Here is a 71,855-nt window from a genome sequence, read left to right on the forward strand (position 1 = left end):
GGTGACAGCGAGCCCCGCAGCCAGTTAAGGCTCCCCAAGAGCGACTGGGGCTTTGCCTCTAATGCATCGATTCCCCGCCTCAAAATCGTTGCTCATGTTGGGTACCGTCACTCATTGATCCCACTTCGTGCAAGGGTTGACATTATCGCGCCAATACGGTAACAGCAGCACGCGCGACGACCGCGCATGGGTGGGGTTTCCGGCCGCGCAGGCGCAGAACAGTTTGACTCGTCACGGGCCCCGTTCTGTTGACCTCTGACCCCCCCATCGCGAGGCGCCCACTGACGTCACTGAATGGCGCCGCTCAGCCCTTCCGGCGCAGGGGGGGTGCGCGGCGATGGCGGACATGGAGGAGCTGTTCGGCAGCGACGCCGACTCGGAGCCGGAGCAGAAAGGTACCGCGCCGCTCGCTGTGCCCCGCTCCTGGGTGGTGGAGCCGGGTCTGTCCCGGTCGCGGGCTCCTTATGGCGGGGAGGAACCCCTTGCGCGAGATGTAATGCGGTGGAGAGGCCTGAGGTGCAGGGAGCCCTGGGCAGGGCGAGCCCGGCTTCGCATGTTTATTCAAACAAGTTGGCCCCTGTGCCTGGACTGCAGGTGCCGCCTGGGCTTCCCGGGTCGAGATGGGGGTGACTGAGGTTTTTCTTCCCCACTGAGCGAGGGGAGCACCTCTCTTTGCCCCTCGCCACCTGCACAAAACATCTTGAGCTCCTTCCCCTCTGCTTTAGTACAGGATCATTCCCTCGCTCTCCAGAGGTTTACAGCATCATGTCATGTTCAAGACATCAGCTCCAGATGAGCTACCACTGAAACGAGAGGTCTGCGCCGGGGATGAGCACTTCCTGGTGCATCAGTTCCCTGTACCACGTGTGTAGAAATGAGACTTTCTGAACGAGAATGTAGTTCTGAATAAACCTTTATTGACCTTATTCAGACAGGCTTATATTCAGAAAGAAAAAAATGTTGAGTTCCCTTCTTCATTTTTATATGAAAAAATAATTTATTGCTGTTAGTCTTATAACTTTTTTTATATAGACTTGAGATAATTCCAGCTTGTTAACAGAGTTCATATGTTACAACTGTCTTGAATAACTGAAGGCAAATGTCAAAAAAAAAATTAATGGCTACTGTCCATGTTGATTTTTCCACCAATTTAATTTTTTATGTTTGCAAAGTCTCATGAATATTGTTTTTGGGTATTTTTCAAAACAACTGTCCATTTCTCCCTTTGCTAAAAACAATGGAACAGCCTCTCATCCCTCATGAGTATTTCTATTCTAACTAGCCTGTTTGTATGAATGTCATGGGTGGTTGATTGGATTTGGAAACCATTTCAGTTTTAAATTCCCATAATGTCGTCCACAAAATACCATAGTTTTTACTCTTTAGTAAAGGTATTAATTTAAAAAAATGTCATGTAATTTCTAATGAACATATGTGTCCTCACTCCATGTGAATGTCTGATCTTCCTCTGACTCCTCATGTGGCAGTTCAGACTCTTGTCATTTTAGGTTACACTTGTTTTGTTGTCTGTTTCTTTAGCTGTTTGCTTATCCCATTCCTGGGTGTTTTACTTTGATAATTTTAGATAACTCTCCTCTCATGTCCATTTTTCTTCTCCAGTCTGCTAAATAAAACAATTTTTTCAGTGTTTCCTCATAAGGAAGCCTTTTCCCAACCTTCTTAATAAGTGGCTGATACTTGTTTTGCAGATTCCGACTCTGGATCTGACTCTGATTCTGATCAGGAAAATGCTGGCTCTGGCAGTAACGCTTCTGGAAGTGAGAGTGATGGGGATGATGACAGAGAGGCAGTAAAGCCCAGTAATAAAGAGCTCTTTGGAGATGACAGTGAGGATGAAGCAGCATCCCACCATACAGGTAGTGACAACCAGTCTGAAAGATCATACAATCACTCCGAAGCTTCAGGGCACTCTGAGCATGAAGACAATGACCAGTCAGACTTAGATCAGCACAGCGGCTCAGATGCTGGCCATGATGATGATGACGATGACCAAGGACATGGGTCAGAAGAAGGTAGCCATCGCTCAGAGGCGGATGGATCTGAAAAAGCACATTCAGAGGATGAAAAGTGGGGCAAGGAAGACAAAAGTGATCAGTCAGATGATGATGATAAGCTACAGAACTCTGACGATGAAGAAAGACCACAAAACTCTGACGAGGAAGAGAAGGTGCAGAACTCTGATGACGATGAAAGGCCTCAGGTGTCTGATGATGAGGAGAGGCTACAGAACTCTGATGAAGAGAAAATGCAGAACTCTGACGATGAGGAGAGGCCACAGATGTCTGATGAGGAGAAGATGCAGAACTCAGATGATGACGAACGACCTCAACATTCAGATGAGGAAGAACAGGAACGTAAATCTGGTAGGACTGGATACTTTGCTAACAGGTTGATAAATGTCATCATTATCATTAGCTTGTCTGAGCCTATCCCAACCATGCAGTTGGTCCAATAAAGATATCACCCACAAAAAACGTTGCCCCTTACATGGTTCCTGGACTATTGTGGCTACAACATCATTATCCATGATGTTGTAATAGTCTCAGTTGATGAGACTACTAATGAAGATGCTGAATAGTTCTTTCTTGATGATATATTCTAGTGCCTTTCCATGAACAGAATCCAGTTAAGACTCTTTATTCCAGTGCAGTGACTGTCATTATTACAGTGATGACCATGAGTCATGTTGACAGCTCCCTAACCACATTGTTTTTGTTGTCCTGGCTTGAAATAATTCGCATTTGAATATAATACCAAATTTTAATTTATTTATTCTTTGTGTGAGTCAACTTCAGCCAATCCACAGATTTGTATTAATGAAAGAGGGAGAGAGACAGAGTCCAGTTTTTAATTTGATGAGTTTGCGCATTTCCTTTGATAGAATCTGCAAGAGGCAGTGACAGCGAAGATGAAATTTTACGCATGAAGCGCAAGAAACGAATCGCATCAGATTCAGAAATGGAGAGTGATGCAGAAGGACAGAAAGGTAACCATCGATATTTTGTTAAAATGCTTCTACCTTATCTAACATTAGGCATGTACCACAAATCTACCTTCAAACTCTAGGATGCATAATGTTTGGAGCAAACTCAGGATTGGGCTATCTGGAACATAGTAGGCTGTTTTGACCAAGATATACCACTAGAGCTGTGTTGGGGAAACTTGCACAACAGTTCCAAGAGTCGTCTAGCCAGTGCTATCATCCTCTCAATTTTCTCAGCAACAAATTGAACTAAAGGGCAATGTGGTGCCTATCTTTAAGAAAGGGAGGAAAGTGGATCTGGCAAACTACAGGCCCAACAGCCTGACCTCTATCCTGGGGAAGGTCTTAGAAAAAATCATCAAGGCAGCCATCCTCAATAGACTGGCCGATGGCAACACCCTGAGGGACAGCCAGCATGGGTTTGTTGTGGGTAGGTTGTGCTTGACCAATCTCATTTCCTTTTACGACCAGGTGACCTATTACCTGGACAAGGGGGGAGAGATTGATGTCATATATCTTGACTTCAAAAAAGCCTTTGATCTGGTATCCCATGATCACGTCTTGGTGAAACTAGCCATCTGTGGCCTTGGGTCGACCATGATCCACTGGCAGGGGAATTGGCTCCGGGGTCAGACCGAGAGGGTGGTAGTTGACAGAAGTCAGTCGTCATGGTGCCCTGTGACCAGTGGGGTCCCTCAAAGCTCTGTCCTTGGAACTATTTTGTTCAACCTCTTCATTAATGATGTGGACATTGGAGTCAGAAGCAGACTGGTCAAGTTCACCGATGATACTAGACTTTGGGGTAAAGCATCCGCACCTGAGGATGGGGGTAATCCAAGCTGACCTTGACAGGCTCAGTAAATGGGCGGACGAGACCCTGATGGTATTTAACACCGAAAAATGCAAGGTTCTCCACCTTGGGAGGAAAAACCTGCAGCATGTTTATAGGCTTGGCAGTGCTACGCTGACTAGCACTACGGGTGAGAGCGATTTGGGGGTCAGGATTGACCACAAGATAAACATGAGCCTTCAATGTGATGCTGCAGCCAGTAAAGTGAGCAAAGCGCTGGCTTGCATCCATAGATGCTTCTCAAGCAAATCCCAGGACATCATTCTCCTGTTGTACTCGGCCTTGGTGAGGTCGCAGCTGGAGTACTGTGTCCAGTTTTGGGCTCCACAATTCAAAAAGGATGTGGAGAAGCTTGAGAGGGTACAGAGGGAAGGCCACGCACATGGTCAGAGGTCAGGAAAACAGACCTTATGGCGAGAGGCTGAGAGCCACGGGACTTTTCAGCCTGGAAAAGCGCAGGCTCAGGGGCAACCTGATGACTACCTATAAGTTTATAAGGGGTGTTCACCAGGACCTGGGGGAACGATTGTTCACCACAGCGCCCCAAGGGATGACAGAGTCAAACAGTTATAAACTCCTGCAAGACCATTTCAGGCTGGACATAAGGAAGAACTTTACTGTCCAAGCCCCCAAGGTCTGGAATGGCCTGCTGACAGAGGTGGGTCAAGTACCTACTTTGAACACCTTCAAGAGAAACCTGGATGTTTTTCTTGCTGGGATCCTGTGACCCCAACAGACTTCCTGCCCCTGGGGCAGGAGGCTGGACTTGATGATCTTCCAAGGTCCTTTCCAGCCCTGATGTCTCTGAAGTTTTCAGATGTGACAACTCTGGTGTCAGTATATCTTGACATCTTGCTGAAAGCTTTTGGATTTACTGCATCTTAATTAATTATAAGGTCTTGAAGGTCTTTGTACATTGTTACCAGCCACTTTTAACTGGAAGAGGTGGAAACACTGAATATTTTGAGACACTGTCTTTTCCCAAACTGTTAATCAGTTCAGTTTGTGTTAACAAAAAGATCTGAACCATATGGCCAAAAAGCTGTCTGTCTTGAGTTGATCAGCTCTTGGCTTCTGTCTCAGTTTTCGTGTTGTCTGAGTCATTCCAAGATAAATGTTCCCTGAGTTTTGATAATTTTTTTAAGTCGGGGGTTGGGCTGGAGGAATGAGTTTTTGTAGGGGAAGAGGGAAATCAGCTTTTCAAGCTACCTTTTTTAATTAAAAAATATACCCCTTTTCTCCCCTTTCTATGTCACTTTTAGTGGTTCCATAGATTATTTTGAGGCGTAGGTTTGAAATCTCTTCCCTTTTTCCACATATATGAAAATACATATTCTGTTCCAGATCATACAGATGTCATGGATCTCTTTGGCGGTGCAGATGATATTTCTTCTGGGAGTGATGGGGAAGACAAGCCACCAACTCCAGGACAGCCCATTGTAAGTAGATTTCTCCTCCTGGCTCACTGACTTAATCAAGAGTTTTAAAACATGGAAAACTAAATTTCAGGACACTAACAAAAAAAGACTGAAAGGGTTTAATAAGAATTCTCTTGTGATATTGCCCAAGGTGAAAGATATATTAACAGTTTGTTTTTTATATGTATATTTATGACGCCATGGCTAGGTTCATTTCCCTGTTTTCTGTGTTATGATGCTTGTAAAATCTGACTACTTACTTCTATTTATGTAACCAAGTAAGATATCAACAACAGTTATGTTATCATACTTCTAGGGTATTTTCCTTTTGGGACTAGGTTTAAAGACCTTTTACATCTAGGTGCCAGTTTTAAGCCAGATAAAATTAGTATCCTTTACTTGCTTATCAGCGTTCAGTAGTAAAGTAATCATATGCATCAGTTGACATCTTATTCCATACTTCTTCTGGCATCTTGAATTAAGCAATTTCAATCATGAATATTAAGATGGTATTCTTAAGTACAAGAGCTGATAATTTTGTCCATGTAGCGTATACTTTCAACAGCAGATATTATAAGTGGTAGGGGTGCACTGATAGAGATTTTTGGGGCTGATACCAATAGCTGATATTTGAAGAGGTATATCGGCTGACATCGATCTGATTTCCAATACAGCATGGAGAGCTGCTTCCAGCTGGTAAGTCCAGTGTGGTAGGTGTTGGGGGGAGGGGGGGCAGATCAATGCCCCCTGTGGTGAGGGAAGGACTGGAGGGGGTGGAGCTACGGCTCGTGGAGGGAGGTGGCTTCTGCCACTGCTTGCACCCCAGGAGGGCACCAGGGCGGGGGGCATGTGACCCCCCCCCAGATCTGCATGGGGTGGGGCAGGGCTCTTGGCAAGGGCTGGGCTCGGAGTGGGCACCAGCAGTGCTGGGAGGATGCTGCATCCACCCCAAATTTTGCTGCCACTCCACTGCCAGCTGCCTGGCACAGCCCCAGCTCAATGCCTTGCCTCCACCCATGTGCCGGGAAAAAGCTGGGACTAAGCCAAGCGGCTGGTGGCACTGGGAGCAGAGCAGCGAAATTTGGGGTGGATGCAGCATCCTTCCAGCATCATCAGCGCCTGCCAAGAAGAGCCCCGTGCAGATCCAGGGGGGCACATGCCTTGCCCCCGACCCTGCTGCCCTTCCGGGGTGCCAGAGCTACACCACCTCCACCCCCTGCCTCTGCCCCCTCCTTTATGGCAGAGGAAACTGATCTGCTTCTCCATAGCCCTTCTCCCCCCACTCCCTGTCCACCACGCTGGCTGGAGGCAGCTCTCCACACTGCCGGCTGTGCTCCTTGCTGCCTGAATGCTGTAGTGCGGCTGCGTGCAGCGTGGGCATTTATTGGCTGAATCATCAGCTCCATTGGGCCAATATCTGATACAGCCACTTTTCTTTATAGTGGTACTGATTTGATATTTGACCAGTGTATCAGTGCACTTCTAATAACCAAGTGTCAAAACATAAAGTAAAAAAGGTCACTGGAATAACTGGGACCACCTGAAAGGCTCTTTCACCCTTTTCAATAATTTAGTCTCAATATCGGTTTGCTACTCTGTCCTCTAGGATGAGAATGGGTTGAATCAGGACCAGCAGGAAGAAGAACCTATTCCAGAGACTAGAATAGAAGTAGAAATACCAAAAGTCAACACAGACTTAGGAAACGATTTATATTTTGTGAAGCTGCCCAACTTCCTCAGCGTGGAGCCCAGGTAATACCATGATCAAATCTATGATGCGTGTAATTTAATAGAATGTTTAGTGTTTTTCTCTCTTGATTTTATTCAGTGAAATGCTTTGATTATATTAATACATTTTAAACACTGTGTATACATTGATATCTATCAAATATTCAAATTATTTAGTTGAATTTAAATTTACTTTGTCAAGGTTCATGGTATAAAATACACGCAACTGCTTTTAATTCTTCATACTAGTTTGACTTTGTAAATTTTCCATTCTTAGCCAGGTTAGCCTACACTCACCTTTGTTGCACGGAACCACCAATTTTCCTGAGCTTGAAATTCAGCTCAAACGTGTGACTGTGTTGTGTTTGACAGGTGCCTAGCAGCATTTCCCCTAAATTATAGTTGTTCTGCCCTTCTGCAGGACTGCTTTTCTTTTATGTGAAGGATGATGATAATTTCATCATGAATAGTGGACCATATATTGTAAAACCAAATCATCTTGCCTTGAGATTTAATTCAGAATACACAGCTTATCTTGGAAAATTGACTGCTTCCTAAATCCAGAAAATCTGTTTTAATAGCTTTAAAATTGTGTATGTCTTTTTCTCAGTGGGTAACCAATGCAAATACTTGTGATGCAACTTTTATTTTAAATATACCGTGTTGAATGAAAAAGGTAAGTGTATGCAGTCCACCATTAACTACACAAAGCAATGCAGTTTATGTAATTGTTGAAAAAAGTAATAGAACTGTGTGCATTATTTGCACATTTCTACTATGTATCCTCACCAAATGTTAATCTTAAAAGTGCAATAAATAAACGCATTAGCAGAGTAGTATTTTCATGAGTTTGTGGCATATTAAAGACTACTTTAGGTCACAACCAATTGAATCCTAAGCCTAGCTTTCATGTTTATTCAGAGTTTGAGGCTTAATTTTCTAATGTTTTATAAGCCCCTTAATCCATCTAAATGTAAGAAGATATTAAAATGCATTTTTTGAATACTGAAAATACTATGTTGGATTTTAGAATAAGCTTGACTCTCTTTTTTTCTTTTTACCTGTTTGAAAAAGGAACATTTTTCTTGCATTTAAGCCAGAAGCTGTATATTAAAGTAGTTCAGTGTGATTGATTGTTTTCATAATACTGGCCATATAATTTCAAAATGTATAATTACTTTTCTATGATTTAGTGAGGTCTGGCTTCAAACTTCCTGTCAGTCTTTGAGAGAAAATGGTTACAAATATCTAACTTTTTCCAAATATTTTTCTCACGTAAGGCTTACTGGCCCTTTTAGAGAAATGTCCATTGTCTTGCTAATTCTGTACTAATGTTCCTGCTATGCTTTAGTCAGATAGTTCTCCTACTTGTTCATGCTACAGATCTCTTCAAAAGTGAGCTCCTCTCTTGGTTCTCACAGTTGTGGTCTGTGGATGATAAAGCATGATTTATAATCTAGTAACTTAACACTGAGAAGATGAAGCTCTGATTCGTGTATCTCTGTGGGTCAGGATGTGCTGATATCTAAAGTCTACAGCCAGTTGTTCTAGTGCTCTGCAGTAGTTGGTAGCTTCCTCAACCAGTAGACAAGAACAAGTGACAACAGCTAGTCTTTTGCTGCTTCTGTTTTCAAACACCCAAACATTCTCATTGTAGAACTTCCAGCACTGTAACCTAGCTACTTCATAAGGTATCTGTCTCATACTGGTACTGGATCAGTCAGAATATATTAGCTCGTAGACTGAAGCCTCACCTCTTCTCTACCAGACTGATGTTAAGAAGGAGAGTCACACATTTGAGGTATCTATCCAGAATCATTCAGCTAATGAGGGAGACTATGCTAGGTTTCCTGTGATGTGAAACTAATCCTGGTTTCATGCATGGCTATTGAAATGTATACATATCATACCGTGAAGTCTACTGTTGTGTGTTCAATATATAATTTAATCCAAAATTGGCATTTTGTAACTCCAGAATATTCTGGACTCATTTTTAGAAAACTGAATAAAGAATATATTGTATGATTTATTACAGACCTTTTGATCCTCAGTATTATGAGGATGAATTTGAAGATGAAGAGATGCTTGATGAAGAAGGTAGAACCAGATTAAAACTGAAGGTATAACTTCAATTTTTTCTTTCTCCATGTCATCCTCTTGGGTTCTTTCAAACTGTTACGTGAAACAAACTGGAGGTGATGGTGTGAGTTCTGCTTCTTCATCGTTATCACCTGTCTCCTGCTCTACATCTACATTTATTTTAAGATGTAAACAACCTCATTACTGAAGTTTTGATGGGAGTTTCTCAGCTGTTGTATACAATATTTAGCTTCTGCACATAGGAACAATGGGGGAGAGTTGTAGCTGTTTACCATGGACACAAAGCAAAATCAGTTAGATATGGAAATATTCCTTCACAAGACCATCTTTTTTCCCCCTTTCTCTCTTTCTTTTCTCTCTCTAACAGTATTTCTTAAGGTAGGGATAGATTTTATTTGCTTATATACTTTCTCTTCTAACAGGTAGAAAACACCATACGTTGGCGAATGCGACGAGATGAAGAGGGAAATGAGATTCGAGAAAGCAATGCCCGGATAGTCAAGTGGTCAGATGGAAGGTTAGCTTAAACTTTCTGCTAGTGCTAAAATGTGTTTTTGGTTTTTTTTAGTAGGAACTTTTAGTTAATTATCCTTGCACATAGAAACAAGAGGTGGATACAGCTTGAAGGTAGCTGTGCAAAGTGGTAATGACTCTTAGTTCCAACTCTGAGACTGTACTGCTCTATTCTAGTTTGGATTGAAATATAACTCTTGACTATGTACAAGAAAAAAAATGGGGAATGAGAAGGTTTTGTTCCTCTACAAAGAGGTTAACAGAAAAATACAGTAATTAATATTATAATGAGTGGTGTGTGAATCTTTTTTTTCAGCATGTCACTACATTTAGGCAATGAAGTCTTTGATGTGTACAAGGCACCACTACAGGGAGATCATAACCATCTGTTCATCAGACAAGGAACTGGTCTGCAGGGTCAGGCTGTGTTCAAGACTAAATTAACCTTCAGGTAAGCACATAGTTAGCATATAGGGTGATAATGATAGTATCATGATTTAGTATGGAATCATTGTAATTGAAACCATCTGTTTAGACATTAGGAGGTGCTGATGAGTCTGAAGTAGTAGATTGCTGGTTTTCTTTTACTGCATTTGCATTCAGTAGGTTCTCAAAAACATGTTTTATTCTTAAGGAATACTCTGTTCCTTGAAAGTAAGGCTGGTGTCACTGTATACATCCTAGGTATAACATAATCATCAATTCTATAGACATCCTTCAGTCCTGACCACTGGGTTCAGGAGCTGAGTACCACTGAAAAGAGAGGGTGACTTTTTTATCAGCTTGTTTGAGTTCTTCACATGTCTGAAGATCAAAGTTAACATGCAGATAACACTGGAACCATAAAGTGTGTTTCTCTTGGAAAATGACATTACAGTGCTATCTTGCTTGCAGTGTTTTCACAATTCTGTGTGTAGTGATGGCTATAAATGTCTCTAGAAAGCTGAGGTATCCTTGTGAGAGGGGTTCATCCTATAATGATTTTTCCAACAGACCTCACTCAACGGACAGTGCTACCCACAGGAAAATGACTTTGTCACTTGCAGATAGATGTTCAAAGACTCAGAAAATTCGTATCTTACCAATGGCTGGTCGTGATCCAGAGTCTCAACGCACAGAAATGATTAAGGTATTGTCACCAAGCACTTGCTTATTCTGTTGAGCTAAACTAAAAACTATAATGGCAAATGATGGAGGATCTGTGTGTCTTTAGTGGCCCTTTAAAAAAAATTAATATAGTCTCTGACATTTAAATCACAACAGTATATTCCCTCAGTGTCCTTTTTTATGCTTCTAGGCTAGGAGCAAGTACAGTGTTTGGCTTGCCCACTTAAGAGGAGATCTATTAAGAATATAGTGCACCTAGAAAAGGAGGGGATTTCCACAATAAAAGGCTAAATTCAAAATGCATATTAAATATACACAATAAAGACCTTGGAAGTAAATGTTTGGAAAGTTGATTTTTAAGAAGACATCATTCAATTTGAAAATTGCTCTATTCTACAGCATTCCTGTAGTTATGGTTCGGACTTTATACTTCATGCCTGTCTGGGTTATAAACATTAAACTTATACATTCAAAATTACATTCAGTAATACTACAGCGGGTGCCATGCCGTTGTTTCATAGGACTTAGTTTTACAGGGCACTGATCCTGATTTAAGCTGTCCATGTGCTACTGTAATCCTAATATTTAGGATAAATTGAGAACAATTCTAATAATATATCTCCTTTCTTTTTGTACTACTCTCTATAGTAGACAAAGTATTGCTGTATTCTATCCCTTTTTTGGCAAAGATAGTAGTAAACTTCCAAGGCTTGGCCTTAATCTTTGTTCAAGCTGACTACATGTATGTTAAGTTGATTTGCATATGCAGATATACAGTAGCTAGTTGCATGAGTAGCATAGTTATACCTCTGGTTTATGGCTGAGTTAAAACTCAGGCCTGCCAATCCTGGAATGACCTGCAAAGGGGATGACCTTTTTCTATTCAGAGACTATAGTTTCCTCACAAAGTGTTGTGCTTGCTGTGCAACATGTATACCCAAGCGGAATTCCATAATTAGAGGAGGAGTCCGGCTTCCTCAGTTTCTTCCCTTCCATATTCTTTTTTTGTTTCAGTAGTGTTCATGCTTAGTCTTAAAGAAGATGGACTGATAGGTCACTGGAGTTTTGGAAAGCAACTCAGTCAGACTTCTTTAAATACAAAGCTGTGATTAATTTTTTAATTTTTTTTTTTTGGAATGGGGTAGAGTTGGGGAAGGGTTGGAGACCTGTGTGGAAACAATTGCTACTTCAAGCAATGTTAACATAGCTTTTCTAATTAATTATAGCGTTATTAATGCAATCTAGAGAGTCAAAAGATACACTGGCATTCCTTAATGTATGTATGATATGGACATCAATTTTTGTTTTTTAAAAGTTATTCATTATGAACACCACTACAGTGCAACATAAAAAGCTGTGTCAGAGGAAACAGGGGAAAGCCTCCTTGACACAATGGGATAAAGAAATACCAATGTGCTTGTTGCATTTGATCACTATAGGAGAGTTTAAAAAATACACAGCAATCTAGGAACAACAGATGTAAAGTTGGATTTTAAACTACATTTTGTTCTAGAATATTATGGAATTTTAAAGAAATGTAGGTTAGTTATAGGTGCAGTTTATATTTGTCACCTGAACTTAGAGAACATAACCAAAATTGATTTTGTCATCTCAGAACCTAAGCTTTCAATGCTGATCCTCATTTGTACAGAAAAGTGTAAGAAAACTCAAAAGAGCAAACACTTCAGCCAGCAGAATTTTCAGGATATTTAAAATATCTGTGTCTGCATCTTCATTGCCTTGTAACTTGCATAGACCTCACCCAGCACTACTGGGTAGAGTTTGGTAGAGTTAGATATCTGTTTTGCACTGGTATGATGACTGCACAAAGTGCAGTAAAGAACTATTTCTGTGTTTGTGTGTGTGTGTGTTCCTCATTGGGCCTTTGTATACTGCTTCTTATGGGCAGAAAGAAGAGGAAAGGTTAAGAGCTTCTATTCGCAGAGAGTCGCAGCAGCGAAGAATGCGAGAGAAGCAACACCAGCGTGGATTGAGTGCAAATTACTTGGAACCCGATCGCTATGATGAGGAAGATGAAGGAGACGAGGCGATCAGTCTGGCAGCTATTAAAAACCGCTATAAAGGTGGCATCAGAGGTAAAAGTAAAACCTGAATAACATGTTCACTATCAAACAAGCGCAACTTTTATTGTTGGGGCGTACTAATTTAACAGGGCAGACCTGATGTGAGGTTTCATAGGTTTTTTCCAACAAATAAGGAAAGAACATAGGGAGCTGTGTCAGTTTGAGTAATCTGTGTATTGTTCATCACAGATGTTGAGTGCGTCACAAATAGTATATAGTTTGTCACAAATAGTTTGTCACAGATGTTGAGAAATTTTGACACGTTTTAGAGGGAATAAAGGCAAATTGGGAGTTTTCAGTGACCCACAGTTCAAGAACTCTTGGAAGGCATTAGTGTGTGGCAGTCCCTATTTACCTTATTCATTTTTTCCATCTCAGAGGAACGAGCTAGGATCTATTCTTCAGACAGTGATGAGGGATCAGATGAAGACAGAACACAGAGACTGCTGAAGGCAAAGAAACTCACTAGTGATGAGGTGAGCAAAGCATTTTGTTCTGTGAGGAAAATCAGTTTACTACCACGGAACAGTTTGTTTTTGAAACTGATTATTACTCTGAAAAATGACCCCTGCTCTTTACATGAATACCTTGCTGCACCCCATTTATCCAGCTAAGATTTTATCAAATGAAATTTTTCAAGAGTTCGATTGAGACGCTTACATGCTTTCCATAACAATCATTATTGTCTAACTCTTAAAGAGCTTTTTTTGCAGGGATCAAGAGTGCTTTTCGAAGATGGCTGGTATCTTTTTTTGCTGTGTACAGATAGGAGAACTGAGGAACCAGGGGGTTGCCATGCTTTTTTGATCAAGGTTATACACTGAGCCAGTAACAGGCAATCTGTGTTCTTCCAACTTTGAGTCCCAGTTCAATGTTTCATCTACCAGGCATTCCTGTACTGCCTGTCCCTGTTTATGTCAACAGAGAGAGCCTGTTTCAAAGGCACTACTCACTTTTTGATGTTTTTTACGTTGAAGAGTTAAATAGTAGTGTGAAGTTTAATGCATCATTCCATGGTAATGGACATCATTCCATGGTCTTGGCCTGTACCATCCTGGACATTACAGCAAGAGGAGGAATACTGGCTGCAATATTGCTCCTCCTGTGTTTTTGTTTTTCCTTAGAATTGTTTCTAAGAACAGTTGCTGACTTTCATTTAGTTGGCTGCTACAGCAAAGCAAATCTGCATGTAACATCACATTTGTGCGTGTTGTACCTTTAAACAGAACAGCTCCCTCTAATGTTGCATGCAAAGGAACAGTTTCTCTGGATTTAAAATGTTGGTTTTGGATTTAAACTCTTAATGTCCTGGCCCAGCAGCCTGTGCATTATAGATCGCTGTACTGCCTTGCTCTTGTACCAATTATTCTGCTTCCCACCCTCACTCTGTGGTGAGAGAGAAAACATATAATCCATGTTTACCCAGCCTAATGTTTTCAAAGCTATTAGTTTTCAAAGCTGTTAGTGTATAAAGAGATGATACATTTGCTCTTGGCAGCTTGCTTTCCTTTTTCTGTCCTGTTTATGGCCATTATTTATGGAAAATCAAATGTCTTACTATATATGGAATGATAATCCATACAAGTTAAAATGGAAGGTTTATTAGGCCAGTGTAGCTTATGGAATATTCTCCAGGGCTTTGTACAATCTTGTTTTTAAATGAGTCCCTCTGAGGCTTCCACTTTTTCTCTTAGGAAATGATTTTTCTAATTAATTGTTTTAGCTGTTCAGCCTAAATTTCCACTGACTGAATTTCATCCCTTTGCTTCTTGTGATTCATTTTTTCTATGTCAATTTAAAAACAGTTAACTATTGTAGTGACTACAATATCAGCTCAGGTGTTCAGCTTCAAAGTTGGCACCAGGCTTTATAATAATCAGGTGTATTATATGCCTATACTGTGAAAAACATTCTACAGGAAAGATTAATCTTATTTCTCCTAAATTATTTGAATCTGCATATTGTGCACATGTGTAGTATGGGAGAGTAGGACTGGTCATCTAGTCAGTCCCACTACTCAAGGCAGGATCATCCCTGACTCAACCATCCCATCCGTCATGTTAACACCACTTCAAATATATTTGTGTTCCCGGTCTAGGTTAAAACTGGGATGGATGTTGGTTATGATTCTGTTCTGAATGTATGTTCTTAGAGCTGGGTGTTTATAGTATTAGTAGAGTAGTATTTATGTTAAATAATTACCAGGACTTGGGATACAGAGAAATAAATGCAAATAAAAGATTGGAAGCTGTGGTATGTATAAATATATATATGGTGTTTACTTTTAGATTTGCTGACTTTAAATTTGTGTTCTTGAAAGTTGAAGCACAATAATGTGTTACTTGTAATAGACCAGTGGAAGCCAGCCTTTTTCACAGGCATGCCACCCTTAGTGCTATCTCCCCAAGTGCCATTCTAATCCCCTTCCCCTGTCTACTTTGCTGCTCTGCTTTCTGTTCACTACCTTGTACTCTTTGCCCAATCTGCTGCCTATACCTATTCAGTTCTGCTGCATAGTGCTCACACAGGCTATCTGTGCCACTTATGGCGGCACACCTGCCACAAGGTTAGCCATCCCTGTTACAAATTAAGTATGTATGGACAGGTATTGGACTCTGCTGATATACCTACCTGCTTGATCTAAAATCTGTTCTTCTCTTTTGAGCAAATGCTGCCAAATGTTTCTTCTGGGAATACCAATCTGATTTTTAATTGTGATTTTAATTGGGCTTTAGGATTTTTAGTTTTCTAAAGGAGAGGGACTACTGAGTTACTCACTGTGATGCTTTGAGCCGCAGTCATCCTCCATTTTAAAACAATCTGAGTTAGGGCTACAGTTCACAACATGGCCACACGAGGGAGGTCAAACATTTTAAAGAAAAAAAGTTAACTTAGTAGCAATACATACTCTTGTATTAACACAGAAGAAAACATGGATGCACTTCTTTTTTATACAGTGTATAAAGAACTGCATTCATCCATAAAATGCAGTAAAACATTACTAATTTGCAAAAAGACCTTAGTTTTGCATATTGTGCAACTAATACAGATCCTGGTGTTTGTGACAGCTGGTCCTCAAAATGCAAAACTTGAAATGATTAAGAGGCAGATATTTGTTTATAAAAGGCATGTCATTTTCTCTTTACTGTAATATAAGGAAATTCTATTGTACAGGAAGGTGAGCATGTTGGGTAGTCTTTTTCAGTCTCTTTTGGTGTTTCTAATTCTAAACTAGGGGTTTCAGGTTTGAACATCTGAATCCTGTTCAGCAAAGCACTGATATGTAAAAAGTAGAGCAAAAAGAAGTTCTGATAGAATGTTCCAAGGCCGTGTTGAATTTTGTTGCTTCTTTAACTCCAGCTGAGGTTTATTGCTTTTTAAAAAATGAATTCAAAGAGGGCCCTCTTTTTCCCTCCCCCACACTGCCAAAGGGAAACCTATGCAGTGGGCACATAACCCCTGCTGCAAAGAAAGGGCATGGAAGTAGGGCTAGGCTGCGCAAATAGCTCAGGCTGCTCGCTACAAGCAGCTGTACTAGGGTCCAGATTCCCGGCCCACCTCGTTGCTGGCAGCAGTTGCACATGTGTCTCGGGGAGCATGGGGAAGGGGCCAGGGCTCTGCTGCCTCTAGCCCATTCCCTGCCATGTGCTCTGAGATGCACATGCAGTCACCACCACTGCAGAGCCTGGGCTGCTTGCAGCAGACAGCAGGCAGGCTGCAAACAGCTGAACCAGGGTCCAGAGCCAGGTCTGACTCTGCGGCAGCAGTGGCTGCACATGCACTTCAGGGCACATGAAGGGGCCCCAGGCCTCTGCCCCGCCATGCACCCTGATACACAGATGCAGCCACTGCCACATATCTGGGCTGGGGATCTGGACCCTTCTGGCTTCCTGCCACACCTGGCCCTGGCTTTGGGCAGCTGCTGCCTGCCACAGAGCCCAGGCTGCTTGCAGCAGAGCTTGCAGCCTCCCTGCCTCCTGCTGCAAGCAGCCTGGGCTCTATGGCTGGCAGCAGCCACCCAGAGCTCGGGGCTGCTGTGGTGGGCCGAAGAAAATGGCCTTACATGCCATGCTCTGGCATATGTGTTGGGGGGTCGCTGACCCCAGTGCCGTGAGATGATGACTTGAACTAAAACAAATTCTTTCCACTAACTTAAATGCCAGCTTATTGGTTTTGTATTGGGGCACTAACAAATTGGAAATCTAGTCTTAACAATATACTATTTTGTTGTCTAGAAATGGCTGATTCAATTGCAGATACAAAACATAACAACACAACTGAGTACCAGGATAAATGAGATGGGAAATTCTTACGGTTTTCTGGTGGGGTAAATTAGGAAACATTTGGAAGATATGTTAGACAGCTTGACTACTCAGAATTGTATTTTTTCCAATTGTAATATTAAAGAATGTATTTAATTTGTTCGAATGTATTTAGTTTGTTCACATAAATCCAGCTTTTGTTCTCAGCACTTCCGCACTCTAAATTTTCACATACAATGCAAATAATACAATAGCACATTGCAAAGACTGCATCTTTAAATAGAAACTAATTGAATATAGTACCTTAAAGTTCTAAAAGGTAGAAATGCTTATCCCCATTCCAGCTAAACCCACTGATCAAAAGCTTTCACTGAAATATGAAAACTAATCCTGATTCAGGTTTCAAAGTCTACTTTTATTTTAGGTTTGAAGCCTGGGTGTAACTAACCATGTTACTTAGGTCCAGTCTACACTGCAAAACCTACCAGGTTTTCTGTATTAAGTTAAAACAGTTATTCAACAACACTGATCACCAAAGGATTTGTATTGCTGTGTAAATGGGATAGTGATCAGGTTCCAGGTAATTTCTGGGGACTTCAAATACATTTGTGAATTTTGCTGGATCCCATTTACGCTGCAAGAGAGCCGTATCAATATGGAAAGAAGAACAGTATTGCAACTGGATTGCCTTAGCATGGTTGACCTTGCACCTGAGATGAGATTCCTGTCCTATCCAGGGACTTGAGCCTAGGCTTGGCCTTCTCTGTACACAAGCTATACCAAATGAACTAAGGGATTTAGAAATGGATGCAGTTAATCAGTGCAGCTCCCTTGTGTGGATGGTCTTTTACCAGTTTGAGTGCTTTATGCTGATTTAGCTGAGGCTCACTTTTTTTTCTGACTTAAATAGATTAAGTCAGAAAAAAAGGCCCTCTTAAACTCATTAGTCTTTCTGAGCAAAGGCACTGTGCCAGTTTGAACTGGTGTAACATTTGTTTGGTGAACAAAATCACTTCTCATGCCTTTACCGCTTCTTTGCACAACCCAAGCACGTCCAGTTTTACTACCAAATTAACTCACCTCAGTTTGAATGAGTTGAAACCCTTTTAAACAGCTGCCAGAAAACCCACTAAAATTGTAATTCCCATAACTGAAATTAGGTGTGCAAATACACTCATTTTGACCCTACATGCAAGTTGCTTCTCACTGGTCCTTCAGGTAAAAGTCCTCCCATACCTTTAAGACAGTGATTTAGTCAAGACCCCCCAGGCTTTTTTCTCCCCCTCTCAAGTGTCTACCTCATGTTTGTAGTTGAAATGTAATACAAGGTTTGTTGACTGTCTAAACTTGGCCAAGCAACGCAGCCTGACAAGGAAAAGAACATCTACACTTGGGGCAGACTCCCTGCAGATTCTAAGAATGAATCGTGTACATCAGATTGCAGAAAAAATAATAACTTCTTTAACTCTTCTGAAATCTGTAATCAGCCCCCCAATTTTGATTCCTTATCCACTTTTTTTGATATCCTTATCCCTCCATTCCAATTAAAAGAATTGACTCTTCTGTCTGTCATTTAACAGACAAATTTTCAAAAATTGGGCACCTTTTTCTCCATGAACTTTGATTTCTATTTTTTATGGTTTCTGTATTCCTTATGCTTACAGATTTTAGTAGGTGCCTTTAATCTGGAACTTTATCAAAGGAGTTATCAATTTTATGATCTTGGTGTTGTTATCTACTGTAACTATTTCCATTACAATGGTGGACAGAAAAAACCCTCTTCAATTCATGAAGCTTATACAGTCTTATTAGATTGTTATTGTATTGTGACTTGGCATTTCAATTTTTAGTAAATTAGAAATTCTAAGCAAGCTATTTTTGTAACAGCTGCCTCTGAGTTAGGTAAGTACAGTATTATCCCCTGTTTACAAATGGGAAAGCAAGCCTGGGAGTTCGCTCAGAGCCACAAAGAAAATCAGTCATAGGTGAGATTAGAAACTAGTATGGTCAGATTGCGCTTTTGAGGAAACATGGAATGTAGGAGTCATCTTAGCGTCAGCTGTCAGTTTAATTTCCTGAAAGAGCATTCTGGTTGTCTTTGCTGTCTTGATTTTTGTGAGAGTTTTTAAATTGCTTCAAGAAATTTAATTCATTCTGTCAGCACATTTATTTTCTCGAGATATTCTTTTCTAGCAATTTATAATTGAAAAATTTAGCTGTATAAATATGTTTAGATGTGCTTTTCTGTTGTTTACTGGGCCAGTACTAAATTGGAATAGAAAGTAGTTTGCAACCCCATGTTGCTGAAGTCACCATTATGTTCCTATTTGTTATCTGCCAAAGATTCAAATATGACCATTTTAGTCTAACATAATTTCAGACCTAATTAAGTTTTTGTTCTCTGGCTGACTTAATGGCCTTAGAGAAAAACGTTTATACTGCCTTTTAACCTGCATTTCCATAGCAGTATTGGGGTGATAGTCACAGGATCTGGTAAAAATGGCTTTCCTTATAAAGCTGCAGAAATAGAGCAGTAACCTAGCAAAGAGCCTGTTCTCCACTTTTCAGTGGATATCAGAGATGCCAAGGTAAAACCATATGAAATATGTACGGTCCAGATAAACATGAACTTTACATTAGCATGTCTGTGCAACTTGCCAGCCATGCACAGACAGAGGTTTTGATGGTGCCCTGTGCTCCCATCTATGGTAATCATGTCTACTTGTGACAGACTTTGCTCTGAATAAATGGGAAATCATTATTATAAAATCACTGATGGGGAAAGGCTTTCCTCCAAACAAGTCATTAGCTCATGTAGGCATTTAATGCAAGGGTCTATAAAATAAATGTCTGTGGGACTGCAGACATAGGTTTTGTCATTCGTATTGATAGCACTGCTTGAAGAAATATAAATTGGGGGCGGTGTTTAAAGTACAGTAATCGCATGTTAAGATTCTTTTAGGTGCTGCTTTTGAACTTATGGGCTTAATTCTTAAATGCTGAAAATGAAATTGCACACATACCCTATGGCCATGTTATAGATCACTGTTTCTCAGCCCATGGGTCATGACCCAAAAATGGGTTGCAAGGATATATGAAAGGGTTGCAAACAAACTTTCAAGCGGATCAACAAACTTTAAAAATAGATTCTCCTTTAAAGGAGAAAAATGTGGGAAATTGTGGCTTTTCCCTCGCAGGCTGGCAGAGTTCCAGCCTGCGAGGGGCTACTTAGGACCCCAGTGCTCCACATACTGGGGGGGCTGAGGGTAGGGGGCAGTAGGTTGGGAGTGAGGGGTACTGCGTTGCGACTGGCCACCAACGTTTACAAATGGGTCCTGGTCTACAAAAGGTTGAAAACCACTGTTATAGGTAACCACTTTCACACCAGGGCTTAATTTGACCCAGCAAGTGGTATACTTCTATAAAGGTCAGTGGAGTTGCACCTACATTATAATCTTTTGAGACTGGAAGAATGTATGTTAGGGGTGCAGAATGGTATCACAAAAATTTAGGGTACTACAGAATAAAAAGTCTTGTATCTCAATACCAAAAAAGGGGATTTAACAGGACAAAATCATCATTTTTCTTGTTAGAAATACTTATTTGAACTTGAATTGTGGTGTGTGTGCTTTCAGGAAGGTGAGCCTTCTGGAAAGAGGAAAGCTGAGGATGATGACAAGGCAAATAAGAAGCACAAGAAATATGTGATCAGCGATGAGGAGGAGGAGGATGATGATTAATTGTCCTGAAGCGTGGAAGTTTTTTATATATATATATATATACTGTACAGTTCTTTTACAGCAAAGATGTAAGTAAACATGAGGTTATTTTGATAAAGAAAACTCCCACTGAACTCTGTAGTTCTGGTGTGAATAAAGTTCTATCATATCCTTTAATGTATGGGTAAGTTTGTCAGCAGATACAGCGTCGGAGCATTTAGCCCCCTTTTTCCCTCTAGTACAGTACATTTCCACTTGTACAGTTTTGTGGTAACCAACTACTTTTATCAGTCTCATCCTTATTAATAGATTTATCAGGGATAATTACTGTGGTGATCATTTAAGATGCCTAAATGTTGCTAACCATTCCCTCATCAAAAATAACATGACACAGCTTTCTGGCTGTTTTTGCATATATAGCTTTGCAAAATGTTAATATTGCTGTGCAATACTGGCTTTTCTGGGCATTCTTTTCTTACTGGACTATGGGCAGTAAATTACTATTCTGATAGGTTTTGATTAACTGAAAAACATTTCCAAGCAAGTATTCTGTACCTAAGCAGTATTCTTCTATGAATGTGTAGGTCTGTAAGTTGGTTGGATTGAAACAAAAATCCTGTCTTCTGTTTGACAGCAAAAATCAACTCGCATGCCACATTGGAGAGGTCAGTGTCAGAGGAAAAATACTATCTTTATTTCCTTGTAAATATCTGTCTGTCTCTTTTAGAGATCAGGGTGTTCGAACTTTGCAAGAGTCAGAATGCAAGAATATATACCAAACAAACAGTTTTGAAAATTATAGAGTCTTCGGGGTACTGGAAATTATAACTTGTGGTTGTTTTGTTTTCATAACTAGGGAAATATTGGAAGACAATGTCTTGAAAGAACTGAGGGATTTTTGTGTTGTTTTTTTTAGTTCGTGACCTCTACATATCTTATCATTTGTTTGATTACACAATGTCAGTTATGGAGCCAGGCAAGGATACAAATAAAAGGAACATCTAAAATCTTCCTCACTTGAATTTTTTATAATTGGATACTTCAGAGTAGCTGCCTGACATCTAGTATAGTGGTCTGATCAGTGTAGATATTATCTGTGTCTTGGTTTTTAACTGACTTTTCGTGGAGCTTGGGTGAAGTTGAATGTGACGTGTACCGAAGAGAAAGATAATTTAAAGCCTTCCTTAACTGAAACCCAGGAAGTAATAAATTCATCTTAAAAGCATGCAATCTTTGTGTTGTGAAAGAAGATAAAGGTTTACATAAGGTTGTCTTTCCTAATTAGTGGAATGTTTGGAGTGAAGAAGAGAATAGGGACCTGCCTCCTGAAATTGTAGTCTTGGCATGCCCTTTTAAACTTTAAATTTGTTTGTGCCAGCTTGATTAATCTAGCACAGGGGTGGGCAAAATACAGCCTGCAGGCCAGATCTGTCCTGCCAGGCCATTCTGGCCAGCCCACAGGGCCCCTCCAAAAAGTTTATTACAGGCCAACAGTTGCCCCTCAGAAAACCAGCGGGAGACGTGGGCTTTCAGAGGTTGCATGCCATCAAACTGGGTGAACTCTGTGCCTCCACCTCCAAGGGGCTCCCAGCACTCCAGCTGGCAGCCCCATATGGAGTCACTGAGTGCAGTGGTGGGTAACTGGACAACTGGTGAGCAAGGAGGGGAGCTCCTGCCTGCAGTGCCAGGAGCCACACTTGGCAGCAGGAAGCCGCCTGGGCTGATGGCACATGTGCAGGGTGGGGGAGTTTGTCAGTCGGGGGGGGGGGAGGCTCCCTGCCTCTGCCCCTTCCCAACCATGCTGTACAGCCCCCACTGCTGGCAGCAGCAGCAGGTAGCGTGCCTTCGGGGTGCTCATGGCCTATGGCAGGCAGAGGCCCTCAGCAGCATATAGCTCCAGCTGCGGTGGCGCACAGCTCCGACTGAGTTTCAGGGGCTGCACATGGTGGCATAGAGCTGGCCCAGCCCACTGGCATGTGCCTTTAACTCAGACTGGGCTGGCTCCATGCCACCATGTGGGGTTCCTGGCACTGCAGGTAAGAGTCATATGCCGCTGGACCAGGCCAGCTCTGAGCCTCCCGGTGGGGATTTCAGCACTCCAGTGTGGAACAGCATGTGGAGGCACAGAGCCAGCCGGGTTGGTGCACACTCCTGGCTGCAGTACTGGGAGCTCCACATGGCAGCACAGAACCTGCCTGGCGCAGTAGTGTGGGACTCCCACTCTGCACCATCGGGCCAGGTGAGCTCCATGCTGCCATGTGAGGCTTCCCCACTGGAGCGCTGGAAGCACTCTGTGGAAGCACAGAGTTGGCTTGACCTGGCACACAGCTCCCACTGGCAGTGCCATGAGCCCTGTGTACTGGCATGGAGCCAGGCTGATTTGGTTCACAGGCATGCACCATTCGCCTGTGCCAGCTCCATGTTGCCACATGCAGCCCCCAGTTGGAGCTGTGTACTGCCAGGGGACTCTGCTGTGGGCCCCAAGGGGCTGCTGCCCATTGCTTCTGCTGCCACTGGCAGTAGGGGCTGTACACCATGGGAGTGGGAAGGGGGTGTGGTGGGGGGACCCAAAAACCCCACACACACCCCTCCATAAACCCCACCCATACACCCTGCACACACAATATGCAACAGTAATACTGTTGTGAAGTTTTATGTAATCGCCTCTCGATACACAGCGCAAACGCACATAAATCAGGACAAAAATATTTTTTAAAGTAAAATTAAAATATGTTATAGCAGATGTTTGGAGGGGTGGTTTTTGTTTTTATTATATGATTGTTTTTTTCTGGTTCCAAGATGGCAACCTCTTCTGTCCCACCCAAAGAAGTACTTCTGGGGGAGGGACTTCTGGCAGCAAAGGTCCAGGGTTAGGGGTAGGACTTCTGGTCCCAAGTGGGGCAGGGCACCTGTCAAGGGGTGGGGCTACCCTTGCAACTTTCAGCAGCTCACCAAAAGTCATTAAGTGGCCCTCCAGCCAAAATAATTGCCCACCCATGATCTAGCAGTTTGCCTGACACTTTGGGAAAGATGGTTTCCTCCTCTCTGAGGATAGGGTGCTTTGGCTTTCAAAGGAGACTACACTGCTATGGTCACAAAGATGACTGCAGTGCTAGAGACAAGTGTGAGCTGACTTTAAGCTAGGTCGCTTAGGTACAGGTACTAATCTAGCCATAGTCCCTCACCACTCAGCAGAGGTTAATGTCACCCTGCACAAAAGGTGACTGCAGTATACATGCACTCTTAATTAAGAAAATGTGATACTCGGTGTACAAACTTTTAAGCACATATGGCACCTGAGTTGCTGTTCCTCAGAGGACTTCCCCACTGTAACTGTAATAATATCTAGGAGTTCTGGTGTCCCTTTAATGTCAAAGTAATGTTTCTTTATATCTGCTGCAGCTGGACCTCATGTGATCCTCTTAGCTGTGTGATCTCAGCAGAAAGACCCCAGTTCCTTCTGTTGTGAGATTACCTGCATTTCTATTCTTTCTTTTTCAGAATGGAAGCCAGTTGTAAAGGACTGGGAACTATGTAACAGATGTGACATGTAGTACTTCTGCTTTGTCATATAATCTTCCCCACCTGCTTGCACAAGGAACCATGTTCCATCTCCCTGACATGGTATTTTCCCTAGTGTTAGCTTAAGTGAGGTGCATTGGATATTTTTATTTTTAATTCACTTCTAACTGACATGGTATTTTCCCTAGTGTTAGCTTAAGTGAGGTGCATTGGATATTTTTATTTTTAATTCACTTCTAAGAGGTGGCTAACTTGCGGCATTTGGGGCCATAAGTGATGCAGATGCGTCTATGTGTGGCACTTGGCAGACTGGGGAGGGACAGGCAGCAAAATAGTAGGGCAGGGAGCAGAAAACAGAACAGCAGACTGGGCAGGGAACACTGGCCAGGGAGTAGAAAGCAGAGCAGCTAGTTAAGCAGGAGAAAGGGATCTGAGTGGTATTTGGGGAGGGTATAGGGTTACTTTGTGGCACACCTTCCAAAAAGATTGGCCCCCACTGCCTTAGAGTACAAACCTTTTAATTGAAACATAATCCTAAGGCCAGAAGTTCCTTAGACTTCGACTTGTTGTGTGGTCCACTTTAACTGCACAAAGTGAAGTTCTGTATTATACATTGTATTTTAAATATTCAGATTTTTTTAATGAGTAAATTTTCTAGCCCTATTTTTCTTGCTCTTTTAAAGACTTGTAAAAGCTTGGTTTTTTGATTTATTTTATTTTTTTTTTTTTTTGGTTTTTTAAGTATTTTTGCTCTGCCTTGGGTAGTTTTAATAACACTGTATTATTGATGTCGTTTCAGTGGTGTTAGTCTTATTCATTATGTACATTAGTAATAAAAAGAAACTTTTTCTTTACTAGAGACACTGTCCACCCCATTGCTTATCTCCTACCTTCATACAGGCATTTTCACTGTCTAATTTTATCATGTAAGTTTAAATAACTTATATAACTTAACCACCTGCTTAAATAGAAAGCATGCACTAGGAACAATGTGCTATCTTGCTGATGTGGTATTTTCTCCAGTGCCAACTTAAATGAAGCGTATTGGATATTTATACAAGGGGAAGAAGAGAACACAGGTTGAAAGTCCATGCTGCCTGCTCAGTATATTTCTACAAAGAGAGTAAACCAGCTATCATTTGGACCACATAAAAAATAAATCCTTAAACTGTTTTGGAGCACCTGGTTATCAGACTAGTGAGAGGCAGAGATTAAGGGGCATAAATTCTTATTAAAATGATAGCAGAAAATTGTTTTCTACTGCTTAGTAGAAACTGGGAAGCAAAAATGTTGTTACCCAAAATCATTTTCAAGTCTGTTTGCTCTGGTGTAATCATCTTGCCAAGTGGTCTATGGAATCACTGTGTGGTGACTTTCCAAAGTTGGCACTGTGACTTCTTAGCCAAGGAGCAAATAGCACTGTACAGCTGTAACACACTTAGTACTGGGATGCACAGCCTGGAATCAAGAATTCTGACTATTGTTGAGCCCATAAAGATTCTACATGGTGATAACTGAGAGGGGAGAATGTCTTTTTAAAAATAATTGTTCTTTTTATTTTTGTGCATATACCTTACCTTTTAATATAATGTAGAAACCTCTCTAGACTGTTCCAACCACTAAGCAATTGTGCCTATGGCTTAACTTGGAAACACTTCTCAACAAACCATGTGATTTTTAAATACCTAATGTTGCCTAGTGATACCCTTTGAATTGAGCCATGTTTTTATACTTGTCCAGACATGACAGGCTTACAGAAAAACTGCCAATCAGTATTGGTCACTAGCCTAAGCCTTGCTTTAAAATTCTTGAACATGCTGAACAGTTATATAAGCTAAGGAGATAGGCAAATAACCAAATCAGTTAATTTCTACAGAAATAATTGTCTACCAGGAAGCTTACAGGAGAGCGTGTATTTTGTTTTGTTTTGTTTCTATTTTTTTATTTTGTAAAAAGGCAGCTGATATTTTGCAGCATGCCTGTCCCTTCATCTAATGCCATTCATCAAATCGGAAGCTTAATTTTAGACGGTTGTTTTCTTACATAATGATTAATGTTTAAATTTAGAGACAGAATTGGCTCCGACAGAGCCAATTTACTAATAAAGGTAACTCGTAGTTCAAACTTCCTAGGATGAGATTGCTAATATCATCATCAATGCTGTTTTAAGATTATCTGCACAATGAATTGAGATGTTTAAAGTAGCTTAAGGCCATGAAAGCATTATGTTAGTTGATATAGACCCAGGAAGTTAGTTGATCTGTCCCCTCTCTCTATATCCAATGACCAAATCAAAAGATTAATTTTTATTTTCACACTTTCTGTTCTTTGGTCAGGATTTCACTTAGAATTTTAACTGTGTAATGTCGGGAGGGATGGCCCCAATCATCCCCTGGTAAAGTATTTCTCACACTCTTGAATAAAGTTCAGAGGTAAATCCTTTCCCACAGGAGGGATGTTTCTGTAATAGAAACAATTACTGTTATTAATCTGTTTCCTAAAGCTAGTTGTTGGTGTCAGGGAGATTGCACACAAATGGCAAAGGAATGTCATTTTTTTTAACAAGAAAAATTATTTAATGCTAAGCATTAGGCTCCAGCAAGGTACGCTTCTGATGTTCAAGTGATAAAGTGTTTGTTAGTGCTCAACATTGGGCAGTACCAGTTGTCCCCAAAGGAGTGTAGTTCTGAAATCAAGACTCCTAAGTCTATTAATGTGCTCCAAACAAGTCCCTGTTTTTCCCTATCACATATGCAGCTAACAACTTTAGTCTTGTTTAAACTAAAGGTGTCTGATGCAGATCTCATTTAAATTGTGAGAGCCTACTCTCCCCCATCCTATTTATTTTTCCGCATCACAGTGTTGAGTGATTTGGCTCATGTTCCTCCATCTAAGGAGAGGTGGGCATCTCAGAGAGGAGAAACAAAGTAAGCTGAAGAGACAAAACTCCAGCATGCATTTTTTTTCACAAGATTGCCTGGCAAAAAAAGCAAATAGCAAAAATTTAAGTTGTGTAACTTAAAATTGACCTTGGATGCTTCTAGTTCATACCTGAAAATATTACAAAGATCCTTGGTTTTCTTACAAACAAGCAAATCTTGTTGGCTTAAGGGGCATTGCTAGCCATGTTAGGTGCATAGACTTTCCTTTCTTTTTATGAAAGATAAATCCCATGCAGTTTTTCTTGGAGGGTGCGTTGTTTTTTATATTAGTACTGTTACAAACCTTGTTTTTCATACTAATGTAGATTTCAGAAATACATTACTTTGACTAAAATTTTCCATGTTTAGTTCCCTCTGGTTATTGATTCTTTGTGGCAGCAGGGAGGGAAGTGAAAGGAAGCATTTCTTTGGGAACAAAGAAGGAATTTGGGCAGAAAGCTGCGTGCCCTTTTTTGAATTATGAATATTTAATTTACAACTTCTGCACATGTCCTGTAATGTGAAGGGTAAAATTAGAGTCTTAAATGACAAGGGCAGAAACAACAGAGGAACAGTTTCAGCCAATATGCCAACTTTCATCTGTGCTTCTTCCCAGGGCTCTGTGAATTACCTTTTGGCTACCCTTGGTGTTCGTTCTCTCTTCTCAGAAATTAAACCGAACATTTTATTTGAATAGAAGCAGTTGAACTTTAACATAGTGCAATTAACTTGTGGTATTATAAGACTGGGTGGGTCTAGAAGTCTTGGCCTGAATGGTCTGACTTTTTTGCAATTCAAAAGGTACCTGAGGATGTGAGACTTCTGAAAACAACTAAGATGTTTCAACCTAGAGAGAGCCAAAAATGTCTTATGCTTGGACTTAAACAAGTAAAAGTTATTGAGAAAGTGAAGTGTTTTCATTAGAGCTTAGATTTGCATCAGGCAACATGTAGTATAGTACAGCGGTTCTCAACCTTTTTGGACTCGAGGCTGCCATCACTAGACCCATGACTCCGTAATGTGTATGAACTGACTAGCATTTACATTCAGAAAGCAATGTATATATTACAGTGCTTACCTCCTTGCAGAAGGGCCCGGCATTGGGAGTCAGGGATCGGCCAGGCAGGGACAAGCCTAAACCTGCATTTATCTGCTAATCTCCTCACACCTCAGGGCACTTTTCCGTGGATCTGGTGGCACCCCAGGGTGCCATAGTTCTGTGGCTGAGAATCACTGATGTAGTGTAAACTTAATCCAGTTGTAGCAGTTCATAGTTAAAGCTGTATTAAATGTAAGAAAATCTAGACTTTGAAATGATAGTTTTAACAAAACAACATAAACTTTTCATCTTTGATCAGGTGTATGCAAAGGCTATCTGAAAATCACATGCTGGCATTTTAGTAGATTATGTTTTTGACTGGATAGACACTTTAACTTGTAGAAGAAAAACTTTGAAGCCCGCAAATGGGAACTGGGGCAGCAAATTGCTGTTGTCATTTGAAATGAGGGTCATGGATTCTTTTTGGACATGTCTGGTACTTTCAGTGAAGAGTGGGGGCCAACTTAAAAATGGTCTTGGTCACATAAGCAGTGAGTCGAGAGAATAAATGCACACCATACCCCATCACATTAAAATGTGGGTGTTTCATCTAGGATTTATGGACTACATCTAGGAACAAAATCAAGTTGCTGCTTATCTGTTGACCTTGTACAAAGTATTACAATTGCTGATGAAATTTTATGGAACATTTGTAAACATGAGAATGTGGTTTATGATGACAACACCAATTCCACCTTGACCTAGTACTGTGTGACTAGGCAGTGCCATAAAAAAGAAAGGCTTGTTCTAGGGTAGCATGAGAAATAGATTCACCTAAAACACTGAAAAATAGCTTTGCCCCTCCTGAATCTGATAAAAGGATATTGCTTTCTATGTTGGCAGGGGGAGAGGACAGAAAAGTCACATTGTTTTGTCAGTAAAAAGTACAGGAACAAATTCTTCACTGAAGCATCAGTTTGCCTTCTCTCTAAAACTGTGCAAGCAGACTAGTTTTCATTGCAGCTTCAGTTCACAAAACCAACCAAAGGGTTGGTTGGTTGCATGCATGATACAGTGTTTGCTATCAGCACCTAAAGCAACTTTCAGAGAGTTCCTGGCCAGCCATAAAAAACAGCGGTGTGTTGTAGCCAGGCATCTCAGATCTGTGTTGAAATTTCCTTGGCAAGTTAAAGTATTTGGACCTGGGCTTTTGATTTGGGACTATTTCTATGCAATACAAATTTAAGTAAAGTAAGAGGGCTGCCTTCTCTGTAGTGTCACAATTCACCATTGAAAGAATAAAACAGTGCTTTTCTTGATAGCTACACAGTGCAGTAGTCCTTATTGGTCTCTTGCTGAAGTACAGGATGGTATGGTGTTATACACAGAGCAGTCTCTTTGGGTATTGAGATTTACACTTCTTAAATGCTTTTGGGTATGTCAGAAAAATAAATAATTTTATTTGCAGGACAACAAAGGGTTTTCTCCCATTAGTGCACATGGCTTGCCTTATGTGACAGAAGTGTGATTTTCATTTCTCACAAACCCAAATGTCCTTGCTTCCATCACAGAAATAACTCCTCCATCTACTTACGGTATTAGTGTTGCTATTGTGGCCTGTAGTCAGATGTTTATACACTGTGCTGGTTAGATAGCCTAGGCCAAAGACTTCTATTGCCAGTAGGTATCTATTCTTGATGAGAATGAGCTAGAATAGAGATATTGCCTTTTGATGCTTTCAGTGATTAGCTGCTCCATACTTTGTTCAGCCCACAGTACTGTTTGCTCGTGATGAAGTTTTGAGCTCTTTAGGCAGAAAGGGTTTCATTTAGAAGCTGTGAAACAGAGGTAGTAGTTATTCCTGTTCAGGTCTAGATTCACACAGGTGTCTTGTGGCAGACTCCAGAAACTCTCACAGTGACCAAAGAGAAACGGTCTTGAACTCCTCTCCCCAATAACTTAGGATCATATGTAGAGTTTTGTTGCAGGACATTTTGCACTATGTAAAGTTAATTACAGTAATTGCATGCATGAAAACATATGATTTCCGAAACCATGTGCTGTTTTATTTCAGATAATTGACCAATAAAATTAGTTTAAATTTAATATGTGGGTATTACATATACTATCACTGTGAACTTGATGTCCATCAAAGAATCGGGTCTACTGTTGGTATCAATAAGCAGTTTGTTTTTCTTGTTTTTCTAGCAAGCTCCAGCTCCAGGGAACAGTTACAGAAATCTTCTTTGCTGAGAGAGAAATCCTACAATCCAGTTCTGCTAATCTTTTGTGCTGACGCATTCACCTGCTGCCACTGACCTTTGTTGTGGGGGACTTGGCCTTCTAGCATTGACCAGCTAATCAAAATCTTGGAAAGGGAATGGCAAGGAGGGGGTATCTTGTGCACATTTCCAGTCCCAGGCTAGGTGCTCAAGGTTCTTAGGACTTCAGGTGGTTACTAGCCCCTCTGACCCAGGCAACCTTTTTCCTGTGCCTGAAGATAAAATGCCTTCTGATCCCAAAAATGCCTACGCTTGAGTTGAGAACATTTCACTAATCTGGGGATATGTCGCCCTTTTACAAATCCTGTTTGATCTCCTGGGACTAAATAGGATTATATGGGCTCCAGACTCTGGACGACAAATTTCCCAAACCCTGCATTCAAAGAGGTCACTGGTTTATGACTAGCAGCATCTTGCATATGCTTGCTCTTTCAGTATTTAATATTTGTGTAAAGTAACGTTACCTAGCGTCAGTCAAAGCATCCTAAACTGACTTGAGCCATTTGGAGATTAAGCACTTTGTAATATATTTGGGGATAGCCATTTGTCTCAGATGTCTTTGACGACTGAGGCTCCTGTACAACACAACTTGCTTTAATTCTAGTTCATTACTAGTCAGCCTTAGTGCTTCCAGACAGAAAGGACTCAATGGACTTCCCTAACTATGATTTCTTCTTAAAACAAATATGTATAAACTTTTTTCATTTTGTTTCTGGCTTCAGTCTGTGCTGAATGTTTAAATATGTGTGTATAATAAACCACAGTACTGTTAAGGAATACTATCTTAGAAAGGCTTATAGATATATATATAACAGAGGTTAACAGTGTTAAGGCTCTCTGCTCTGAAAATGTGTATTTCTGTCTATGATGCTGTAATGGATAAACCAGCTATATTATGACATTCTAAAAAAAAAAGTCTTTTAATGTGAAACAGACCATTTATGTGATTTAAAACACAGCAAATAGTGTGAAACATTTTAAATGGAACTAATGAAGTAGAACTGAAGTAGAATCTCTGCAGGTCAAATGGCATTTCCAGATTAAAAGGGGGAGTTTTTCTGAGTTTTAAGCATCTCTTTGCCCCAAACTTTGTCATTGTGGAAATGAATCCCACTTCTGTGTATGCAGTAGAATCATAGAAGTAGGGTCGGAAGGGACCTTGCTGATCTTCAAATCCGACCCCCTACCCTGGGCAGGAGAAAAAAAAAAAACTGGGCTCAAATGATCCCAGCTAGGTAGGCATCAAGCCTCCTCTTAAAGACCCCCGGGGTAGGAGCCAGCACCACTTCCCTTGGAAGTTGGTTCCAGATCCTAGCCGCCCTGACTGTGAAGTGGTTCTTACAGTTGTCTAATCTAAACAGTACAGTCATGTCCTCAGGCATAACAGGAGTAGAGGTAGGAAAGATGCTTGGAGACCTCACAGAAGGAAGGCAAAATCCTGTACACATGACTTGTCAACGGTGAGGAATAGGAGTAACAGGGTTTGCACCATGATTCTGTGCATGGCAGCAAGTGCACCTGGCCTGTAACTGGTCGAGGAGGGCTTGACTGTGATCCTTCTTCCAAAGACCTTTCTTCAGATCATGTGTGTGTGTGGGGGGGGGGGAGGGCACTTATTTAGTGAGTAGGTTATTTTAATGCTTTTTTCATAAGCATCTGTGAGAGTCATCGCTGCCTTTCTGCCTTACTTCCATAAAATGTTTTAGTAAGGTCTTCAGGCTCTCTACAGCCAAATCTCATCTCATTGAAACTTTGTTCATTAAATAATGGCAAAAAATACCAGATTAAATTACTAAAGGATGAGCAACATAAATAGTTTTTAAAGGTGTCCTCCTTAAGGGTGCTATTTATTTCTTCTGAATGAATTTGAAAACCGACTGTGTTCAGTGGGATAATCCCCTTCTGTCCCACTTTTTAATGCCAGTTTAACAATCAGACTATCTTTTTATACAACAGCTTTCAGCGTTCATTCATTCAGATTGCTGTTGAGGAGCCATTAATATATTTTCCTCTTGTATGGCGAGTCCTCCAACAGAGAGCTTTATTGGGGGAAATCTTTACATATAGTGTTTGTTTTAAAAATTGTACTTGACTGTCTACAGTTTTAAAATTGGAATTGCATAGCAGTTATGGAATATACTTTTCTAGTACATCTTAACTAAGTCTTCTGAAGGAAGATAGTATATTTCACTGGCAGTTGTCATCAATAAGAAATTGTATCTTACCCACTTTAGTTTTTATTATTATTATTTAACCCAGGGGTGTTGGATTCAATTGGTCTCCCTGGGCCAGATCTAGACCATGGAACTCTTCACTTAAATTTCAGCCCCTGAAATCTCATCCCCTCCAGGAGCCCTGCAGGTTGTATCTTTCATACCCCTCAGTTAATGCACATTGCAGTAGTTCCTACCAGCCAGCCAGGCCAGCGACTTAAAATGGTAGGTGCTGTGCAAGTATTTTCATCAATTTTCACTAACACATAACGCTGACTAGTGTCTGTATCGGAGCTTTCAGACTGGAACTCCTGCTCCTTTAAACAGTAAATCAGCTGCAACTGGTTATAGCTTTTTGGTAAAGCTCCCCACAGTAGGGTGGTCCTGTGCTGTTCCAGGAAAGCAGCATCTTTCACCATTCTCTTGCTTTTGAACATGTCACTGTTGAGTTATAATCCTGACTCTGTTATTGCATAGTGAGAAAGGACCCAAACTGATCTATCAGTATAGATCTAGCCAGTGCAATGAATTCCAACTGGAAACAAACTGGGAATTAATACAGACTATACCACAAGTGTTATGTGTTCTGTAGAGCAAGTGATTTAGTTGCAACATTATGTGATAGGACTTCAATAGCATTTTTAAGTCATACATGTTGTAGCCACCTGGTCTTGAGGTATCAGTTAACTGTGGGAAAGTCAAAATTGCACTTTGTAAGGATCTCTCAAAAGAAAATCCTAACTGACTCCTGGGATTGCAAGAACACTTTAAAAACAGCGTGTCCCTGATGTTTGCAAGTTTAAAAAAAAATGGAGGACAACATTTTTAAATACAGCTAAAGATCTGAGATGTGTTCAGCATGATGGGACCTGACTTTCAGAGGGTGGGAGTTCAGCAAGTTCTGAAAATCAGGCCTATGCAGGGCATCTCAGCTTGGGCATTTAGAAGCTGAAGAATATAAAACCACTAAACACTCCTGAAAGTCTACAGCTGTAATGGCAGTTGACTTGTTTGTGCATGTGTGCACACATGCATGCTCCAACTCTAGACAGTCTTCTATTTTCATCTACCTTTTAGTTTTGCAATGTCTTTTAATGTTGAGTTTTGCCAATACATGGATTTAACTTATAGATCCCATTGCATGACCCCAAGCACCTTCTCTGAAGACTAGTCGATGGCTATGTGGTAATAAATGGTATAAACCGTTGGCTTAGCACCTGAAAAGTGGTGGAATTGTTTGCAAAAGCTTGTTCAGTGATTTAGTGCTTTCTTGGCATACTAAAATCTCCAGGTTTATACATCTACTAAGATCATTACCCTGGTAGAGTAATAAAAATGAGTGTTTTCCTTGTTCCATTTTCTTGATAGTACTTCAGAAAGGGATTTTCCATTTTCATCCTATCTAAGATTATATCATCCTTTATTGCAGACAGCTTTTACTCTCACTAGTTCAGTTCTCTTTTTTCCTGGAACGTTAGCACTTGCTGCAGCAGTTATAAATTCTTTCCAAATCTTACATAGCCTTTGAAACGAGTAATTCTTGTTGAGGATTTTTTTTGTGTGTACATAAAGGATGTATACATTCAATATCTTTGTGAAGGAAGTAATGGATTGTAATTGTGGGGTGGGGGAGTGAAGCGGCAACCCTAATTGTTTGAGCAGATGCTATATTTTGACCACTGGCCACATACAAGGTCTGTAGAAAGGTGTTTTGTACCAGGCAAGCTTGAGACATGGAACGTTACTTCTCACTACTGAAGAATGTAGCATGTGTTAGGGGAAAATTGCCAACAAAAACATCTAAAGTCCATCTTTCTAAGTAGACGAATGGCACAATTCTACTTGCCTAAAAGTACACAATTGTCAGACAAAGGTTATTGCTGGTGGTATTTCAGAAAATGGTCCCAAGATAGTGGTTGGGTTGATTGATTTACTTACTGGCACAGCCATGTTTGCTGACACAGAAAGCATCAGAAAATGAATAAAAAACCTTGGACTCTTAACAGCAGGCACTAGACTATTTAGCCAGTCTACATAGGATTGAAGACAATGAAATAAGCCATCTGATCCAGCCAACCATCCTGTTGTTTTTTTTAGTTAAATAAGTGTCTGTGCCCTCACTGAACTGATCAGGGTGGGGGGAGTGGTGTGTGTGTGTGTGTGCGCACACGTGTGAGAGAAACCATACACAAGTAACCACATAAGCTTTACCTCAATTTTCTCTTTCCCCAATGTTCATAGACAAAATGAAATGAAACAATCTAGACTATAACCTTTTTTCCTAACCAAAGTTTATAATTCAATGGTGGTTTGTTGGTTTATTTAAAAACAAAAATCTAAATCTCTCTTCTAAGTCCATTTAGCAACTGTGTTTGCATCAGGACACAGAGAGCAAGAGCTGAATGGAACTAGAGCCTCACTTGGTCTCCTCTTCTAACCCCCATGACATCTCTTCAGGACAGAAATGAGGCACAGAAGGCCTTATATGAAGAGTCAGGGTGACTGTGGTAGAAGGTCTCTTGCTATGTATAAATCTACACAAAAGTGCTCTGGCTTGGTGATGAAAGGGGGCAAGTATGCCTTAATCTTGTGTTTTATTTTACCACTTAAATAGGTAACCTTTTTATAATAGGGGGCTCTTTTCCTGATTTCATATCTTTACCCTACTAAACTGTTCTGTTTCTGCTTATGAAACATTTGATAATTGTTTAGATCATTCTCAAAGCAGACGGCTGTTTTACAGAAAAGAGACAGCAGCTTACTGGAGTTGTAAGTCATTCAGAGCCACATACAAAAGTGCTAGTGTGCAATTTTTTTCAGTGGGATTTGATTCAAACTTAGGAATCTGCCTGTGGAGATTCATTGCAAGAGCAGGACCTAAATGAAGGCATGTCATGAAAAAGGAAGTCCATGCAGAATGGCCAGCGTGGTGAGCATGGGTACAAATCTGACCTGAAGAGCAAGTTGAATTTTTTGTTGTGACAGATGTTTTCATGTGGTTTTGCTTTAGTAAAGTAACAAGAAGCTGAAACCTAATTTTTGAAGTTCCCATTAACCCTGGTAGTGCAATTCTGAGGGGCCTACCTTGAGACGCAAGAGCCTGAATTTCGGAAGGGCCGAGCTCTGGCAGCTCTCGCTGACTGCTTGGAGCTGTAGATTGTAAACAGTTCTGCAAGTTAGTGCAGAAAGGCAGAAATAGGTCTTAAGTGGTACAGAGACCCCATGTAGCGCAGTTGCATCCGGGTGAATATTGCCTGTGACTTCTGGGGTGGAACAAGAGCTGCACATTAAAATGAGGTCTGTTGGAGGCAGGATATGTGAAATATCTTCACTGTGGCATGACCCTGGTGAGTGGAGTTGGCAAGTTTTCGATGTTAAAAGGCTTAGGTCACTGCCTTGGGCCGGTTACAACTAGTCTGTGTCGTCGTTCATCAGTTTTAAGGTTTCAGAAGGGAACAGAGCAGATTAGGAGAGGCTTTTAACACACAGGTCTTGTCTTTGTACAGCTTTTTGGTCCTTGTGACCAGTCTCCATAGCAGGAAAATATGCAGCTTTGTTTAAACCTGTTATGTGTGACTTCATTATAGTGTGTTAAAATGGTTCCTGCAGTACAGAGCAGAGTGAAATGTGCTGTAGTCAGATATCAAGTGGGTGCGGTGCCAGTTTGTTCATGCATATGGGAGCTGCTCCCCCAGCTGAACAGCAACTGGCAAGCTTCCTGCCTTGTCATGTGTGCTGGCGCATCCTCTGACTGCCCCATTAGCTGATTCATATGACCAAAATAATATGAAATGTTTGTTGTGGATTCTGCTGGTATGGCAATCTGATCATAGGCAAGAGAGAAATTGCCTTCTATATGCATCTGTCTGTTGGAAGACCAAGTCCATTTATGCTATATGTGAAAAAAATTTCACACAATGAGCTGAAAGGCCTGGAAACAGTATATCACAATACAGGCTGGGAAAACTAACAATTGTCCAAAGCTACTTCAAATAAGCTAATTAGACAACAGCATTTTTCTGCCAGCGCTTTAACAAGGTGATTCCACAAGATTTATTCTCTCCTAATCTAAAACAAATACTGGGGTTCCTGTTCTAGGAGAGTTACCTACCTAGTTTATTTAAATAAAACAGGGAAGCTATGCCACTGAACAACTGAATGTCTGTTTAGCAATCCTTGCTCATAATGCTTCCTTTTGTTCCTGAGAAGTGCATTGAATATATATACAGTGGATTCAGAGCAATCCACAGGGATAATTTGAAGATGGCTGGGGACAGGTGGAGGGATTTAAGATTTTGGGGCGTTATTGTCCCTTGGGAGTATGAATATGCATATTAGAAAACTGACATTTTCTATGGTGAAAGGTATCTTACATAAATTCCCCCTTCTGTGCCTCACCTGACTTAAACTGTTCATTACAAACATCACTTAAAACAGTTCTTTTTCTTTGGTCATCAAGTTTTTCCTGAACCAAATGTATTGGTAAATCATAAGTAGTTGCTGGATAAATTGGGAAAGGAGCTTTCAGCCTAATATTTATTTGCAAATTTTTGCTGCCACTGTTTGCTGTTCATGGTTGTCTAACTTGAATGGCATCCTTTCTATTCTCCACTCCAGTGACTGCAATTTTTTTAAAGAAAGGGAATAATTCATTTGTTGATGAGCGTAATCATTTACATTAAAATTCATGATGCTTCTGGGATGCATAAACATTTTCATGAGCACCAGTCTATTGTCTGATTGCAAGTAACTTGATTAGTCTTATGATATGTAATACACAACACAAAGATGGTGTGATTGTAATTTAGGGGGACATGCCTGCACTTGGTTTAATATAGGTAGTCCAGGTAGCAATAGCAGTATAGAGGTAGCAGTGCAGGTTTCAGCAAGTCTAACAAGCAGTGTACATGCTCTTTGTCCCCAAGGGCTTGTGCTACGGTACACCTATTGCTGCTGCAGTCCCACCTTTTTTTCCTCTGTAGAAATCCACCGTGAAAATGAAAACTAGCTTGCAAATAAAACAGCTAAATTCAGTGTGCTATTGTCCATCTCTTCCTCCTCCCATTTTTACCTCTTCCCTAATGCAATTGCATGCACATTCTTTCTTTTTACAATGACACTTCAAACAAAGGAGCCATGTTGCTGCAGTAGTAAGCTAATGTCAAGTTGTGCATCAAGGGTGAGATTCTCTCATCAAGTCTGGGGTGTACCCCAACACTATGCAGACTCACCCTGTTAATGGCTGCTGGTGCTAGAAAGGGATGCAAGAATCCTTTCAGCTTCAGAATTCCTGCCTTTATCGATGCAATCACTTCCCTTCTCTGTTTTGGTGTCTATATTTTCCCTTTGAGTCCCTTAATTTCTGTGGGGGTAAGAAGGCTATTATTTGCCACATTGCAGTAATCATTTTTAAGTCTCAGTGTATTTTTAACAAGCAGTTTAATCACTTACTTTTCCTGCCTTGTTTTCCCATAGTTCCAGTAACAGCCAAAATCTTTGTTGGTTTCTCAATGATACTCTCTGCTGATATTCAGAATTGTAGCTTTCTGGCCTTTCTTTTTTCCTTGCTTTTCTACTGGTCTGGCCTGTTCTCTTTCCTGTTGATTTATAACCTTGCATATGAGTACATTAGTGGAAAAAGCCTCGAAGGGACAGATTGTGTACGCACCAAACTACTATGTTCAGGAACAATGTACGTTTAGCAGCTAAAATTTCCATGTATGTACTGTGTTATAGCTTGGAGGAGCAAGCGGAGCATGCATTTAATTTAGTAAATGGTTTTTTCTAACCCATCACAACATTGCTTGTTTTCTCTGGAGAATATGCCCTCAAGGGCCTGTTGATTCAGCAAAAATAATGGTGGCCAACAGAGCTGATTAAATATTCCAAAAATAATCTGTCAAATAAATTATTCAGTGAATATTGCTATTAGTTAGTGCAACCAGCCAACAGGATGGGCAAATGTGTCATCTAGAAGCTTGCTAAAGACATTCCCACTTGTGTGTGGCATTGGTGCAGAGGGCTCAACTGAATACTATTCACAGGAGTTAGGTCTCCAAGGACATCTCCCACAAGCAGAGTGGATGGAAATGTATAATGGGAAGTGAGCTAGAGGGTCAGTCAGAGACCTTGTCTACACCAGAGGTGTCAGTCATCTGCCCCACAGGCTGGAATGGGATCTTGGGCTCTCCTTTTTTCTGCCCCTCTTCCCCCCAAGCCCCATGCTGGATCCAGCACTTGTGCAGCATGGGTCTTAGAGTGGCTGCCACATGGGACCTATTCCAGTTAGTCTGGGATACACATTGCCCACTGGCTAGTCTGGGATACACACTGCATGTGGCACCTGCCTTTGCTGTCTAGTACTGTGCTGCACACAGCCCCCATTCTGACCAGTGTGGGATGTGTGCCACACATGGTGCCTACCAAAGCACCAGGTGTAACACAGGTCCTGGACCAGCTGGAGGGGGCACTGCATGCAGTGTAGTCCCAGACGAGTTGGGGCATGCACCACATGTAGTGCAGATCCTGGACTGTCTGGAAAGGCTGCTGCAGGCAGCATGGTCCTGGACTGGTGGAGCAGGCACTGTGCCTGGCGCTGGTTTGGTATGCAGCACAGGTCATTTATGATACCCAGGGGTAGCCCTTGGGGCCAGATAAGGGGGCTCTGCAAGGCCAGAGCCATCCTGTGGGTGGAATCTTTGACATCCATGATCTGTGCTGTATAGTGCCTCTGCCATCACAGCTGTGCCAGCCAAGTCCCCTAGTGAAGATAAAGTGTATGCTGATAAAAGAGTTTTTCCATAGATATAGTTGTACAGTCTCCGCAGATGACACAAGCTATGCTGCCAAAAGCCCTCTTTATCACACCTGCATCTGCACCAAGGATTTACTGGCATAGCTACATCAGCCAGGTGGGGGGGTGCAGTGACAGCACAGGACTAAGGGCTAGGCCAGAGCTGTGACCAGTTCCCAGCACAACCCTGCCCATTGAACCAGCACCTGTCACAGGGGCTTACAGGGAGCAGATCGTGGCTTGGCCCTGGCCCCGCACTGTTACAGCCCCAAGATCCTGGTTCCAGCCACCTATCCCACACCCGGACACTGCTTCCTGCTGGCCTGTGACTCCATCCCATCCACATGGCCGCACGCCCTGCCCCCACACAGGTGCCATCCCCAGCAGTGGGTGCAGGGCAGACAGGCCAGGGTTCCTAGGCAGCTGGGCTGAGGTCAGGGCCAGTGGCTATAGCAGCTGGAAGGAGGCGCCACCACCACCAGAGCTGCTAGGAAGCAAGTCTGGCCCCAGTGTCCCCACAGCCCCATTGCACAGCTGCGGGGGGGAGGGGACCAGCCACATGCACCACAGCCTAGCCTGTCCTCCTTGTACCTGGGCCACAAAGGACCCAGGGACCTGCTGCAAGCTGGAGCAAATCCTTTGGCAGGCCACATCGGGCCCACATTTTGCCCACCCCTGCTCTAACTGATATCAAAAAGGAGGGAGCCCATAGAAATGTATAACTATGTTTCATAGATTCATAAATTGTCAGGGGCTGGAAGGGACCTTGCAGATGATCAGGCCCAGCTCTAGGCAGGAAGACAACTGGGGTTGGGTGACCCCAGCAAGGTGACTGTCCAGTCGTCTCTTGAAAACCTCCCAGGTAGGTGACTGTACCACCTCTGGAGGGAGTTTATGCCACAGTCTGGACACTGTGAAGGAGTTTTTCCTGGTATTAAGCCTGAAGTGGCCCTCCAGGAATTTGTATCCATTGGTCTTGGTCTTCCCCAGGGGTGCCCTAGTGAACAGTTGTTCACTGAGCTCCTGATACACTTCTCTGATATAGGGGTAAGCTGCTCTCAAGCCCTCTCTCAACCTTCTCTTCTTTAGGCTAAAGAGGCCCAGGTCCCTCAGCCTTTCCTCGTATGGCTTGCCTTGCCCTGATCATATGGGTGGCTCTTTTCTGGACCCTCAAGGTTTTCCCTGTCCTTATTGAAGTGCGGTGCCCAGAACTGGATGCAGTACTCCAACTGTGGTCTCTGAGTACAGTGAGAGTATCACTTCCTTAGTTTTACACAAGATGCATTGGTTGACACAAGCCAGTGTGTTATCGTCCCTGCTGACCACTGCCTCGCACTGACAGCTCATGTTCATGTGGTGGTCAGTCATTACCCGTAGGTCCCTAGGAGTTGTTGGCAGAAAGAAGAGATTCTTCTGCCATGGGGGAACTCTAAGCATACATGTACTCACAGCTCTGTGGGTAGAAACTGAGTGCTGTCCTGAGGACCGGTATAAAGCAGGCCGAATCCCTGACTGGGTATGCAGATATTCTTTGTACTGAACTTAAGCTAAGAGAGTCGAGGTTAATGATGTCCCCTACCTCTTATATTCTCACTATAAGATGTCCCTGCTTCCAGCCTGCAGTGTAAGTTTAAAATTTTACACCCAGGAGATACAGAATTCCATGCCATAGTAAGACAAACACATTCAAAATGTTACTGCCAGACTAGTCGGGCACCTCAACCCGAAAGAACCATGTCACCAGCTGATTCGGCAATGAAGCACCCTAGTGCCAGCCAGGCAAAGCTCTGTAGTCATAATTATATTAGCATTTGTTTTCATTTATCTGTTGTGTTAAGTGCTGACCAAATAAATGTAAAGCAGTCCTGAGTCAATGGTATCTGCAGGTTGGGGGGTGGCTTTCCCAGGTCATTGTTTGCCCCCTGAATGGAATGACCCAAGGGAAGTTTTTCAATAGTAGGTATGTTTTGCCGCCCTCTGGGTCCTTCCTATGTAGACCATCAGGACTCTGTGTTTTGCTAGTTTTAGTTAAGTTTTGTAACAGAACTCTTAGCTATAATCAAAGTATATTAAATTCTACAGATCCTGCATAAAATTCAGGGAAAGTCACTCATGTGATATGCTGTGGGCTCTCCATGGCAGTATGTGGCCTTTCACAGTGCCAGTCACAGATTATCTTGTTTAGTGCTTGTAGCTGTATATGGGATTTACCTTTACGCAGTAAGGTGGAGGTGTGGACATACACTCCCATTTCAAAGATTCCAAGAGCAGAATTACTGACCTCAAGGTTGGTTCTGTAGACTAGTCTCCAAAAAAGGCAGGATGTAAGCCCTAATAACTGCAAGTTCACACTCCTGTTCATGTCCATAACACCCAACGATCCTCAATAAAAATTCCTATGCTCATTTTCTAGGATAAACATGGCCCAAACCAGAAGTTCTGCTCACGTTCTGGTGTACGTATCCAGCTCTATACAGAGCCAGTTCACTGTGTTGCAGCATAGTGCAAGCTGTAGGACTTGAAGACCGCCAGTCCTCCATCAGCAATCCTACATTCCTTTGTTCCTGTGTCTTCTGGTGCTTCTTCAGACCTTTCCCTTCCTTTGCTGCTGCAAAGCTGGATGGCACTTCATACATCAAAGGAATTATAGCCCCTTGTTTTCCTCTTCCATACTGCTAGCTCAAAGCATGTGCTCCTGACATGCAGCTAACTAGTCAGAAGAGCCTAGTCTCATCCTGGTCAGTGTCTGGAAGAATATGGCACCACTGTGATTTCAACTGCATTATGAGGAACATCAACTGTTACAGTGCCATTTCAAAGCAGCTTGCTGAACTGGGCTTTTGCTGGACTAGACCGCAGTGTTGGGACTGTCAAGAATATGAAGCAGTGCTACCAAAAGATGGAGAGTGCAGATCAGAGGTCTTGGCATGCCCCAATTCAGTGCTTTTTGAGTTTGACAACCTGCTTGCCAGTGGTCCAAGTGCTGGATTTGACCTCTTATGAACCCATTCTCCTGAGGGACCTCTTCATATGAAGGAGGTAGACAAGGAGGTTCTCACAGCAGGATCCCACGATGTGACCTCAGTATGGGTGCCTCAGTCTGCAACCAACATACAGCAGCCTTCTCAGAAAGCTATCTCCTCCAATGTACTGAGAGAATTGTCTGAGATCTGTTTGGTGACAAATCCACTGAGAAATTGGAGTCTCAGCTCAGTAAGTACAACCAGCCATCTTTATTGTTTTGAGGGAGACTTTGCTATAAAGATACAGGGATTTCCTGGTAGGCAGTTCATAAGAGTGTATTCATACCATATCCCCAGTGCTTTTAGTAAGGATGTGCTAGAACATGCCCCACCCACCAGCTCTCACTCACATGTGCCAAACTCAGAAATGTGACAGTAAAATCATTCTAAGGGAGCCACCAAGCCTGCTTTCTGGCATGTCAGAGACAGATCTCAACAGTGGCCTTTGTGAGCACCGCCCCCCGTGAGCTTCACTAATGCATTTCTGGCTGCAGGTGAGCAGGGCATGCTTGAGGTCATCCCTTTCATGGAGCACCAGGGATGCAGCAGAGAAATCAAGTGAGTGTGAAGGTAGGGAAGATTTTGGCTTCCTTGGCATGCGTTTGCCGTCAGTTTAGGGCACAAACTACATAAAGTGTTTGCTCTACTGACACCCTCCTCCCATGCCATATGCTTGCCAAAACAGCAGATGTGTGTGTTTGTGTGAGTGAGAGAGAGAGATGGGGGAGGGAATAGGAAAAAAACTTGAGCCAAGTGCTAAGTGTCTCATTGTCAGGGATCCTGGTTTTGTCTGATAACCACCCCCCCCAATCCATAATTAAAACGAACCACCACTGTATATATAGGTATCAATTGAACACAATGTTTTATTGATATATTTACAATTTTAAAGCAGTTTGGAATCCTATCAGTGCCTCAATCACTATAATAAAATAAACTCTAAATACCTATAAATTTTGGTATTTGATCCTGGGATTTTTATCATGGAAAATCAAAGCTCCCCCTGCTGCCACCCGTGGGAGGCGGTGGCTGCTGTGGCCTGAGCAGGGAATGAAGCACAGAACACAATTTCCCTTCCCCTGTGGGTGGCACAACTGTAGTGAAGCCCATCGGGAGGTTGGGGAAGAGGGGCTGCCCACTGCAGGCTCAGGCGGGGAGAAGGGGTCTGGCACTTGTGGGGAGAAGGGAAGTACATGCCTCCTATATCTGTGCATGGGGCAGGTGCAGGCTGCCTGCTGTGGGCTCAGGCTACTTGCCCTGCTGCCCTTCCCCCTGGGCCTGCTCAGACCAGCAGATGGGACCTGGCACAGCAGAGCCATGGAGGAAAGCTCCTTGCCACTGCTGGGAGTCCCATGATGTCCTGGTAAGGTGTCTCCTGTCCAGCTGGCAGCAGCAAGGGGCACTACCCTGCACCACCACCCCTGCTGTTGCAGCAAGGGGCACTACCCTGCACCACCACCCCTGCTGTTGCTGGGCAATAAGGGGGTGCCATGCCATGGCAGCATGGGGCTCCCAGCAACAGTTAGGAGCTTCCCTGCCCAGCCCTGCTCTGCCCTGCTGCACTGGGTCCTGCACGCTGGGCTGCAGCGGCACCAGGGGAGGGCAGCAGGGTGGGGAGCCTGAGCCTGCAGCAGGCAGCCCACCCCCACCCTGCGCACAAAACTGGGGGCATATGCCCCCCAAAAGCCCCCTTCCCCCAGATGAGCCACCTGCAGGCCCGTCCCACTTCCCGCTGGGGCCCTGCAGCCGCTTATTCCAGCTCTGGGCCCCAAGCCCCATTCACTGCCTGGCTGGGCAGCAACCCCAGCCCTAGCTCCAACCCCAGCCCCAGCCCTGCCCAGCCTCCCTATGGGGGCCTCAGTCCCTCCTCACCAGCCAGACTTGCCTGCAAGAGCTGCTCTCCAGGCTCCCTGGTGGCCATGTGCCTATACATGTACATGGTGCCCCCTTCCTGACTGCCCTCCTCCCACTCCCCCCAGTCTCCTGCAGGCTCTGCCGGCCTGCAGAGAACTCTTTGCAAAAGTGCAAAATCTGCATGTTTCTCCATTAAAATGAAAAATCCATGTTTTTCTCCTGTAAAAAGGGAAATCCACATTTCTCTTCTGTGGGAAATGAAAAATTCAGCTCCTTGCTCATAGTGTAGCCTTAGCTGTATTCCCATTTCATGGTCACATGACCCTCAGGCGTCATTAGTAAGATTAAGTTTACAGGTTTTCTCTGTATTGCAATCTGCATAAATGCTGCCTGAGGATTATAGTCTAAAGAGAAGTTTCACAAGAGGGAAGCTGTTGGTTAGCCAGTGCATTATATGACGCCATTTAGTGAAAAATATTAGGCAATATTAAAGTCATCTGAAGCCTGTGCCGTCCTTGCAAGGATGTTTCTCTGGAAGCTGTTCCCTGGGCTTGGGGGCAGTATTCTTTGGCAAAGGTTCCAGGTTCTGCAGAGATAAATCACAGAAGGTGCCACGGGCAAAGCCCTTGCTGTTCAACTCTTCTTCCTCCTCCTCCCCCATGGCAGTTCTACGGTGCTGGGAGCGGTCGGAGGGACACACCAATTGTTCAAACATCTGTGACTTCAGCAGCTTTATTACTCTTTCTGATAGTTTTCAACTCCTGAAAAGTGCCACTTAACAATGTCATATAGTAAAAATTGATTCAGACTTTTTTGGGCCACTTCATAAATTGGCAAGACACTTCCATTTGCTTATGTCAGTGGTGCAAATTGTTGTGCACTGGAAATGGCTAAATATTTTTTAAGTACAAAAAAATTAGGAAAATAGAATTCACCATGATGTATCTGAGGCTGTCATGTCAACTGCCACCTGAGCCTTTGATTTTCAAAAGATAAAAGCTGCAAATTGTGGCTTTATAATGAAGAGGATATGTGAGGGAAACCCATTTTTTACTGGCCTGGGTACTAGTTCCAGGTACAGGCATAAGTGCATGTGTACTTCAGTGTACAGTTTTCTCTGAAGCAGATGCACAATATTCCAGCCCTGCCCCTTCAGCCTCTTCAGTGCCCTACCATGATCAGGAGGTTGGACTAATGGCAGTTCTAGCAAGTCTTGGGGTCAAACTATCCCCTCTCACTCCATGTTTGTAGGGGAAAGGACCAAGGGGCACTGTAGGCAGCAGATAGCACTAGTACCAAAGCCATCTGCATTTGTTCATTTTACTTCAGCTGTTGTACTACTTTGCTCTTTGGCTTTGGTATTTTATGTTTGAAAGTGAAACACATGGTTTTCTGTTGGAGCTCTGGCTGCACTCTTAAGGTTTTCCTTATAAGTTTTGTGTTTTTACCCACTTACTGCTCTCTACCTAACTGTAAAGAAATGGGAAGCCACAGCAATGCCAAAGTTTCACTGAAGGATGGGGTGAAAGGGGAACATAAGAAATCTACTGAAATGGCACTTGATGATCCCAGAAGAGAAGGCAATACTACATTTCACTTGATGCTTAGTTCTGCAGAAAAAAATCAACCCTCATCTATCATGGACCATAATATTCACCAGAGACAAAACCCCCTGTTCTGTTTAGGAGCCCTTTCACCACTGAAGTTTAAGCACAGCAGGAAAATCTGAGACTTGTAACAAATAGGTACAGTGTGTTCCAAGATATCTTGCAATCTGCAAAACAGCACGTGCATTAGCAGGTGATTAAAATTGCCACGTGTAACATGAAAGTAAATGCATATGGCATTGCTAATTTCCCTTGGCTCCCTTGAGCCTGGGCCTGTTCTGCTTACTGGGAGGTGCTGCCTGGTCATGTGCATCAGTTAAGGAGTCTGGCAGTGTGTGGGTTGTACTCCATGCAAAACACTTGCCATTCTCACTTGCAGACCTTGGGCAGGTCACAGCAGTCTTCAATCAGATGCATAGCACGTGTAAGCACCAGCATCTTGCTTTCCCCATGTGGTATTCACTAGCATCCTGCACCTACTAGGAGTTTAATTGAATCCTCTGTGCAGTCTTATACCTCTGTGTATGGTTTCATAAGCGTTGGCAAGGGGAGAGGTAGGATGATGCCAGTACCCCTTTAATAGTCATATCCTTGTGAGAGAATAAAGTTTTAGGTTGTCCAAGCATATAAATGCCTCATCTCAGAACCCTGGCTACACGCACCTTCCCAGAACTCCTCACACCAGAGTTCATGAAGTCCCCACAATGATGCCTCTGTGGCCCCTCAAGCCCAGAAGAACTAGTCTGCAAATCTACATGATCCCACCATGCAGAGCTAATTTTTCTGCTCCACAAACAGAGCAATCTCAGCAGGCATCATGCCAAGCAAAACTGGCCAGTATCCTTCTTCCATTCCCTCTGCATCCAGCGCCCTTGCATGCCTCTGCAAATACCCGAAGTCCTTCTAGCACCCCGTGCATGACTGCTCCACATCACAGAGTTTGGGGCACCTCTGAACATGCAGAACACCCAGTAGCATTCTAGGCCAGTAAAACCAGATGTAATGGCAGGTTAAAACGACTTCTGCTCTTGGGACCTTCTAGGAAAGACTAGTTGCTAGAATGCTCTGTCCTAGATGGCCCTAGGGAATTGGGATGTGCCCCTACAGATCTTATTGCTGCACATAACTTCCATAACTTTCCAAGATAGGGCACTGGTGCCCTAAGTACAGACATTCAAAAAGCCTGAGCCAGAATTGATTCAATCTTTGCAGGTTAGTCTCACCTGGATAGACTGAACCAATTTGCAAATGAATAGACACTTTTGATTTTGGAATGCAGCCGCATGCCTGCAGTGGCCTCGGCTAGAAGCCGGGAGGCACTAAAGCGAGCCCTGCCTTCCCTTCTGCATCAGCTGCAGGGCTGGAGGGAAGCTGACCAGAGGGAGGCAGGGGATGGCCAGCCCCCCCCAGCAGGCTGCTAAGTATGATTGTCCACTGTGGCCTGCAGGGACCCCAGCTGGAGTATACCTGCAAGAGGAGGGGGGAAGCAGCCCCCCACCAGGTTTGTCTTGGGGGAGGGTGTGACCAGCACCCCAGGAGAAGGGGGAGCAGAGAAGGTGATCAAATTCCCCTGTCTCCCCTCTGTCCTATCAGTATGGAGACCTCAGCAGGGGTCTGCCCAGTTTTCCATCCTGCTGGCCATGGCCCTGCCATCCGTGAACCTTGCCTGGGGCTGGGGCTGGGGGGCTGAACCAAGCCATCCTGCAGGTGTTGCTGAGGGAGGGCGCAGAGGGGCCAGCCCAGGCTGGGCCACAGGGCCAAGGCCCTTCCCAGTTGGCTGCATCTCAGGCTGGGTCCATGGGAGCTGTGAGCCTAGATTGCTCCTGGCTCCCCATGCCCGGGCTGGGCCCGGCTTTTGTGAAGCTGCAGCCAGCTGGGAGAAGCCCTGCCCCCACAGCCCAGCCCAGCCCAAGCCAGCCCCTCCATGCCCAGCCTCAGCAGCGCCTGCAGCCTCTGTAGAGACAGGCAAATAGTGAAGCCAACCCAGGCCAAGCTGTGAGGGCAGGGCCCTTCCCAGCCAGCTGCAGCTCCACAACAGCCCATCCCAGTGCATGCACATGGCAGCTGGCCAGGCAGCAGTGTGGAGGTGATGCCACTGCAGCTGGGGGGCATGCTTTGGCAGCCACACTGGACAAGTTAATTGTGCTTGTGGCTGCCTGAGCCAACTTGGAGGTGCTGGCAGGCACAAAGCCCAGCAGCTACCTGATGCGGGGGCTTGTGTGCCTGCTGCCGCACCCCCTGTCCATCAACATGGGGGCAGGGCCCTTCTCAGCCAGCTGCAGCTGCAGGACAACACAGCCCAGCCTGGATGCAGGGAGGCGGGAGCAATCCAGGCGCGCAGCTCCTGCGACCCCAGCCCAAGCCACAGCCGGTTGGGAAGGGCCCTGCCCCACAGCCCAGCCCGAGCTGGCCCCTCCATTTCTGCCCTCAGCAGGGCCCAGCTCGATCCCCCAGCCCCAACCTCAGCTGCAGGCGAGGCAGGCAGATGGCAGGGCCATGTCTCCACCCCTGGTGCTGCAGTGGCGAGGGGGTGGGGGAGACCCTGACAGGAGCTGCTCCACCCTGGCCAGGCAAATCCTGGCTGCGGTCCACTGGTGTAGTAGGGAGGGAGGCCCCTTCCTACCGCTTCGCTTTAGGGGGCCATGCTGGGCCATCGTCTGGCTAGAGGGCGGAGGGGCGGGACCAGCCTTGCTCTCGGGAATGGACCACACAGCCCAGCCCAGGGCTGCAAAGCATACTGGGGGACTCTGAATTAACTTAAACCAGGAAGAGGTCTGGGACAGAAGTTCCATAAACTGGTTTAACCCAAATCAGTGAAGTCTGATACTTATGTTCAACCCAGGTTTATCGTAAACCAGTTTTGGCCATTTTGAAACTGGTTCATTTGCATGGAACTTATATTCTGTTACAGGTTTAAATCAGTTTCTGATCACTTAAACTGGTTTATGTGTAACTCCTGTCCCAAGTCCTCGAGGCTTGAGGACACTTTCTGCTGCTTCTCTAGCAACTGAATATTTTATTCTACAATGAAGCAAAAGTGACCCAGCTATATCTGTGCAAGAAATGTTTCTGCCTCTAAGGAGCAGAAGTATTAGAAATAAAGCTGTGCACACCACTGCCCTGGCAAAGCATTTGGATTCCATGAAAATAGGATGAAACCTGCTGCCTGTCATCCTGATCTTTAAACAGTGTTGGCAGCATCCACCAAAGACTGTCAGTTGACTTTCATTCTGAGAAATGCAGAGTGGTATTAGGATGCCATACCAAATAGATTAGTCACAGGTAACCTGATCCAGCAATAGTAATGGGGAACTGACTTGAAAACGAGAAGGTCACAAAGAACTACTTCTCTGGTTTTCTAATGTGTCCCTTGAAGACTCAGCTAGGGCTAACATTAAATCCACTTAGGTAAATAGTAATAGTTGACTATGGGATTATAATCCTTGATGGGTCTGTTGTTCTACCCATGCTCTGAAATGTTTTTCCTTTACAGCAGGGGAAATAAATACTAGCACTATAAATAAAGTGGTGTCAGGCCATCATAACTTTGCAGGTGTTTATGAAACTTCTCTGATGAGTAAAGTTGCATCAGTGAAAAGCTAACAGAAACAAAAAAAACTAGTAGAAGGCAATCCTTATGGAAATGATACCTCAATTGTACAGTGGCAATCTGGTTTAAATCAGTATAATTCATTTTAGTAACTTGTGCAGCCTTTTCAAAAGCTATTTTTGTAGTCATGCCAGGGCTTTCTTCACACATATCTAGGCCAACTTACCAGTATTTCCTTTTCCTCAACATGAAAAACAAAGTAGCTACAAGCCTTGAGGATGCAAAACTAATAATTGTAAGTGTGTGTGTTTGCAGCAACATCCTGAACTATTTGGGCTCCAGAGTCTTCATTTGTGTCAAGCCCTTCTGGACTGGAGGGGAATGCAGCTTTCTGTAGAAAATACATTTGTGATGTGGTTTAATTTTGCTGTTTTCTTTCATGAAAAGGTCCTCACCTGGCATATGATTCCTCTGTAACAGGCTACAGCAGTTCTGAAAACAAAATGCTGTCCATGTGTAGTGTTCACAGGGACTAAGAAATGCAATGTCTAGAAAGTAGAGGTGCACCGATATATCAGTCACATATCGGATTGGCATTGATAAAAAGAAAATTAATATTATTGGAAATTGGGTTTTTTTGGCCAGTGTAGCTGATAATGTCACCAATAAATGCTGTGTGCATGTGTGCAGTGGTATTATGCAAGCAGCCAGGAATCCAGCCTGGCAGTCTGGAGAGTGGCATCCTGCTGGTAAGTCTGTCAGGGGAAAGGAGCGGTGGGGTGGGAAGGGGCTTGGCAGGGGGGAGATCAAAGCCTCCATGGTGAGGGAGGGAGTGGGGTTGAGGCAGAGGCAGGTACTGCCTAGCCAGGGTGGTAAATGTGTCCCCAGGGCCAGGAGCAGGATGGAGCTGTGGGTGGCTCATTCTGGGGGCGCAAGGAGGTGTCTCCCAGATGCTGAACACATCCCCAGGGGAGGCATGTATGTGCCCTGCAGATTTGTGCATGGGGCAAAGGCAGGCTGTCCACTGAAGGCTCGGGGCCAGGGACTGCACCAGCCTCTTCCCAGCAGAGGGGCTGGGCCTGGGCTGTGCTGAGGGTGGGGGTGGGGTGGGGGCGAGCAGGGCAGGTGGCAGTGGGGCTGGGAGAGTGGCTACAGGATAGCTATCAAAAATGTTGGGATGGACGATAGCCCACATAGCAGCAGGGAGCCACTGCCCTCCCCATCCCTCTGTGCTCCCCTGGACGAGCCACCCATGGCTCCATCCTGACTCTGGAGGCCCATTCACAACCCTGCTGGGCAGCACCTACCCCTGCCCCAACCCCTGCCCCACTCCCTCCTTCACTGTGCAGGCCTCAATCTGCCCCACCCTGCGTTGCCCCTTCCTTCCCCCTGCCTCTTCCCCCCGCCCCCAGACTTACTGGCTAGATGCTACTCTCCAAGCTGCAGGGCTGCTTCCCTGTAAATCGGCTATCAGATCGGTATTGGCTGATATGGCTGGTTAATCAGCCATCAGTATTAGCCGAGATAATCTCTATCAGTGTGCCCCTATGAGAAAGTAGAAGCATCACAGTTTCATGGCTATATTTGCCCCACCTCTTATTAGAAAAGCATCAGGGATGAACTGCCAACCCCAAGGCACAAAGTTTAGTTTGTCCTGCAGTATTCCTTTTCAATAACTCATTTCAGTGTTAACAGGAGTAGCAGAAGTTGCCTGTGAATTGGCATGATCAGCCCCTTCAGCATGCTGGGAAATGAGGCTGGACCAGTATGGACTGAGGACTATGGAAGGAGAGAGCAGCAGTGCAGAGTTTGTGCCACTTGTGCCATTACCAGGTGCTGCAGATATCTCCTGGCCTGCACACAACAGTGGCATTCCCCAGACAGAGCAGTAAGCAGGGAACTCTGCAAGTTACAACTTGTTATATTTTTCCCTGGAGGGATTTTATCACAAAGGAACCCAGCATTCATGCAGATGGAAATAATTCATACAATGTGATCTAAGGTAGCTGACAGAAGATTTTATACCTCTCAGCCTAGTGTAAACTTAACATAACTCTTCTTATGTCAGGGGCATAACACAGATCCCAGATCGGAGCGAGTGCTGGATCAAGCCATCCCTCCCTTCTGCCCTCTGTACAGTTTCCCTGTGCTGCTTCAGCTGGGAATCATTCTGCTGGTTCATGTTTCAGTGTACAGCTAACCTCCAGGTTGGAAAGCCCAGGGAACATTCCAGCACCACAGGCTGCGTAATACCCAACTGCTTCAGATGTTCTTTGGACCGTTCTGCTCAATGATGTAACAGAAATGCCGCTGTGTAAAAATAACATGAAATAAAAGCCACGTTACTCCAGGTTAACACCATGGCCCTCTTCCAGGTAAATGTTCCCAATTCCACTGGGAGTGGTGTCTGAGTGTGGCCTTTTATGTGAACTCTGAGCATTATCTTTGATCTGCAAACAGTGACCTCTGTAGCAAGAGAGACTGCCCTTCAGTATTAGAACTGAAAGGGCAGCTGTGATAGAGCTGATGTTCTGTTATGAAAGAAACATAATTACAGTTGCAGAAAGCTCCCAGTAATTAAGGTGTTAATTGCAGCAATAATGGGCAGGGTACTGCACATGTACCTGATTTAAGGTGCCATAAAATGTGAAAAGAGGCATAAAAATATTCCACATATAATGTAGAACATTATTATGGTTGGTTTGTATGGCACCTTAAATTTAACATGTAACTGGGGCAACAGTCAGCTGATTGTTGGTCCCAGGGTCCAGACTGCACTGGGGTCTGTAACAGCCCTGGGACCAACAATCAGTTGATTACTGATCTGGGATCCAGGTCGAGGGGGCAGAATGAAAGGTGTAAACCCCACTAGCTCTAGCTGGGCTACAGGGTTCAGGGTTTAAAGTTCTCGCAAGGAGAAGTTGTTCAGCTCCCCCTGCCAGGAGTCTCTGATCCCCTGGGCCTGGCAACCTGGCCAGAGCTGCCAGGCATGGGGTTTTGACATTGTTGGCCCTGAACAGCCCTCAACTCAAGACTTGGGACTGTATGGCTGTGGTTGACAATCAGTTGATAGCTGCCAGCTGATTGTCAGCCCCAGATTACATCCGGCAGTTCAAGTCTTGTGGCATGGCAGGAGTCGCAATTGTTAGGATCAGAGGTAAGATCCCATTATCCCATTATGTGAACGTGTGCCAGGGATCTTAGTTATGTGACTGGGGTATGATATTCTGCTTGCTGTAACCAAAGGTTCTTCTTTTCTCATGTTCTTAGGTTGCTCCTGCTTATGTCCGTTATCTAAAAGTGGTCAGTTTCAGGTGTTTTTCTTTCTCCCTGAGATCCTGAATTAATTTTTGTTGTTAAAAATAAATCCATCTCTCATCATTTGATGGCTAACACATGAAGACTGAAACACCATTATACAAGGTAGCTAAGCTGGAGGCTTTGGTAAGTGCAGCCTGCATATTATTGCGTTAATTATAGCACAGGACAGGAATTTTCAATTCCTCAGATCAGTCAGGAAAGAGTATTTTTTGGAAAGTTTAGTTACATCTTCAGGGGCTTTCTTTCTACCTACCCCAGCTGTGCTAGCTTTTCTCATGGTTGATTCTCAGCTTCTATTTTCCCTTTAGGTGTTAGTCCTAAGCAAGTTCTCTTCATTTCCACTTTCTGTGCAGACAGTTCTCAGATCTACCTCACCACACTGGAGTTCCCCATTTCTGCACAGCAAAAGTCCCCTAACTGCTTCTTATGAATACCAGTTTGTCCCACCACAAGGGGAACAGCCACATCTCAGTAGAGTGCTGGTGCTGTAGATGATGACAGGAAAGATTTCATAGATTTCATAGACATTTGAGCTGGAAGGGACCTCGGAGGATCCCAGCAAGATAAACATCCAAATGTGTTTTGAAGGCGTCCAAAGTGGGTGCCATAAAATGGGAACTTCCTTCGGCGGCAGTCTGTTCCAAACCTTGGGGGTTCAGACAGTGAAGAAGTTCTTTCTTATGTCCAGCCTGAATCGGTCACAGTGGAGTTTGTGACTGTTTGATCTTGTCATCCCTTGGGGGGCTCTGGTGAACAATCGTTCCTCCAGATCCTGATGAGCACCCCTGATATACTTATAGGTGGCCACCAGATCACCCCTGAGCCTGCGCTTTTCCAGGCTGAAGAGTCCCATGGCTCCCAGCCTCTCATCATAAGGTCTGTTTTCCTGACCTCCGATCATGCGCATGGCTCTCCTCTGCACCCTCTCAAGCTTCTCCACATCCTTTTGGAATTGTAGAGCCCAAAACTGGACACAGTACTCCAGCTGTGGCCTCACCAAGGCCAAGTACAATGAGAGATTGACATCCCGGAATCTGCTTGAGAAGCATCTATGGATGCAAGCCAGTGTTTTGCTGTCTTTACTAGCCGCAGCATCAGACTGAAGGCTCATGTTCATCTTGTGGTCAACCATGACTCCCAAGTCCCTTTCATCTGTAGTGCTAACCAGCGTAGCACTACCGAGCCTATAAACATGCTGCAGGTTTTTCCTCCCAAGGTGGAGAACCTTGCCTTTTTTGGTGTTGAACACCATCAGGTTCTCGTCCGCCCATTTCATGAGTCTGTCCAGATCCACCTGGATCACCCTCCTGTCCTCAGGTGTGGATGCTTTACCCCAGAGTTTGGTGTCGCCGCCGGAAGGGACCCCAGAGGATCATCGAGTCCAGCCCCCCGCCCCAGGGGCAGGGAGTCAGCAGGGATCATAGGATCCCAGCAAGATAAGCATCCAAATGTGTTTTGAAAGACTAGCACAGGAAACACTATACATGCTCCAATCCCACCTTCATCTAGTTGTGTAGACTTATCCTACAGGGCTTGATAGATTAATGGCAGTATCTGGAATTGTACCTGGAAGAGTCCAGTCTTTGAAAACTGGACTAATGTAGCTGCTAGACTGGGGTGGGCAATTATTTTGGGCAGAGGGCCACTTACTGAGTTTTGGCAAGCCATCAAGGGCCACATGACAGGCAGCCCCAGGGCAGATTAATATTAATTTTCTAAATTTTTTAGGGGCCCCATGGGCCGGATAGAATGGCCTGGCAGGCCACATGTGGACCCCGGGCCACATTTTGCCCACCCCTGTGCTAGACCCACCACACTCAGCAGGTACAGTCTCTGCCAAAGGCAAAAATGTTAACTGTACTCTTGGTAATGCCTCTGAGAGACCTATTCATGAAAGTGCCTAGTAGCTATGTCAGGCCTTAGAGAGACCTATATAGTTTGGCCCAGTTTAAACCTAAATATTTCCCTGGCAAAGTGAACCTGATGCTGAAATAGTTATCTAGCAGTTTGCTGATTACTGTTTTACTCTGTGCAGATTGTAAAGGGGATATATTTAGGGTCAGGACTATACTTAGCCCGTCATTCTTGAACTTCTGATGACCAGAAGGTCTGGGCTGCAGGGACTTGGCCATAGAGAGTATCAACAAGACTGAAACTACCTTCCTGATTCTTTCTCTCCATAATTTGTGGTTGGGCTGAATTAACAGGGAGGGATTGTTTACATGTGGGGTTTGTGTTATTGCTGTCTCCAGGTCCCTTTTTCTTTTCTTTTCCTATTCTTCTACAAGAATATGAACTCTGAGACAAGGAGAATAAAAATAGCTTCTGTTTGTTGCAGGCCTAAAGAGGAAGTAACAGCAGGAAAACTGGAGCAGTAGTACTTTATGAAATGCTTTCTCTGATACATGTACTGGGATCTTGTCCTAGAGCAGGGGCAGGTAATTATTTTAGCTGGAGGGCAGCTTAACGAGTTTTGGTGAGCCATCAAGGACCACATGGGGTAGCCCTTCTCCTTGACAGGTGCCCTGCCCCTGGTCACCATATTGCTACCAGAAGTCCCACCCCCCAAGCCCTGACCTTTGCCACTGGAAGTCTCTCCCTTTACCCTTTTGGGAGTGGGGGTTGCCATCCTGGAACCAGAAAAAAACCCATATCGTACACTAAGTCATGATTTGTGTTTGCGTAGTCTATATAGAGGTGATTGCATTATAACTAAAAAATAAAGTCTTACTCCTGTACATGGTGTGTGGGGGTATGGGATGTGGCTGAGGGGTGTGTATGGAGCAGTGTGGGGGTTGTATGGGGGTGTGTCGGAGGTGGTGTGTGGTTGTGGGGTGCATAGGATATATTGGGTGTATATGTGTGGGGGATTATGGGGGCAGGGTGTAGGGGTGTGAGGTTTGTGGGGTGTGAGGGAAGGTGGGGTGTGTGGGGACCCCCCACATAGTGTACAGCCCCCACTGCTGGCAACACCTGCAAGCAGGGGCACTTGGGGCGCTTGTGCCTGGCACAGGTATGGGTACCCAGTGGTGTGCGGCTCTGGTCAGTGCTGCATGCAGGGACAAGGAGGACAGGGAAGCAGGGGTGGGGCTCCCCTCCACTTTCAGCAGAGTCCCGGGACCTGTGCACCAGGGGGCAGGAAAGGCAGCCGGCAGAGTTTCCCTGGTGCAACATGAGTGTGGAAGCTGCAGGTGCGCCACGTGGAGCCCCCGCAATAGAGGCAGGCCAGGTAGGATGCGCACCTCGCCCCCGCATGCAGCGCTGGCCAGAGCCGTCCACTGCCGGGCACCTGTGCCTGCACAGCGCACAAGTACCCTGAGCACCCCCACCTGCTGGTGCTGCCGGCAGTGGGGGCTGCGTGCCATGTGGGGAAGTCTCCACTCCCCCCGCCCCCCTCACACCCACTTCCTGCCCACCCAACCTTTGCGCTGCAGCTCCCATCCCACTCCCACCACTTCCCTACCTGGTGCCCAGAGTGAGTGAGATGCCAAGGAAACCAAGCAGTCCCCTGGTAGCTGCAGCAGTGGCAGCAGCAGCCCTGCCCACTGACTGGGCCAGGCCCTTCCACCCTTGAGGGTGGGAGTAAGGCGCGATAGGGCATGTTGGGCGGGTGTATATGTGGGCGCCTCGCTCCTACCCTCATGGGCGGAAGGGCTAGACAGGGTACAATGGTTGATGGGTGCCCATAGGCCAGATGAAAATGCCTGGTGGGCTAAACCCGGTCTGTGGGCCATATTTTCCCTGCCCCTGTCCTAGAGTCTCAGGGAGCATAGCTATATTTTAAAGATAGGTGACTCAGATTCATGGCTAGTATTATAATGTGACAGTGTAAAAATCCATCCTCCATATCATCTCCTCAGAGACTTGGAGTCTGTTTGATATCTCTCATTATAAATTACATTCTTTCCAGCCTCTGCCTGGTACCCTTTGTTTCCTTATTTCTAGACAAAGAATGTACACTGGCTATAGCATGCTGCATTGTTACTAAGGGTTTCTGTTCCTTGGAACCCAGCCTGCTTGGGACTGAAAACCTGACTTCACCTATTTTGTGCTCAGTTCCTCATATTGCCTCTTCCTGCATTTTTGTACTAGTTTGGTACCAGCCATAAGTTCTCAACACACAGAGCACCAGGGTGTACAAAACAGAGAAACCCAACTTCTGTAAAAATAAATCTCTGGGGTATCTTTATAAGCATGGTACACAAAGTTACATGTGTCAAATACGATTTATGCTGAAGAGATAGTGCTTTCTGGTCAGCTTCTCACATGATTTCTTCAACCTTTATTTTTGGTCTTCTGCCTGTGGGCATTGCTGTGCTTCGTAGGAGGCCTTGATCACCAGAAAAAACACAGATCTAATGCCTCCCTTCTAGCTTTGGAAATGTAACACAGAGCAGCATTTTGCAAATGTAGATAATGTGATCCTCTGCTCAGCCACAAGGATTTGCATTGCCAGACTATGCATTTGCCCAGCCTTATGCAGCAAAATAAGTCTTTGGTGGCTTTTGTTTTAGTATCTACTGTAGGGCAACCTGGACTCTGGTACCAGTAATGTGGTATCAAGGGCAGACAGTTAACCAAGTGCTTGGGGGACATCAGGTCCTAGCTAAGGTGCCAGTGGCTGAGACTGAATTTAGTTGAGAGATAAGCTCTTGGTGGGGCTAAGAAGCATTTTGAAGAATGAGCGTCTTCCCTAACATTACCCTCTACCAGGAGAGGGTTGCTCAGACCATCATGTTTACAGATATTCCAAAGGATCAATCCACCCACCTCCTCAAAGCTCCAACAGCAGATCCCTGCCAGCTTGGCAGTGTAGGCCTCCAAGAACACATCAATTTAGTGATCTGCTCCCACAATGGATTCCCAAAGGCTTCACGCCTGATCTTCAAAGCCCTGCCTAGAAACAGCTTGAGATGCCTGCTCACCCTCATGGTCAATGCTGCCTCTCACAGTTGTGTTTCTAGTGGGAGGGTGGAACTGCCATCTCTAAGAGTGAGACCAGAGAGTGCTGGAGACAGAGCTTTCTTAACAGGTACAATCTACTCCTAGCACCGCTCAGATCATCCCTGAGTTCCAGAGTCTGCAGAACATAGTGTACTTACACAGTCCTCCAAATTGGTTTTCCATGGTAACCACAAAAACAAATTCCCTTCAAGTCAGAGACAGAGAAAGAAGCTGGGATCACATGTACCTTGAAATTTCAGTAGGAACTCTTGGGATATGTAGGCCATAAGGGCTGGTTTCTGGAAAAACATAACACTCGCAACTCCCATTGAAGCCAGTGGGAGTTGCAGGTGTTCAGTTCCTCTGGAAATCAAGCAGTGAGAACGTAAGCTTTCCGGACAGAGAAGGTGCATTGCTCTGCCAGGAACTTTTGAAAACTTGCTGTACAGAAGAAGGTTTTTGTGATTGCAAGACTCCAGTCATTGCTAAACTTCCTCCTGCTGTCATTGTCCCTAACTCAGTGGAATTCCAGCCTCATGTCTTTGTTGCAAGAGGCATTCAGGGCTGGGGGTCCTGAATGGATATTTTAAGGAAGAATATTTTACAAGTGTTTCGTGCAATTTGGTTTTATACCACTGAACAAGATTATCTGGTTCCTTTCAGTATAGGTACAATAACAAAGGTATTACCAAGCTTGTCTGGTCCTTTGTGCCCATTGGAGTATATTGCATATTTACAGTCCCTGACATTTAAAATACTTTAATGTAGTAAGTGTAAATGTAAGCTACAGGGAGAGTGACAGGATTATTTCTTCCTATAATGCAAGGAACAGCAGTCAGTACAAAACAGGGAATTCTTGAATTCTTGCACTACCAGTGTGATAGTCAAAATCTCCTAATGAGTTTTTTCCATCTCTACAACCCATCAGCAAAGGAGCCCCAAATCCTGAATGGGTTTTGTGGTTGCACTCTCAAAAGTACAGAGGAACAAATCTGGTCAACAGGACATACATAACACATGAGCCTACAGTTTGAGTGGGGGCTAAGCAGGGCTGTGGGGAGCGGGGGTTTCACAAGGTTTACATGGCTTCAAATTGTCCTAATGGATATGCTGCCTACTGATGTGGAGGGATCTGGAAAAACATGGCAAAACCCAGATTTTCTCATTTTAAGGAGAAAAATGGAGGAAGTGGTGGGTTTCCCTTTGCAGGCTGGCAGAGTTCCTGCAAGGGGCTGGGGGGAGTGGGAGGAGGGCAGGCAGGCAGGGGGCGCCATGTGCACGTGTGCATGTACATGTGCACATGGCCGCCAGACAGCCTGGAGAGCAGCTCCCACAGGTAAGTCTGGGAGTGGTGGATTAAAGCCCCCATAGTGAGGGAGGGAGGGAGTTGGTCAAGGCTGGGGCTGGGGCTGCTGCCAAACTAGGGTGGGGCATGGTTTGGGACCTGGGGCCAGAATGTGTGGCCGTAGGGCCCGGGCAGGGAGTGGGATGAAGCCACAGGCTGCTCATCGGAGGGCAGGAGGGCTGGCTCCCCGCTGCTGTGTGCATTCCTGGGGGAGACATGGGGGGCACATGTCCCCCAGATTTGCATGCAGGGAGGAAGTGGATGTGGGCCACCCACTGTGGGCTCAGGCTCCCTGCCCCGCTGCCCTCTCCCCGGGGCATCTGCAGCCCAGCAGATGGGACTGGCACAGCAGGGCAGGGCAATGCTGCCACCATGGCTACACACCCCATGTTCACCCAGCAGCAGGGGTGGCAGTGCAGAGTTGTGCCCCTCATTGCTGCTGGGCAGCCAGGTGGTGCCTTGCCCTGGCAGTGCAGAGCTCACAGGGGTGGCACCAAGCTTCCCTGCCCGGCCCCACTTTATCCTGCCATGCTGTGTCCCACCCACCAGGCTGAGGAGGCCCCAGGGGGAGGGCAGCATAGTGGGGAGCCCAAGCCTGCAGCAGGCAGCCTGCATCCGCATCCACCTGCCTCCCCTCCCACCATCCCAACAGGCTCTGCTGCAGCCCAGGGGGAGGGGAAGCCGGGCTCTATGCTCCGCTCTGCTGCAGCAGCTACTGCCCCCCACAGGCAGCAGCCAGGGCTCAGGCACTGCTGTGGGGGACAGGGGGCTGTGGACTCAGGTCCCTAGCTCCGTAGCCCTGGCAGCTGAGGGCCCCCTCCAGCAGGGCTGTGGGGGGTGGGGAGCTTCAGATGGCGAGTGAGGAGCACCATCAGGGCTGGGGGCTGTGGATCGGGAGTGAGGGGCAGTGGCAGGGCCAAAGGCTGTGGTTGGAGAGTGAGGGGCACAAGCAGGTATGTGGGGGCTGTGGTTGGGGAGTGAGGGGTGCCAGCAGGGCCAGGGTGCTCTGGCTGAGGAGTGAGGGGTACCAGCAGGGATGTGGGGCCTATGGGTAGGGAATGAGAGGCACCAGCAGGGCTGGGGGGCTGTGGCTTGGGAGTGAGGGGCAATGGCATGGGCAGAGCACTGGCATATCAGAGCTGCTCAGCACCACAAAGCAGTCCAGGGGGAATGGACAGCTGCAGCTGGACGTGCATCCTGGTGAGTGAAGAGGGCAGGGGGAGCTCTGATTTTTCATGATAAATCCAAAACCAAATGTCAAAATGTATAGGTATTTAGAATGTATTTTATTATAGTGATTGAGGCACTGGTAGGCTTCCAAATTGCTTTAAAATTGTAAATAGAACAAATAAAATATTGTGTTCAACTGATCCCTGTATATATAGTGGTGTTTCATTTTAATCATCAAAAAATTTGGGGGGGTTTAATCAGAGAATTTGCAATTTTTAAACAGAGAACCAGGACCCCTGCTGATGTGGCTGAAGCTTTGAGACTATAGTGCTAACTTTCCTAAAGCTCTGCACTGCTTTTGTAGGCTTTGTGTTGCCATGTTGAGCTCTTTCCCTTCTTTACGTTGCACTCAAAGCACACCTCTCACCACAGCTGCATATTCTCTGTTGTTTCCTCTTCCTGCTTCTGCTTTTTATTTCTTTTTTGGTCTCTTTAGCAGCCCCTGCCACAATTTTACTGTAGCCTGATTTTGGCCACATGGGGGTCTCCTCACGTAAAGTATCATGGCATTTAAAAGAATGTTCATTTTGACACTAAATAGAAGATGCTACTTGGCCTGTCATGTCAGTCATTTTTCTACAAAGGGAAAACAAAGTGATTGCCAGCCTTCCTGAATCACTTCTCAGTGTGAGATGCACTAGAAGTAACTTCATACTTAAGCTGTAAGGCAAGACAGGCTGTGTGTTTCTGGATAATTAGAACTACCACCACCCGAGGCCTGCTCCAAGTGCTAAAGGATAAAATGACTTTATCATCATAATCGCCTGTCCTGAAGTGTGTTGCCAGAGCCTGCAGTGTTTTATTAATAATAATGCTTAATGTTGAGCACTTAAGGTTTTTCATCTTCAGAATAACTTGCGAACATTAACTAATTAATCCCCTTTGAGAAAAGTGAGATCGGGAAGAGAAGTTGGGAAGCAAGTTTGGTCCTCAGGGGAAGGGGTAAGTGGGCAGGATAAGCATTGTCTTTATTACAGTGGCATTTTTACACGGTACTAAAAATCTGACATGGCATTCACAATCACAGGTAACGGTGAGTGGATGCATTTACTGAGTATTACAGAGGTACCCATGAGATCATTAGCAGCCAGTTGGGAACCTCTTGAATCCTAAACCATTTCGTAATACAGGCTCATTCTTTTACAACATAATTTTTGCAGCTTGTTATTACAGAGATGCTTGTACTTGTTAGGCTCCATTTTACAATTCCCTGTGAACATCAAAGAAGGTTAGAACATAAATAAAATAAATAATAATAAACATTTATGTTCTTTAGAGATGCCCAACATGGCCCATAAAGCACTGTATCATTTCCTTGTAGAAGTCCAGAAAAAGTTATCTTTCCTGTCTGTATTAATAATGCATATTTTCTAGTGGGGGTTGAACTTCTGCCCAAACTAGTATAAGACAACTTGACTTCCCAAATTTCCTTGCTAATTAGAAATAACTCAGACATTTTCAAGCAAAATGGGCCATCTTTAAAATATGGATTTACTATTGTTTTTCCCCTGAAACTCTTTGGAAAAATATATTGAGGGTTAAAGTCTGTCAGTCATCTAAAGTTATTTCCCCAATTAAACCTAGATTTGGTGTTCTATGGAATGATGGTCATTTCATTAGTTTCTTTCCATAAAACAAATACAGGCTTTAATATAAGGGCTTTTTTCCAGTAGCACTGGAAGGAGACCCATTTGTCAGACCAACAGAAAATAGGAAGTGCATGCTCATTTGTGGCTAATTAAGTTGGTTACCAAATATCACTTACAAAGCTAAATCATTTCCTATCTGTTTTTTGCACCTGAATCACTTATTTCCCAACTCCTTTGGGTCACATTGAAAGATCATTATACACTAAACAACTCTTGAAGTGTAGGCACAAGCTTGCTGCAAGTTTTATTGGTTCACTTACCAGTGATGTCAATTATTTCAGCTGGAGATAAATTTGTGTTGACTGACTTTAAGATACAGAGTTGACTGCGGGTAAGCATCCAGAACATCAGATGCTTATCCAAACCCTGATCAGTCTGAGCAAAATGAGAACCAAGCTCTCATAACAGCAGGCTGCTTGGTTCTTTGTTGTTTTGTTTTCTGACTATGGTCGTGTGCTGATTCACACTAGGTGAGGCTCAAGGCGTGCTGTGTTTGCAGCAGATTCTTATTGCCATGGGGAGAGGGGAGGTGACCAAAGTAATTTGTATGCAAGTTTTGTTATTAAATCAGGTTCACAAATTAAAATCTGCCCTAGTGCAAAGCCAATAGTTCTACTTTGACAGTATTTCATCTTCTCTCCACTAGTGGTAATTTTAACACACAAAACTTGATAAGGTTGTTGATTATCCCAGTAACATAAAGATTACTAGAAATACGTTACTGAGGTTTGAAGAGAACTATATACCTTCCACCCTAGTAAATGAGATTAAAAACAAACTGTTTTAGAGCATAGACTTAGTTTTTAAATGCTTGAAAGGAAATGCGTGTGGCTGTATTGAGAAGTAGGACTTAGGGTTCAGTTTCTGGACACCACTTAAGCAATTCTGTTCTGATTTGGTGAGTGTTAAAAAAAAGCCAGCTGACCTTTGCAATTGCTTGTATGGATGGAGGAATTTCCTCTGAGGAAATTCTCAATGGGTGTGTGCATACGAGAATGTGAGAGAGGGAGAACAAGGGGAAACAATACACAGTAGGGTGGGAGGGTATGCAGTGAAAGGCTTCTAGAGCAATCAGTGGAGCCCATCATACATAAAGGGCATGAACTTTTCAACACCATCTTCAGTGATTTAAAAAAATGCCTTGAAGCTGTATCAGAGCAGTAATACTGGCTCTCTGTGAAGTTTTATTTCCTGATAGATTCCAGAAACACTGTCATGCTCTAGGTACAGCATGTACCCGAGTATTTCACTTGTGTAATACCCTGAGGTTAGGTCTAATTCTGCAATCTTTAACTGAGGAAATTTGATTTAAGGACCACAGAATTTTCTCCAAAGGAGGAAGGAGAAAGTATACCATTGTTGACCAGGCTACTGGAATGAAGGATTTTCTGCCTTACTGTTGTAGCAGGATGTCATGAAAAGGATTGCACAATGCTCTTGGGTTGGAGGCAGTATCTTTTATTAGTCCAGCTAAATAGTAACAAAAAAATCACTTCCTTTGCAAGTGTTCAGGCACATACATCCTTCTTCAGGCTGAGGAGAATTCAAAGATTCTAAAAGTCCTCCTAGGTAGAAAATAAACTCCAGTGGAGGTAGAGTGTATTCCCCTGGGCATCTGATGGTCCTTTTGTGAGAGTGTAGCTCTGTGATGTGCAGATTAGTCTGTCTAATAGATCCCTAAAACATGGAAGATATCCTATCTTAGCCATTTGGACAAGTAAACTTCATTACTAAACAAGAAAGAAGTTTTTTTTTCACCTCCCTGGCTGCCTCTGACTTTGGTCACCTCCAGGGAAGAAGGCAGCCTAATCCACACATCACAGAGCAATACTCTCACAAAAGGACTTCCAGATACCCAGGAAAATACCCTTCCAGCCTCTACTTCGCTTGTGCAAAATGGAATTTATTTTCTACCTGGGAGGACCTCTACAGTCTTTGGATTCTCTTCAGCCTGAAGAAGGGTATATGTGCCCGAAAGCTTGCAAAGGACTTTTTTTTGCTACTATTTAGTTGGTCTAATAAAAGGTATCACCCCTGACCCAAGAGCTTTGTGTATCTTTCTCAGACCAACATGGCTAAAAATAGATCCATAAAAAGGATTGTTCATTAGTGTGACGCTGTAGCTAACTGGGCAAATAATACCCTGGCATGCATCAATTGATGCATCTCCAGCAAAACTAGGGAAGTGATTCTTTTGTTGTACTTGGCATTGGTGAGACCACAGCTGGAATACTGCATCCAGTACTGGGAGCCACACTTTAACAAGGAGGTGGTAAAGCATGAGAGAGTCCAGAGAAGCTTAAGATATGATCGGAGACTTGCATGGCAAGCTATATGAGGAGAGGCTGAGGGACCTGGGACTCCTCAGCCTGAAAAAGAGAAGGCTCAGAGGGGACTTGATAGTGGCTTACTGTTACATCAGGGGAACACATCAAGGGCTCAGTGAACAACTGTTCACCAGGGCACCCTTGGGGATAACCAGGAAAAATGGCCATAAACTCCTGGAAGACCATTTCAGACTCAACATTAGGAAAAACTTCTTCACAGTCAGAGTATCCAGACTGTGGCATAAGCTCCCTCCAGAGGTGGTGCATTCACCTACCCTGGAAATCTTCAAAAGACTGGATGGTCACTTTGCTGGGGTCACCTGACCTCAGTTGTCTTTCTTGCCTGGTACAGGGGACTGGACTTGATGATTTTCCAAGGTCCCTTCCAGCCTCGCAGTCTATGAATCTATGTCCAATACAGCTCCATATTCAGAAACTCCCACTGAGGAGCTATTAGATGTTGAATGCTTCAGAAAATCTAACCCCAGGCTGTTTATACAGTCTAGACCATGCTAGCTCTGACCATGCCTGCACAACTGCTTTACTGCACCCAGCAGTGGCAACCTGAAACATGCTACCCTGCTTCATGTTTGAGTGTGCTTCAGGTCTGCTAGTTATCTTGGGGGTGGGCTAATCAGCCCTGTCACTCAGCAGCACTAAGAAGCCTTTTTGGACCCCTCTGTGGATGTAGCTGCAATGCTTTCACTTTGAAAGGCAGCCCTTTGGCTTTGGAGCAGTATGACATGCTTTAAGGTGTCCCTGGTAAATTTTCATGCAGACATTACCTTTGTCTGCCTGTTTCACTGGCAGCCCTTTTCACTCCTTCCTGTGACTGGCACAGTTCTGTTTCTGTGCCCATGTCTGCACTCACTCATTTCCCTGAGCTTGGATGCTGTGAAAGAGTTGTCAGCTAGAAGAGCAAGCATCCAGCTTGATCTGGTGTCCATGCTGATATTAGACCTAGGAACTGCTCTTGATCCTGTTGATCATTTGTGGGCCAAGGGGTGTTATCCAGTGGGCTTTGCTTGGTGTCCTTCACTTGGTATATTAGTTTTAAGCCTTTGACATTCACTCCCATCCCTGTTTCCCAGCACCTCCCTTTCTGAAGGGGGCTTATAGTTTCACATGGTAGGCCTTTAGCCCATGAACCCCTGAAGTGGCAAATAAGCCCAATCCTGTTGATGATTAGATTTGCTTGCTGCCCCTGGTGAGAGTGGGTGAGATTTTTCTTAGGGCTCTTCCCCCATCTCTGAGAAATCCTGGAGGGTGCTTGTGGACAATTGCTGTTCCCATCTGATGGCATTCATTTACTGAGGCAGTACAAAAAGGGTAACATGGCAGCTCTCTTGTTTGAGATGCATCTCAGGCTATGCGGAGAGTCAGATATGAGGCATGAGCTTTGGTGGCCTCAGTTTGTCAGTTCTGAGTCTCCATCTTTTTTTTTATCCAGCTGGAATAATCTAGTCCCTTGCTCTCTCTCTAAGAGCTACTGAAACTTGGATGAGATCTAGCAGCAGGGTTCATTTCTTCATCATCCTCTGATTTTTCTGCATTATATTAGAACTCAGATGCCCAGCTGAGGTCAGTGTGCCATGATGCTAGCTGCTGTACCAGGACAAAGGACAAGCCTCTGCCCTGGAGATCTTGCACTCGTGTCAGTGACTTTCTTCTAGATGTGGATCACAGAAACCTTTGCTATCCTGAGATTAGATCCTGGGTGTGTACTTTAAATGGGGATTAACCTCCTTAGAAACTGAAGCTGTAATATCTCTGATGTCTGTGTGTTGAATTGGAGATGGAAATGGAGATAGTGGATTTGCCCTAAAAAGAACCTTAAAATGCCTGAGAGCTGTCTTTGGGCTCCAGACTTCCTCCTTCATAACTTCAGTGTCATAGTTTCTGATGTGTGAACTGCTGTGATTTCAATGCATGTAAGAGGACTGTATGCAAGACAGGCTGCTTTCTGCAAGGGGCACTCCATTTCGGAAATCAGTGCCGTCTCTACCAGGGTCATTACTACGCTGTTTTTTTTAAATAGCAACTTTGCCTTAAGGATCTCACAGTAAATAAACCAGAATTAATTTAGGATTGTAGCTTCTGGGTTATCTAGAGTTAACCTCAAAGAAGTGCCCAAGTGACTTGCCTATGCTCTTATATAAAGTCAGTGGTAGAATTTGGAATAGATCCAAGATCTCATGACGCCCAGTCCCATGTCATAAGCACAAAACCATTCTTGGAAAAGCACGTTAAATATCACACGTTATTTCCTGAATCTGCTATCCAGCACTGAAAATAACAAGAAGCCATTGAACTTGATCAAGGTTTATCCGGACATCTGACTGATCTTCAATATTCACAGCTGAGTTCTGGGAGCAAACAGAACAGTTTGTAAATATGCCAAATTTTTCCCGATTTTTCTCTTTTTTTTTAATTCAGAAGGGAGCCAATGTTCTGCACTTTCCCCAATTCTGTGAGGTACAGATGGGGTGAGAGCATGGGGAAAGAAGAAAAACCCCCCATAGAAGTCAATCTCTTTTGTCATGTGCAAGAAGAGATTGGCAATTAGTTTAGGGCTGGTGGAAAAACTGGGGAAAGGGGTTGTTGTGAACATCTTGATTCTGTTCCATAATTGTGTTATTTTTGGCTGGTTCCAGTTCATATGCTAGCCCTGTGTAGGCTTTTCAGAGACCATGTGTGTGCAGCCTCTGGAAGTGAGCTGCTTATGCAGGGATACATGCTTACCGGGTTCCAGATGAGCACATCAGATCGGTGGTAACAAGTCAGTTGCTGCCAGCCTAGACTTCCCAAAATGTGTAACTCCTTCTCTTTTAACTTGCAAGTCTTCTATGGAACAATCCCAGACTCATTTTCCTTGTGAAAATGTTGCTATAGAACTTGATTACAGCTATGATGCAGATTTATTTATATTCCAATAAAGTTAACTGGTGTGGGTCTAGGTGACCTTGAAATTGTATGCAAGTGCAATGCTGGGGGTTGTTCCTCACTCAGGTGTTTGTACGTTAACCTAGTTGGAGGTTTGAGGAAAAGGAAGGTCCTGAAAACAGAACCTTGCACAATACCATTCAGCTGAATTCATTTCTCCCCCCCCCCCCAGTTGCTGCAGGAGACAAAAGGCTCCTAGAGCACATCTGGAAGGAGAGTGGCTCTCATGTCAAAGCAGCCACGCACAGGCTCACTGTGGTATAATTCAGACAGAGGCACTTAAGCAAGCCCCCTGCCTTTCAGAGAACTGAATTGGAGCTTGAATCTTATGCAGTTAAGCTAGTAAGAGGCAAACTCTGCCTGGAGCCAGGTGCTCCAAATATATAATTAGCATTAATTGGAAAAGGATTTCCTTCAGCTGAGAGAACTACCAATACTCCAACAGGCCCTGCAGCTATAATCAATCTTCTCCTTGCAGCATTACTCGAAAATGCCATTGTCTGAGGGAACTGTCTTCTCGCCCCGCTTTACTCCTCGTGACCTGGATGTTAGTCGTCAGTGACGAGCTGCGTGCCAGGTGGGCTGGTTGGTGCCCTGTTGTCTCTCAGAACGAAACTGTTCTGTTTCAGAGGCCGGTTTAGTTAGATGAGCCACATAAGCTCCTTTTGCTTTTAGGGGCAGATCCTTAGCTGATGTGAACTGATATGGGCCTGCTGAAGTCCTTCCATGCAGTGCTTCAGCTGAGGGGGAAGAAAGTAGATAAAACTGGTTTTATGCCAGCTGAGGATTTCCCACCTGCAAACTGGCTGCTACAGAGAAGCTAAAATCCCTGTTGTGTTGCTGGAGCCGTGGCTGAGCCTGGGTACGTCTACATGAGACTAGTACTGTCTCTGGAACTGAGGGCCTAGTGCCCACTGATAATGCCCTTTGTGTGAACCCTGGATGAGGCTCCCCATGCATCTGTGCACCTTCTATGACTGGGGTTGGCAAGATATGGCCTGTGGGCTGAAGCCAGCCTGCCAGGCGCTTTCACCCAGCTCACAGGCACCCACCAACAATTGTACCCTGCCCAGCTCTTCTGCCTATAAGAGTGGAAGCAAGGTGCCAGAGGTCAGGAGTTGGGAGGGAAGGAGGGATTGAGGGGAAAACTGTCAAGGGGCAGGGTTACCTATGCAGCCCTCAACAGCTTACCAAAACTTGTTAAGTGGCCCTTCAACCAAAATAATTACCTGCCCCTCTTGCACAAATTGGGTATGTGTACTGAGCTGGTGTAAAGAGATTTAAAAACCAGGGGTCTGACCTGGGGAACAGTTCTCTGGCATAGCTACTGAAGTAGACAGCTGCAGGTTGTCATGACCCCTTCGCAGTTCTTGGCACAGGAGATGTACCCGAGGTAGGATAACAGCACATTGTGCTGCATGGATTATGGTTCCAACCTTCTCAAGGCTCAACACAGACTTCCCCCTCTATCCCTCTTGGTTTTATGCTATAGTGATGCTGCTGACTTCAGTGGAAATGCTCCTAATTCTCACTGATGCAGGCAAGAGAATTATGCAGCAAACCCTGATCTGGTGCTATCACAGCTGTGTGCAGGAGACCCGGCTTTTCAAACACAGTTTCTAAGGCTTGAGCTGTGCAGCATGTGTTTGTCCCTGTTTAACCGAGGATATATGCAAATGACTAAACTAGAGCAAGTTAGTAGGAAAGTGGGACTAACTGTGGAGTGGGTGCTATCAGTGAAACAGGGTAAGCTACCACAGTTAAGCTTTTACTTGCAATGGGGTAAGAGTAATATGAACAATACTAGCTGTCAGCTGTTCCACAGCAAGTCTTCTCCCTTTTATTAACATTTATTTGTATGTATCCTCAGGGTGTGATTTTTTTCCCCCCCCCAAAGCAGAGCAAAATCAAAGTGCACCTGGCTCTCCTTGGGTAAGCTTGCATTGGAGAGGGCTTATCTTCATGTACTTCCTTGTAAGGATTTAAGTGTATCAGTAGGGAAACAGATTCAGTGTGGTGCAGTTTTATGCATCATTGATTTAAAAGTGTCTGTACACAAAGAGGTCATCCACGCAGGGCCACTTGAGAGAATTTTCCAAATGAGTCCTTAGATTTTGATTAGTTAAATCTTGCCCTGTGTAAACTCCCTTACTTGGTATTAATGAAGTTTTAATTCAGTTTAGTGCAATTTACTAACTTGGCAAAATGCAAGCAGTTAAATTGGTGCAGTCATTTAGACCTTCTAAAGCCTATTCTAGTTAAAGCAATGTAACTTTGCCTGTATAAGCAAGGCCTTAAAGGCTAAGGCCTGTGTTTATAGCTTGCATTTGTATTACTGATGCAGTTTTGTCAAAAAATGATGTACTGTCCTTTCTCAAAATCCTTTCACGTGGCCCTAGTATTTTTACAGCTTGATGGACAGCAGTTTGCAGACAAGTTCTTAGGACAGCACTTCCTGACATTTGTGCTGTAATAATTTATTTCCAGTCATTGGGGGTGAGGTTTCCTGCATAGTGCATTAGAAATGGTCACTTCTTTGATCTGATGAATGCTTCGAAACAAGGTGATGCAAATCCTTCTTATGCAATAAAGGGCCTTCAGCCATGGCACCGGGTGGAAAGCAGTGCAAGTATTGACCTACATTGAAATAATGGGTATTTCTCTTGTTTGCTGCAAACAACAGTTACAATGTATTGGTTTTAAAGGATTATGGGTGGTGCTGCATTTGTTTGTTGTTTTTGTAGCAATACTGTCTGATGAATGGATGACCCAGAAGTAGAAAAACTCATTTGGCAAATGTGAATCAAAACCCCAGCCATAATCCCACAACTGTTTCTAGCTGGTGCATATTATCACTTCCATGATGATCCTAATCCATTGTTGGGTTTTTTTCTCTCTCTAAAAATTAAGGTCGGAGACATCAAAAACATCTGTGGAGAAAGATCTATTGTATTTTAACTATAGTCCTTGGATTTGCTGTAAATTTTAGAAATGATTCTTTCCATCAGCAGAATTGCCAATGATTTAATGTGCAGCCTTGGCCAACACATTGCCTCCTTTATGCCTCAGTTTTTCTACCTGTAAAATGAGGATAAGGATGCCTCCCTCATCACAGAGTAATGATAATGCGAATATAGGTTGTAAAGTGATTTGGAGCTCACTAGTAGTATGCAAGTGCCAAATAGCCTTCTTGCTGCAAAGCTGCACACAGTCCTTTGAGAAAAGAAGGGAATGCCCATTTTTTAGTCTGACTCTTCTCTGCTGTGTGAAATTTGTTTTAGGCAATATGAGAACAAAGTAGATCTATGATGGGGGAGTTCCTTTTGTTTTTCCTTTTCTTTGGATTTTTTTTCTTTCTGTCAAACTTGCAAACAGGAACTTGGAGAAAAGCTTAGTTTGGGGGGGGAAATACCATTGGATATGGTAGAAGAGGCACCTGTGCTGGGGATGGGGTCTTATGTTGGTATGATTTATATTTGTGCTAGTAAAGGGAGATCATGGATTAAATTTTTCCCTTAGTTATGGTAGTATAAAATCATAGTAACCCCACTAGCTGCAGTGGGGATTCTCCAGTTTTATGCCTGTGCTACAGAACTGAGTTTGGTCCCAAGACTTTTGCTTTGTTGCTGTTGAAATTAATGTAGCTGATCAGCAGATGTAACTGTTGGCAATGAAATGCAGTCAATGTTGTGATAGCTCTGTAGCATGAATACGCACCTGACTTAAATTGAAACCAGCTGGCCGGCGGGCTAGCAACAGATCCTTGGACACACTGTACAACTTATCCTGGGAGCTGGGTAAATATTCAGTTAACCTGTCTTAAGATGTGTGCTACTAGATCTAGGTTGCTCCCAGTACCCAACACAGCCAACCCAAACCTACCTCGGTGTCCCTGCACTACAGTGCTGCAACTCTAGTGTAGAGCTGCCCTATGAATGAAGCTATCCTGCTTTTGATACCCAGGCTAGTTAAGGACACCTCTGCACTGTCGTGCATCATACTGAGACATACCCTTTGTGTAACATGTTGCTACTGTGAGATTGCTCCTGTGGGTGCCTTGCAGCTGAATAACTTTTGGTGACTGTTGTGTTCCTTTAAGTGCACACAGAATTTAGAAAGCTCTGACTTCCTGATTTGTTCACCATTTTTTCTCACTGGGTGTTTCCTCTTTCTCTAATTAGGGCTTCCTAACCCTGTTTTTGCCTGTTGGTTTCAACAGCTGAGTAACTAAAATGAGAAGACTCACATTATTCTTTCAGTTCCAGACATGAGACTGCCAAATAAGGCACTGTACTATTCTTGTCCCAGCTAGCCCAGCATTATTTCTCTCAGTCAGCTTCACACCCAGTGTGGAATCCATGCCAACACTCCCACCCATACATAGACAGCCGTTACTGTAAATGCCCATTGTTCTTAGATAATTGCATGCTTCTCCAAAGAAGCTGCATTTCTTTCAAGTACAACACAATGTGACACAAAGCATCACGTTGCCTTGTGCCTCGCTTTC

The 71,855-nt window shown here is 44.0% G+C and overlaps 1 protein-coding gene across 3 annotated transcripts; it reads left to right on the top strand.

Annotated features, from left to right (window-relative positions):
* The first annotated feature begins 238 nt into the window (after positions 1-238).
* LEO1 (LEO1 component of Paf1/RNA polymerase II complex) lies at positions 239-32,009 on the top strand. Of its 3 annotated transcripts, none has more exons than XR_016439394.1 (13): positions 239-395; positions 1,710-2,384; positions 2,903-3,007; positions 5,199-5,293; positions 6,879-7,024; positions 9,036-9,120; positions 9,523-9,617; positions 9,930-10,064; positions 10,607-10,742; positions 12,630-12,816; positions 13,183-13,280; positions 20,706-20,874; positions 30,476-32,009. XR_016439394.1 is itself a non-coding variant. In XM_090029387.1 (12 exons), exons 1-12 carry the CDS (start codon positions 338-340, stop codon positions 20,804-20,806), a joined length of 1,920 nt encoding a protein of 639 aa, XP_089885513.1. In that variant the 5' UTR covers positions 239-337; the 3' UTR covers positions 20,807-20,962. The 3 variants fall into 3 exon arrangements, 1 of the variants encoding a protein (XP_089885513.1); XR_016439393.1 differs by having other exon boundaries at positions 20,702-20,874; positions 30,476-31,995; XM_090029387.1 differs by lacking the exon at positions 30,476-32,009 and having other exon boundaries at positions 20,702-20,962.
* Positions 32,010-71,855: the final 39,846 nt, after the last annotated feature.

Source organism: Crocodylus siamensis, chromosome 15 (assembly GCF_052110815.1).
Source record: "Crocodylus siamensis isolate JL-2025a chromosome 15, ASM5211081v1, whole genome shotgun sequence".
In the NCBI taxonomy this organism is placed as follows: Eukaryota; Metazoa; Chordata; order Crocodylia; family Crocodylidae; genus Crocodylus; species Crocodylus siamensis.

What these genes read in the sequence shown, in the direction of transcription:
- LEO1 (XM_090029387.1), top strand. Translation starts at nt 338, where the DNA reads ATGGCGGACATGGAGGAGCTGTTCGGCAGCGACGCCGACTCGGAGCCG. An exon ending in AACGCACAGAAATGATTAAG is followed by an intron (nt 10,743 to 12,629) that starts GTATTGTCACCA and finishes TCTTATGGGCAG; the next exon opens with AAAGAAGAGGAAAGGTTAAG. An exon ending in CTATAAAGGTGGCATCAGAG is followed by an intron (nt 12,817 to 13,182) that starts GTAAAAGTAAAA and finishes TTTCCATCTCAG; the next exon opens with AGGAACGAGCTAGGATCTAT.